Here is a 64,296-nt window from a genome sequence, read left to right as displayed (position 1 = left end):
CAGGAGGGGGAGGAGGGGGAGGGGGAGGAAGAAGTGGAGGAGGAGGAAGAGGAGGGGAAGGAGGAAGAGGAGGAGGAGCAGAAGGAGGAAGAGGAGGAGGAGGAGCAGGAGGAAGAGGAGGAGCAGGAGGAAGAGGCAGAGTAATGAAGGACAGAGCTCCAGGACCGAGGCCCAGGGAGGTGAAGGACAGCTGGCTCCACAGAAACCAGGAGGATGGCTGCAACCAGCCTGAGGGACAGAACACAGAGATGAGGTCACCGCTAGAGGGAGGGGCAGACACATCCCAGAGCCCAAGCCCCAGACTGCACTGGGCTGGGTGTGGGATTTCCCCAGATGTCCCCCAGGTGTGACTGGGAAACACAATCAGTACCTGCCTGGACAATTTCACAGTAGCATGTGGCTTTATAGTGGAAAGTTTAGCAAAGGCCTGCACCCCCCTAAAAGCTCCTACTATAAGCCCAGTTTCTGTTTTTCCCCAGGTTGCCAGGTGCTCCAACCAAGACGCAGGTTGCTGGAACCTGGGAATCAGACCACTAGATTCCCTCCCCTTGTCCCCTCGCCCTTCTCAGTGACCTTTGCCTCTCTGAACTTCCGTTACTAGCTAAGGAGTCCCAGACTCCTGGGACGCCCAGGAGCTGTCTCCCAGGGAAGCGGAGAGAAAGGCAAGATGGCTGAAGGGCAGCAGAGGGCCGGGGTCAGCATCCTGCCAACATCTGCTCAGTGGAAGCCCAGCTCAGCGTGAGGCGAAACACTGAACGTGAATCTGCAGGGAAACTTCCAGAACAGCTCCAGGGATCCAGGTGTCCACAGGTCTGGACCAGAGACCTGAAGTTCTCCAATGCCTGCAGGTCTGGGGGTCCCACAGCATCTGAAAGCTCAGGGGTTCCAGGTTGCCTGATTGCACACGGTTCTAGACGATTCTAACACCTTGGGTTCCAGGGTTTCTGAGGACGTGAGCTGACAAAGTGCCCTCGAACCTAAAAGCCAGTGTTCCAGAGACATCTGTGACTGAAGCTCTCGGGCTGAGCCAGCCTTTCAGGTTTCTCCCCGTAAAAGCGACTGCTTCCTAGACCTAGGGAGGGACCGAGCCAGACAAGGCGCTGTCCTTAGTGGGTGACCTCAGCTCAGTCCCACGGACCTTCTCATTAGCTAGCTCTAGACAATTGCTCAAGGCCCTCTGGGAGTTCTGAGACACCAGGAGCCCAGCCACAAATACCGGAAGCCTTGGGTCATCTCCCTGATGATTCTCAGCCTACAGAATGCAGAGTTCCGAGGCCGAGTTCCAGACCCCAGAATTAACACTGCGGAATCCAGAGCCCAGACACCAACTGCCTAGGGGTCCCCCAGTGCAGGCCCCACAGACAACAGCAACAATCTCAGAATCAAGCCATAGCTGTCTTCAAGGCCAGGCTTATTTATTTTTGTTCAGACAGGGTTCCACTAGGTGTCCTAGGCTGGATTTGAACTTATATAGCCCAGGCTGGCTCAAACCTTGCATTTTTTTCTCTACTTCCTAAGTGCTGGGATTATAATTTATAGGCATGCAACACTAGGTCTGACCCAGTCCAACCCTTTTCTTTGCTGTTTTTGTTTTCATTGCTGTTGTTTGAAGCAAGTCTCATATAGCCCAGGCTAGCCTCAAAGTCATTGTGTAGCTGAACATAGCCCTAAATTCCTGATCTTCCTACCTCCACTTCCTGGGTACTGGGATTACAGACATGTGCTGACACACCTCAGATGGAACCCAGGGCAAGTGCAAGCAGGGGAGAAGGAGGGAGAGGAGGGAGAGGAGGAGAGGGGAGGCGGGGGAGGAGGGAGAGGAGGGAGGGGGAAGAAGAAGAGGAAGAGAGAACAAAATGAAGGGAAAGAGGAAGAGGAAGTGGGAGGGGAGGAGGAAGAGATGAGTAATACATACATACACACACATACACACACACATATACACACATATGCACACTTTACATTTTTTTTAATCAATAAAGGAGCTGGAGACATGACTCAGGGATTAAGAACATGGTCTGCTCCTGCAGAGGACCTGGATTTAGTTCCCAGCACCCACATGGCAGCTAACAACCACCTGTAACTCCAGTTCCGGGGAATCCAATACCTTTTTCTGGCCTTTGTGAGCACTTCATACATAGGTGTACACACATGCAGGCAGAACACTCATATACATAAAATAAAAATAAATAAATCTTAAAAATAAATAGTTGAACTCTGTACTCCAGACTTGAGGTCATGAATACCATGTTCAAGATCCCTCCAGTCTACATAGCATAAACCCAGGATCCAAGTTCCAAACTGGGCGTGGTGGCAAATACCTGTCATCCCAGGCCTTGGGACTGAAGCAGGAGGATCAAGATCAGCCTGAGCTACATAGTAAGGTTGTTGTCTCAAAACAAACAGGGGTTGGAGAGACGGCTCAGCAGTTAAGAGCACTGACTGCTCTTGCAGAGGACCTGGGTTTGGTTCCCAGCATCCACATGGAGACTAAGAACCATCTGTAACTCCAGTTCCTGGGGAATCTGACACCCTCGTCTGGCCTCTAAAGACATTGCAGACACACAAGCAGGCAAAACACTCATACACATGGAAGTAAATAAAAACCAAACAAAACCAAAACAGAGTCACAGCTATAGAACTCTGTCCCTCAGACCCAAGAAGTATGACTTTAGAATCCAGGTTCTTCCACACCCTATACCAACCGCACTGAATGTCCTGCAGTTTTGTCCTCCCGCCCTTCTGTACCCTCCCCTTGGATGAACTGCCCCTGGGGAAAATTCCTCCTTACAGACTCAGACAAAGGCTTCAGACTAATAAACGCTCATTAGACCAACCTAGTCTCCCACCCCACCTGCCACCAGGGCGTCCCGCCTGTAAACCTGACCCTCAGCCGCTTCTCAGCCATCTCTACCCAACCCCACCCCCTAGATCCAGGTGGGGCTAGGAGCTTATAAATTCAGGCTTGGGGTGCTGCCCCTTTCTTCTGATATCCCAGCTTCCCTGGATGTCACTGGAGGATCTGGAGGGGGTGAGATATTTGTGAAAGGAGCTTGGGAAGGTGGATGGGGGCGGCAAGGGAATGCTGGGAATTTCCCTGGTCTCCTGCAGACAGAGGCTACTGGGACAATCAAGTGTCAAGGGCACAGAGTATTTTGTGTTCTTTTCTGTGGCTTCAGCTTGAACCTGAACCAAGAAAATGTCCCCCAGTCAAGAGAGGAGGAAGGGATGCAGAGACTCGGGAGGATGTCCTTGAAAACCCATGTGTGTGGTTGAAGCCAAGGATGTGGTCAGCAGTTATCCCAGGTCAAGTCAGTTCAGAACACCCTCCCCAAGGTGTCCTCAGTGCCAGGTCCCAAACCGGGCTGAGCTGGAAACCAGAGAGCCTGGCTAGAATTACCATTTTCCTCAGGATGGGGAACAGGGCTCAGCATGTGTGGCCACTAGGGACAGGATAAATGTTTATAGGATCCCTTCCCGATGGGGGGTGGTCTCCCAGGAGACTCAGACTGAGCTCCAAGGACAAATAACAGTGGAAAAGATGAGAAGGGTTTGAATTCACTCTCCAAGCTTCCTGAAGTCTCTCCACCGAGCAGACCCTGCACAGTACTGTGCCTGGGAACCCAGAGTCAGACAGGGTCTTTTCCGAGGGAGGTCCCAGTCTGACAAAGGAGGGAAGACATCGCAGAGTATGTGTGTGTTTATGTGTGTGCGTGGGGGGAGGGGGTGCATCAGAAAAGGTCCCCAGAAGGAACAACCTCAGCAAGATGAGGAGGCATGGACCTAACGGGCGGAAGTCCAGCCCTGGCTGTGTCTAGAACAACAAGGTCACAGAGACCCAGGCCAACAGGTCAGGAGGGGGGAAGACACTCCTGTTCCTGAAAGTACACCTGAGGGTCTGGGACTCTCTTTCCAGAGCAACAGAGGTCCATAGAGGTTTGTAAGCAGAAGAGAGGCACCCTCAGCTCTGGGCATAGAAAGACCCTGGAGGGTCTGGGTGTGGTAGTCAAGGCCTGACACTCAGGAGGCTGAGGCATGATGGTGGAAAAGCTCAAGGCAACTTAGTGACATCCTGGCTCAAAATAAACAGTCAAAAGAGGGCTGGGGTGCAGCTCAGAGGTAGAGCCCCTCCTTAAAGTCCCCCAGTGAGGGGCTGGGGTGTGGGTCAGTGGTAAAGCCCCTGCCTAGAATCCCCAGTGAGGGGCTGGGGTGTGGCTCAGAGGTGGAGCCCCTGCCTAGAATCCCCCAGTGAGGGGCTGGGGTGTGGGTCAGTGGTGGAGCCCCTGCCTAGGATCCCCCAGTGAGGGGCTGGGGTGTGGCTCAGAGGTGGAGCCCCTGCCTAGAGTCCCCCACTGAGGGGCTGGGGTGTGGATCAGTGGTAAAGCCCCTGCCTAGAGTCCCCCAGTGAGGGGCTGGGGTGTGGGTCAGTGGTGGAGCCCCTGCCTAGGATCCCCCAGTGAGGGGCTGGGGTGTGACTCAGAGGTAGATCCCCTGCCTAGAATCCCCCAGTGAGGGGCTGGGGTGTGGCTCAGTGGTGGAGCCCTGCCTAGAGTCCCCCAGTGAGGAGCTAGAGGTAGAAAGGGAGGGAAGGAGGGAGGAGGGAAGGCAGGTGTACAGGGCAGGGTCCAGTAATTTCAGCCTCCAGGAAACCCAAGACCTGTGGGACGTTGGGTAGCATCCTAAGCCAGGGCAATGGGGATGGAGAGAGATGATGCGTGATGCTGGGGTCTGCCAGAGCCTAAAGGAACAGCGAGAACCTTCCAGCAATTGGAACTACGAGGGAGAGCTGGTGGAGGCTGCAGAAGACAGAGGACAGGGTGGTAAAAAGGAAATCTTAGCCTAGCATGGCAGTGCACACCTCGGGAAGCTGAGGTGGGAGGATCGTGAGTGTGAGGCCAGCCTGGGCTACGGAGGGAAGGGAAGTCTTTTAGGTAAGGGAGATGTATTGGTGTCTGCAGCCATCACGGTCGGGGCTGGGGCTCAGTCTTAGCCCAGTTTTTGCCCTCCCCTCTCCAGATCTCCTCCAAGCCCTGGACCTTCCTCCACAATGTGGCTGCTTCTTGTGTCCATCGTGCTGGTGTCTGCAGGTGAGGGGCACCAAAGTCGGGCCCTGGTCTGTGGGAGTGGGGTGTTCCCTTTCCCACAGGGTACAAGCCCTGGAACTTGGCACCCCCTACCTCACCCAGAGACCTCTTCATGACCCTGAGCCACCTGCCATGTCCCTGAATCCTTCCAACACCCACGAGTCATCATGATCTCTGGAGGTGCTGGACCACCTCCGTCCTTAAACCTGAGTTTGAGTCTCGAGGCTGTTGCTTCCTTGCTGAGTGACCTTGAGGAAACTACTTTACCCCTCTGGGCCTCAAGTGTTCACTGTGAGGATTCAGTGTCACGCTCTGTGAGGTGTTTGGACATGGCAGGTCCTTAGGCAAAGCCAGGCAGGACGCTTAGCACTCACACATAATGACCATATGAGATGGCGGGAGAGATGGCCTGGTGGATAAAGAGCTTACTGTGCGGGGCTGGAGAGATGACTCTGTGGTTAAGAGCACTGGCTGTTCTTGCAGAAGACCAGAGTTCGAATCCCAGCACCCACGTGGCAACTAACAACCATCCATAACTCCAGTTCCAGGGGATCTGACGCCCTCTTCTGTCCTCCACAGGCACTGCACGACACAGGTGCACCTACATACACGCAGGCAATACACACATACACATAAAATAAAATAAATATTAAAAAAAAGCTTACTGTGCAAACACGAAGACCCAGGTTCAGATCCCCAGCACCCACATAAAAATCTAGCTGTGGCAGAGTTTGCCCATTATCCCAGTACTGGGGGGTGCAGACAGGTGGACCCCTGGAGCTCACTGATCATCTGGTCTAGCCAATCAGTGAGCTCTAGGACCTGTCTCAAACGTAAATTGGGTCTGGCAAAATGACTCAGTAAGTAAAAGCACTTGCTGCCAAGTGTGATGAACTGAATTCTATCTCTAGGACCCACATGGTGGAAGGAGAGAATTGACTGCCTGGGTTGTCCACTGACCACATGCATACCACAGCACCTGCACCTACCCACCACCTCCCCACACAATAATATAATGATTTTTTTCAAATAAGGTGGGTGGGCCGAGCACAGTAGTGCACGCCTTTAATCCCAACACTTGGAAGGCAGAGGCAGAAGGATCTCTGTGAGATCAAGGCCAGCCTGGTCTACATAGTGAGTTCCAGGACAGCTGGGGCTACACAGTGAGACCCTGTCTCAAAAAAGAAAAATAGAGGGGACACCCAAATTCAGCCTCAGCACAGTCTCACATGTGCACACACACACGCACACACACACACGCACACACACGCATGTATGGGATGGACACCATGGCCCTTGTTTACCAAGGGAGCAAACTGTGTCTCAGAAAGGGATGGCCACTAAATGAAGGTGACCCTGGTGACGGGAGAACTCACTAATCTCTACCACCTCTGTGGAAAACTTCAGTGTAACCCGATGCTACCTGCCCTGGAGAAACTTGGGGGTGGGGGTCTCTGTCCATTAATGTCCTCCTACTCCCCACATGAGCCCCACCTGCCCAGAGCTGGCAGGTGAGCCTCCCCTCAGGCATTCCCTGTGCCCTGTCTCCACCACCTGCTGCAACCAGCTGGGGCCTCTGCCCTCCTCCAGCCAGGACCGGCTGGGTGCAGCCCTATACCCAGCTGCGAACTTAGTGCTTTCCTCCACAGGACAGCCTCTTCTCCACCACATCCACATTCCCAAGGCCTCCAGGGGCCTTTGGCCCCATTCCTGACCTTGGAGGGCAGAGTGTAGACATTTGGCTTAGCTGTGCCAATCCAGCCTGGGTGTGGGTGTCTGTCAAGGGCCTTGACCTTGGGGAAGGGGCATCCTCACTGCACAGTGTAAGGGGCTGTGTTCTCAAATATTCTCAAATGATCATGTCATTCATGAGCCAGGCACCCCGATGAAAACCTCAGTGAGTGACCTTGAACGTTAAGAATCTGGCACAGGCTGACCCAGAGGTGAATGAATCCATCCTGTCCCCTAGGGTCTGCCTCTCCTGCTGTGTTCCTTTGAACTTTGAAGCCCAGCTCTGTATCTGATCTTGGGGAGGCAGGCTGTTCACTTCTGAGTGTGCACCCTGGAGGTTGGTGTCTGCGTCTCTGAGTTCCACAGAATGGCTTGTGGGTAAAGCACTTTTTTTATTGTGTGTTTCTATATGTCCATGCATGTGCATGTACATGTATGCATGTTTATATGGAGGCCAGAGCTCAACCTCAGCTGTCATTCCTCAGGCGCTGTTTTGGTTTGGTTTGGTTTGGATTTGGTTTTTTGAGACAGGGTCTCCCTGTAGCCCCAGCTAGCCTGGATCTCACAATGTAGACAAAGTTGGTCTGGAACTTATAGAGTGCCTACTTCTGCCTCCCACTGGGACCAAAGATATGCACCACCATGCCTGGCCCGCCTTAGTTTTTCAGACAGGGTCTTTCAGTGGCCTGAATCTCAGTGATTTGGCAAGGCCCGGGATTCGCCTGTCTCTGCTCTCCAGCTCTGGGATTACAAGTGTGAGCCACCACACCTGGCTTTCTAAACAGTGCTGGGGGGTGGACTTAGGTCCACTCCTGAGTCATCTCCCCGGCCTCTAACTGGCAGTCTTGACCTTGGCCTCAGTTCTCACAACTAGGTCTGTGCAGACAAATGTGTGTCACCTGAACATCTAAATGGACAACCCATAAACAAATGTCTGTGTCCTCTTCTTAAAATAACTGAGATTCACTGCATGATGGCACTTCAACTGAGGCAAGGGGACTGCCATGAATTCAAGATGAGCCTGGCTCCATAGTGAATTCTAAGCTAACCTGGGCTGCAAGTGAGACTTGGATTCCAAAAATCAAAATAAGTAAATGAATGAATAAATAATATTTATTAAGCAATTGTAATGCGCCAGGTACAATTTGCCACACACACACACACCCACACACATAGATACATACACAGATGTGCGTACACATACACAAGTGCACACACATACACATACATATAAGCACACATAGATACACACAAGCACACACATACACATACATGTACAAACATTCACATACACATATACATGTATATAAACATACATCCACACATATGCACACATGCACACAAGAACATGCATGCAGAAACATACATACATGCACAGTACACACATACATGCCTAAGCACATACATATAGACAAATACACATATACACACATAAGCACACATGCACACATACACAAATACACATATGCACACAAGCACACATATATTCACATGCACAAACATGCACATGTACACACACATGCACACACAGACCCCTATCCATCTTCGCAGCCACACATCCCCATTTTTTAACAGGTGAGGAAACAGGCACCAGGAGGTCAAAGCCCAGGTGGGGCGATGACTCGGTCCGTAAACTGCTGAGGGAACAAACCTGAGGACCCCCGAGTGTGCATGTCAAAGCCACTCGTGCATGTAATCCCGGCACTGGGAAGGGAGACACAAGCAGATCCTGGGATTCGCTGGTCAGCCAGGGAACCCAAATCAGTGAGCCCCGGTTCCCGAGAGAGACCCAGTCTTTGTAAACAAGGTTCATCTCCCTTGAGGAAGGACACCAGGGGTCATCCCTGGCCTCCATGCACACCTATGTGGGTGCATGCGCATGCACGTGTGCATGCGTGCACACACACACACATACACACACACACACACAGGTCAGGGTCTCATTGAAAGTACATTTGAGCCCAGGGTTAAAGACCACTCCATCTTCTTTGTCCATTTGGTGAAACAGATGACGCTGGATGCCAAGCCCCACGCTGGAGACTTGTGACTTTAGGTCTGACCTCTGTCCAGTGCTGTGTGTGCACATGTGTGCCATGTCCTAGCAATCCATATTCATATGTGCATATAAACATTGTCACTAGGGGTGTTTTTGTGCATATAAACATCGTCACTAGGGGTGGGTTTTTTTTGTTTTTTTTTTTTTTGTCTTTTTGAGACAGGGTCTCCCTGTAGCCCCAGCTGGCCTGGAACTCACTATGGCCTGGTTCAAGACCAGGCTGGCCTTGAACTCACAGAGATCCACCTGCCTCTGCCTCCCAAGTGCTGGGACTACAGGCGTGCACCACCAGCCCGGCCCCACTGGGGGTCTTTTTAAAAGAGGTTTGGTTTTTTTTTCCTTTTTGGTCTTTTTGAGACAGGGTCTCCCTGTAGCCCCAGCTGTCCTGGAACTCACTATGTAGACCAGGCTGGCCTTGAACTCACAGAGATCTGCCTGGCTCTGCCTCCCAAGTGCTAGGATTAAAGGCGTGTGCCACCACACCTGCAAGATTTATTTTTATTTTCTGGGTATGCATGTTTGTCTGCATGTATGTATGTGCACCAAACGAATGCAGTACCCATGAGAGCCCAGAAGGGGGCATCGGGTCCCCTGGACCTGGAGCTGCAGAGAGTTGTTAGCTGCCGTGTGTGATGGGAACTGAACCTGGGTCCGCTTCAGGAGCAGCCAGTGCTCTAACTACTGAGCCATCTCTCCAGCCCCTTCACTATGGCTCTTGAGCTGTGACCAATCTGCCTGCGAGTGAATTCCACTTTAGAGTGCTGTCCCCAACTGTCCCTGTGTCTGGCTGTGTCCATGCTGTCCATGTGTCCATGCTGTCTTGCATGGTTCCCCAAATTTGGTTGAGATGTGCAGAGTCCAGGACCAAGACTGAGTGTCACACATGTTCAGCCACCGCATTGTCTGATGTCTGTGGTAGCCTTGAGCAACTGGCTCCAAGTGACCCTTCTTCACCTCCAGTCATACAGCAGTCTTGCCCTCGCCCCCCCCCCATTCCTCTCCCAGAGTCCCAAAGGAAGGGGGGGGGCTCCGATTCTACAAAAGGCAATGGTTGTCAAAGCCAGAACATAACATGGAGCTTCAAATGAATAGGTAAGACTGTGTGTATGTGTGTGTGTGTAGTGTGTGTATAGTGTGTGTATAGTGTGTGTGCATGTGAGGGTGTATGTAGTGTGTGTAGTGTGTGTGTAGTGTGTGTGGTGTGTGAGTGTGCATAGTGTATGTGCGAGTGTGTATAGTGTGTGTGCATGTGAGTGAGGGTGTGTAGTGTGTGTGAGTGTGTGTGTAGGGTGTGTGTAGTGTGTATGTGTAGTGTATGCATGTGTGCGCAGGTATGGGGGGCTCTGATTGTGTGTATGTGTGTAATGTATGCATGTGTGTGCAGGTGTGGGGAAATTGTGTGTGTGTGTGTCTGTGTGTGTGTGTGTGTGCAGTGTATGCATGTATGCGTGGTGCAGGTGGAAACCAGATTTTGTCACTGGAAATCATCCTCAGTTGCTTCCCCACCTATTTTTAAGTTGGGTGTGTGGTTTATTTATTTATTCATTTATTTATTTATTTATTTAATTTTTTGTCTTTTTGAGACAGGGTCTCCCTATAGCCCCAGCTGTCCTGGAACTCACTATGTAGACCAGGCTGGACTTGAACTCATAGAGAGCCTCCTGCTTCTGCCTCCCAAGTGCTGGGATTAAAGGCGTGTGCCACCATGCCCAGCTATTTTTATTTTTTAAAATATTTTATTTATTATTTTTATTTTATGTGTATGTGCATATTGCCTGCATGTAGGTAAGTGCACCTATGACGTGCAATGCCCGCGGGACACAGAAGAGGCTGTCAGATTCCCTGGCACTGGAGTTATGGACAGTTGTTAGCTGCCATGTGGGTACTGGGATTCGAACCTGGGTCTTCTACAAGAACAACCAGTGTTCTTAACTGCTGAGCCATCTCTCCAGCCCCTATTTTTATTTTTTATTTATGTGTATGTATTGCCTGCATGTATAGAAGTGCACCTGTGTCATGCAATACCCTTAGAGGACAGAAGAGGGTGTACCCTGGAAATGGAGTTATGAACAGTTGTTAACTGCCATGTGGGTGTTGGGATTCAAACCCAGGTCTTCTGAAAGATCAGTGTTCTTAACTACTGAGCCATCACTCCATCCCCCTTAAGTATTTTTAATTTTTATTTATTTAATTAAAAAAATTTTGAGACAGGGTCTCCTTAGTAGCCCCAGCTGGCCTGGAACTCACTTTGCAGACCAGGCCGGCCTTTTTAATTATCTGTCTCTGTGTGTATGTGCATAGGAATGCAGTACCTGCAGTGGCCAGAAGGGGGCATCTGATCCCATGGAGCTGGAGTTACAGTTGGTTCCTACCCCTCTGGTTTTTGAGAGAGGGTCGCTCACAGAATTCATCATGCATCTACACTAGCTGGCAGTGAGCCCCCGGATCCAGCTGTCTCCTCCCCCCAGCTCTGGGGTCTGTTCTGCCACTGTCATGAGCTAGCAGAAATGCTGAAGAGGCCGAAGGATCTTCAGGGAGGGATTTTCTCCCCCTCTCTCTCCCCAGCCCAGGATGGCGACAAGATGCTGGAAGGCGAGGAGTGCGTGCCTCATTCTCAGCCCTGGCAGGTGGCCCTCTTCGAACGTGGCCGCTTTAACTGTGGGGCTTCACTCATCTCCCCATACTGGGTGCTCTCTGCTGCCCACTGCCAAACCCGGTACGAAGCAGGACTTGGAGGGGAGGGCATGGCTGAGGGTGGGAGCTGCTAGGTTTGGGGTATCTGGACTGTTGGGCTTAATGGGGAGGGGACCCAAGTTCTTGGTTTCTGAGAGATGGAGAGGCTAGAGGTGAAGGCCCTGGGTCCAGGGCATGGATTCTGCCTCCTTAGGTTCCTAAAGTACAGAAGAGAGGATGGAAAAGACCCCTCGTCTTTTGAGTCCCTGGTAGGGGAGGGCTCTAGGGAATCTGAGACTTTTAGATTCTAAAGAAGGAAGGGGCTCCAGACGTGTCCATGACTTGGGACTCCTGGGTGGGTCGCTTTGTTTTTGTGTGTCTTGGATCTGGCTATGTTAGACCAGGCCGGCCTCCATCTCAGAATTACCTACTGGGTTCTTGAGGGGCCATGGCTAGAGCCATTAGCTTCAAGGCTTTGAGGAAAGAGATTCTCAATGACCCCATGCTGTCCACTCTTTGACGTCTCCACCTGCTCCTTCACATATATGCTTGTAACCACTCCCCCGCACAGCTTCATGAGAGTCCGCCTGGGCGAGCACAACCTGCGCAGGCGGGATGGCCCAGAGCAGCTGCGGGCAGTCTCCCGCATCATCCCGCATCCCAACTATGAGGCCCGCTCTCACCGGCATGACGTCATGTTGATACGACTTCTACAGCCTGCACGTCTGTCACCCCAGGTGCATCCAGTGGCTCTACCTACACGCTGCCCACGTCCTGGTGAATCCTGTGTGGTGTCTGGCTGGGGCCTGGTGTCAGACAAGGAGCCTGGGGCCACAGGGAGCCCAGAGTCACAAGGTGCATGGAAGGATGGAGCTGGATGTCAGGCCTCCAGCCACCCTGTCTTCCAGGGCTCTTAAGTGGAGGGGGATGAGGGCCAAAGGGTTATGGATATACTTTAAGCCCACTGTCCTCCTCAGTGAGCGTCCCAGATACCTTGCACTGTGCCAACATCAGCATTATCTCGGAAGCTTCATGTAACAAGGAGTATCCAGGTCGAGTGCTGCGTACTATGGTGTGTGCTGGCATCGAGGGTGGAGGCACGGATTCCTGTGAGGTCAGAGTCAAGAGGGGGACATAGGGTGGAAGGAGAGGTGTATGAGTGTGTTGCCTGCATGTGTATAAAGTGCACCCACAGAGGTCAGAAGAGGGCATCGGATGGTTGTTAGCCAACAGGTCAGTGCTGGGAATCAAACCCAAGTCCTCTGCAAGAGCAGCCATTGCTCTTAACTGCTGAGCCATCTCTGCAGTTCCCCAGCTAACCTCATTATACATCCCAGGACCTCCTGTATAGAGACAGTGCCGACCACAGTGGGCCAGACCCTCCCACGAGAACCAGCAATCGAGATAACCCCCCACAGACACACCCACAGGCCCATCCAATTTTTGGGTGACTCAATTGAGGCTCCTTCAGATGCCTCTAGGCTGTGTCAAGTTGACAAAATATGCTTACTAGGACAGAACAGGCTGAATGCAGAGCTGTGGTTAGGTTTGGGGACAGAATACCAAAGGCATTTAGGAGATGGGGCTAGAGATGGGGGTCTGTCTGGATGATGTGGCCCGGGAAACCACAGGATAGTGAGTTTGGTTTGAATTGGGAAGTGTGTTGGGGTTGTTGTGGGATGGGGTGGATTTGGGGGAAGGGTACCGAAGGCATAAAGACTGAGATTAGGCTGCGTTGAGTGAGCACACGTTTGGTTTGATTTTGCATAGAGCATGAAGCCCTGGGTTCCATTTCCAGTACCACACAAACCAGGCATGTTGGCACATGCCTGTCATCCTAGCACTTGGGAGGTGGAGGCTGGAGGATCAGGAGTCTGCACTACATGAGATGAAATATTCAGGAAGTTCCTACTGGCCCTAAGAACCCCTCTTCTCCCCCAGGGTGACTCCGGAGGACCCCTGGTGTGTAGTGGTGCCCTACAGGGCATTGTGTCCTGGGGGGACGTTCCCTGTGATACCACCACCAAGCCTGGTGTCTACACCAAAGTCTGCAGCTACCTGGAGTGGATCCGGGAAACCATGAAGAGGAACTGATTCACTGGACCACCACCTGGGGCCCTCACTGACCCCCTGGGGTCCTCACTGACTGCCTAGGGACCACAATGACCACCTGGGACTTTCACTTACCTCCTGGGGCCTTCACTGACCACCTGGGGCTTTCACTGACCACCTGGGGTCCTCACTGACCATCTTGGGCCTTCACTGACCACCTGGGACCCTCACTGACTATTTGGGACTCTCACTGACCTCCTGGGGTCCTCACTGACCATCTGGGGCCCTCACTGACCACCTGGGGCCTTTGCTTACCTCCTGGGGCCTTCACTGAGCAGCTGGGGTCCTCACTGACCATCTGGGGCCTTCACTGACCACCTGGGACCCTCACTGACTATTTGGGGCTCTCACTGACCTCCTGGGGTCCTCACTGACTGTCTGGGGCCCACAGTGACCACCTGGGGCCCTCACTGGCCTCCCAGGGCCAACAATGACCACCTGGGGCCCTGACCAAGACCCCATGGCTGTCCAGAAGCCCCATCCAGACAGAACCAGGCCCTTCTGTACCAAGGTCCCTGCCTGAGGTCACCTGCTTAATACCAAGCTAACAACTTTAATCCAGTTTTCTCTGTAAAAGTGTCTGTCACTTTCCTTAGGTGCTGATAAGAAATGGGTGGGGAGCTAGGAAACAGGGTCTACTGTTCCATGTCACCCAGGATCCCCTTCCCTGGGTAAAGGAACATGGTTTCAAGTAGGGCTTTGCTTATTCAATGGATAAGGTGTAGGAACCTGGATCAGGGGCCCAGTCTCTCTCATCCTTGGTTTTCCCGTCTGTGAAATGGGGTTGCTATAATATAATGCTTGTCTCCTAAGGTGTCTTTAAAGATTAAATGAGGTCATGCATCTTAATTGATCAGAACAACATCTGACACTTTATTTGTACTCAGGAAATTTGCATCCCAGTGAGAAGACTCAACATGCTATATCACCAAAAATGACTTCATCTTCCACCTTTAATGCTTCCCGGTAGCCATGGCGACAAGACTGGGATGCTGCGTGCTGCCGTATTGATTTTTATCAGAGTCAAGATTCAAGTTGGAAGCCTGTAACCTTACCATCTAGGTTGCATCCGATTCTCTTCAGAGACCCCAAAAGTGGTCTTGAATGTCAAAGTCAAGGGATCACTGAGGTCTGAAGATTGAATTGGTAGGGTGGGATGGGTGTTGCAACTTATAATAGACCTTTTTTATGTGTAGGAGTGTATTGCCTGCATGTGTGTAAGCACACCCATGTTGTGCAATGCCCACGGAGGTCAGAAGAGGGTGCTGAATCCTCTGGAACTGTAGTTACAGATGGTTGTTATCTGTCGTGTGGGTGCTGGGAATTGAACCCCGGTCCTCTGCAAGAGCAGTCAGTGCTCTTAGCCACTAAACCATCTCTCCAGGCCTAGACCTTTTTTAGTAAGAGACAGGGCCTCACATTACCCAAGGATAACCTTGAACTTCTGATCCTCCAGCCTCTCCCTCCCAAGTGCTAGGGTTATAGATGTGTACCACCACACTTGGTTTTATGCAACACTAGGACTGGAACTCAGGACCTGACACATGCTAGGCAATCACTCTACCAGCTGAGCTACATTCCCAGCTCCACCTCTGTAACACACAGAGAGAGAGAGGGAGCGAGCGAGCGAGCGAGAGAGAGAGAGAGAGAGAGCGAGCTCAGGCTAACCTCCAACTTGCTATGTAACTGAGGCTGACCTTGAACTTCCAATCCTCCAGCCGCCACCTCCTGAAGCTGATATCTTGACCTGGAAATTAGTCTAGGTCTTTGGAGCTTTGAAGGATGTGACTTGGAGCACGCCTTCTTAAATACAGACTAGAAGGCTCATTGTGACCCCAAATTGCTTGGGGGGACACTCTTTGGGAGTCCCCTCAGATCTCAGATTCATGGATCAGAGGGTGCTTAGATTGTAATACTGTGCACCCCAATTTTTTTAGGCATATGAGTGTATTGCCTGCATGTGTGTAAGTGTGCCATGTCGTGAAATGCCCAGAGAGGTCAGAAAAAGGGCGCTTGGAACTAGAGTTAGGGACCGTTGTTAGCTGCCATGTGGGTACTGGGAATCGACACCTGGGTCCCCATCAAGAGCAGCCAGTGCTCTTAACCAGGAAGCCATCTCTCCAGCCCCGCCCCTCTCCCTTTTTTGGTCTTTTTGAGACAGTTTCCCTGTAGCCCCAGCTGGCCTGGTACTCCCTATGTACAACATGTTGGCCTCGATCTTATAGAGATCCGCCTGCCTCTGCCTCTCGAATGCTGGGATTAAATGTTTACGTCACCACTCCCAGTCCAAATTTTTATTATAACAGAAACAATAAAATTCAGTGATCTAGATTCTGAGTCTGGGAAGGCAAGAGCCCTAACATTCTCAAAGCCAAACCTTGTGTTTTGGGGGCGCTCGCTTCTCTCTTGGCTACAAGTGGTACAAGGAATTGGAGTTCTGTGGATTTTGAGTGTGTACTGGGTCTTGGGGTACAAAGCTGTGTAATGGGGGTCAGTTGCTCCTCCATCCTGTCTCTCTCTCTGCCCCCCCTTACCTGTCTGCCTATAGGCCCCAAAGCCCCAAGAGCTACAGGCCCTGCTGTACCCAGCTTCGGCCCTGGGAAGGCTTCCAGGGTGACCCAGGGCCTTGGAGACAGCAGGTGCGGCTCTCCCTCCCCTTCCACAGCTGTGGGGGGTAGGAGGGGGGAGTCTCCTGTCTACAAGGGCGGGACCTTGGCCTGCATCTGAGTGCCAGCAGGGCAGAGGCGGGGCTCTGGGGGTAGAGTGAGGGTTTTTAAGGCTCCCCAAGGAGGAGACACCTCAGCTCCTTGCTCACCACCTGCTGCTCCTGGACAGCTGTCACCATGTGGTTCCTGGTCCTGGCCCTGGCCCTGGCCCTGGCCCTGGGAGGGATTGGTGAGACTGGGGGAAAGGAAGCGGGTTGGAGCTCCTGGAAGTCCTTTTCCCTTCCCTCCCACCCTACGCCCGATGAGCACCTGGACCAAGCCTGGGGAACCTGACAGTTCATCTCTCCTGGCCCTGCACATTGCCAAGTCCCTCAGAGTCGGTCCCACATTAAGTCCCTGCCCCTCCAGTTTTCTGGGACTTTCTCTTCTTTTCTGGCCACCTGCCTATCTCTTTGCCTCTCTTTGAGGCTCTCTAGCCCTTCTGAGGAGCACAACCCCTGGTTCCTTGGAACCCTGGTCATCTCTCCAATTCCCTTTTTTTCTGGGGCCCAGTGACCCAAAACCCATACCTGCTGACTCTGCCTGTCCAGCTATCAGCCTTAGACTGTGTGCTCCAGACCCTGACATCTGGTCCCCAAATTCTCCCAAGTCACCCAGTTTCGACCAGACAATCCTGCTTCCCAAAGTGGCTTGTGAGGTCAGAGGGGTCCCAATTCCTGGTGTAGGGTCCCTATCTCTCTTTTAGTTTGGTCTGGTTTGGAGAGCAGTCTCTCTCAGTGAACCGAGAGCTCTGCCATCTGGCTAGGCTGCCTGGCCAGTGAGCCTCAAGGATCCTCAGGTCTCTGCCTCCCAGTGCTGGGGTTCCAGGCTCCAGCCACTATGCCTGGGTTTTTACCTGGGCTCTGGGGGATTGAACTGAGGTCCTGCTGTTTACATGGCAAGTGCTTTACCAGCCTGAGCCATCTCCCTGGCCCTTGGGAGGGGGAGGTCTTACTGTGTAACCCAAGCTGGCCTATGGCAATCCTCCTGCCTCAGCCCCCTCTGGTGTGCTGAGATTGCCAGGGTCACCATGTCCTGTGTCCTTTCCCTGCCCCTAAACCCCATGCCTTGGCCCATCTTCCTCCACCAGCTACAGGCTCTTTTCATTACTGACTTCCTGTCTCTCCCCAAGCTCCCATCCTACCCCACTTGAACCCCTCCACATAGCACTAGTTTTCGGGGGATCCCCAAACCTGGAGCCAAACCTTTCCCAGCCAGGCTATCTTTCCCAGGATCTCCCAAAGACTCCATTATGTGAACCTAGTACCCCACATCAGGTGGGTCCCTCCCCTCTACACAACAGTGGCTTAGCCTGTTTGAACTGCTTCTCCATGCCTGCCCCAAGGCTGCCTCCAGGAGAACCCCCAAATCCCTCTGGTACCCCCCAGACCATAAGACCCGCCCCATTTTATGTCCCATCTCTTAACTCCATCCCCATCTGCCCCAAACCCTGTTCTCAGGCAGCCCCCTCTTAGATGCCATTTCTATCACAGTGAGAACCCTGAGACCCACCCCCATCTTCAACTCTACCACATTGAACTAGAGAGCCCTCATTCTCTTCCAGCCTAGGTGACCCTTTCCAGGCCAATCCAGGGACCCCAAAATCACCCCCAAGCTCCCCCTCCCAGATGTTTTTATCCCCAGACTTAATACCTTATCTTTTTCTGAACCCCCAAAAGCACAGCCCAGGCCCTGACCTCTTCTCCAGCCCTAGAGCCTCCCCCCAACTCTTGTTCTCCAAGTCCTTGGCTTCCAGAACCCCTCCTCTTTCCAAACCACTAGGCTGCCATTCCTTAACCCAAGGCCCTAAGTGACCAGATCCCCAGACCTGATTCCTGCTCCAAACGCCAGGAGCTAGTCAATTTGTGCCCACCCTGCAGCAGAACTCTCCCCAGCCAGGGCTAGCCACCTGTGGGTCTCTTCCCCAAATCCCTTGGCTATGTCCTCGGAATGCCAACCCCGTTCCACTGTGGTCCCCTACAACACACCTCCCTCTCTGAGCTAACCCCACCCCCACTACCTCTGTCGCAGGTGCGGCACCTCCCATCCAGTCCAGGGTCGTAGGAGGCCAGGACTGTGAGAAGAATTCCCAACCCTGGCAGGTGGCGGTGTACTACTATACCAAATACCAGTGCGGGGGCACCCTGATAGACCCCGAGTGGGTGCTCACAGCTGCCCACTGCTACAACAAGTGAGTGGAAGGGAGCTGCGGTGGGGGGCAGGGCATGGGCAGTCAGTGGTGATGGCTCCAGCCCAGGCTGGAGGACTGAAGGACAGGAGGGCCGGAATGGCTGAAGTTTGAAAGGGAAGAGGCAGAGCAGGGCTGGGCCGCTCTACCCAAGGGCTCCTGGGCCTGTGATCCTTTCTCTCTCCAGGCTTATGTTTAGTCTTTCTTCTCTGTCTCCATTTCTCTCTCCCATCTATATGCACATTCGGGTGTCTCTGTGGCATCTGTCCAGGGCCTCTCTCCTCCCCTCCCTCCTCCTTTCCTCCTTCCCTTTCTTCCTCTTCCTCTTTCCTCTTCTTCCTCCTCCCCTCCATCTCCTCCTCCTCCCCCTCCTGCTCCTTCTCCTGATCCCCAACCTCCTCTTCCTCCTCTTCCTCCTCTGCTTCTTCCTCCTCCCCCTCCTCCTTCCCCTCCTCCTGTCCCTTTCTCTTCCTCTCCCTCTTAGTCTTCTTTCTCTCTTTCTCCTCCCCCTCCTCATCTCCCTCCTCCTGCACCATCTCCTTCCCCTCCTCCTGTCCCTTTCTCTTCCTCTCCCTCTTAGTCTTCTTTCTCTCTTTCTCCTCCCCCTCCTCCTCTCCCTCCTCCTGCACCATCACTTCAGGCCACACTCAAGAACAGGCCTAGGGAGTATCCAGAGGACAGGGAGGGATGTCCCCAAATGTGCATGTGTGAGAGAACTCCACCTTCCCAGCCCAGCCTGTCCCTGCAGGGCCCTCTGTCCACTCTGGGGACATGCAGGGAGGGGCTGGTCAGCGCTGGAGCTGGGTGAGGGCTGCTGAGGGAGAAGGGAGGAGGGCAGAGTGCTGGGGAGGGGAGAGAGCTCAACCCTGGCTGTGGGCCGGGCCCTGATGGCTGGGGAGGCTGTACCCAGGCCCAGCTGCCCCCGGTTGGCTCCCAGGCCCTCCCCCTTCTTCTCCCTCTTCCTCTCCCTTCTCTGTGTATCTCTGGTTCTATCTTTCTCTGTCTCTCTCTCTCTCTACCTCTCTATCTGTCTCTGTCTCTCTCTCTTTCTTTTTCTCTCTGCCTGTCTCTCTCTACCTGGTCTATGTCTCTGTTTCTCTCTCACTCTCTTTCTCTGGGTCTCTCTCTCTGTACCCCTCTCTCTACCTGGTCCCTGTGTCTCTGTTTCTCTGTCATTCTGTCCCTCTCTCTACTTCCTCCTTTTCCTGCTTTCTCTTTTCTCTCCTTTTTCTTCACTCCCTTCCTTCCCCACCCCTCTTTTCTCCTCCCTGGGCCCTTCCCCATCTCCCTCCTCTCATTCCCTGCATTTCGTTCCCTCCCCACAGGGAGTATCAGGTCTGGCTGGGTCGCAGCAACCTGTTTGAGGATGAGCCCTCTGGTCAGCACAGACTTGTCAGTCAAAGCTTCCTACACCCCAAGTTCAACCTTAGCCTCCTCAAGAATGACAAACCCTACCCAGACGATGATTACAGCTATGACCTGATGCTACTGCGCCTGGCCAAAGCCGCCCAAATCACAGATGCCGTCCAGGTCCTCCACCTGCCCACCGAGGAGCCCAGGCTGGGGAGCACATGCCTCACCTCAGGCTGGGGCAGCACCGATCCCTCCAACTGTATGTCTGGGTCAGACCACCACATAGCCTGGGGTTGATGGAGAAGCAGGAAGGACTGGCCCGGGGTCTGCTCACTGCTCTTTGCCCCCTGGCCTGCAGACCAGTACCCAGACGATCTACAGTGTGTGGACCTGGAGCTCCTGCCCAATGAATATTGTGTCACTGCCCACCTCCAGAAGGTCACGGATGTCATGCTGTGTGCTGGGCGCATGGAAGGGGGCAAAGACACCTGTGCGGTGAGCCAGCCCCTCCCAGCAGGGTGGTGGAGGGTTGAGGGAGGGGACAAAATTCTCTCTTGGGTGTGGGTCTCTCCCAGGCCCCTTCCCACTCCCCATCCCCCATCTGGGTACTATGAATTCTTACCCTTCCATATGTAAGTGGTGCACCTGGGTGGGGAGACTCCAGCACCCAGCTGGTCCTGTTCCTCCCTTTTGACCTGGTTGGTGGTGCCCCCCCCCATCATGCCCCAGTAAGAGCTAAACTCCAAACCTCTCTACTGGCCAGAGCTGTCTCTCCAGCACTGCCTTCTTCTGGGGGGAGTCAGACCCCAGGACCGAGCTGGGTCAGCAGGCCAGCAAGACCTCCCTCACTCCTTCTGTCCCTCTCCCAATGTTCCCAGGGCGACTCCGGGGGCCCACTGATCTGCGATGGTATGTTCCAAGGTATCACATCATGGGGTCACCCCGATTGTGGATACCCTAAGAAGCCCGCCATCTACACCAAACTTATAAAGTTTAAGGACTGGATAACAGCCACGATGAAGAGCAATTCCTGAATCCCACTCTGGCCCCTGCTCCCAATAAAACCCACCATGCATCTAAACAGCCTCCTGTTCTGGAACTTTCTGACCTTCCAGAGTTGGTCAGGGACTGCACTCAGGTTGGCTCAGGCTAGGCCCGACCCCATCCTGCCAGCCTGAAGGGATCACAGACCAGATGCTGAAAATTTAGACAGCCCAGGTGTTATTGCGGCTCAGGAAGCCAAGAAGGGGATAGCGATGTTCTCTCAAGTCTGGCCTTCCAGGGAAGGATCCTATCCACAGAAAGGCATGGTTGCCTCAAAGTCTGGGCTGCAGAGTGCCAGCCTGGGGGTCCCCAGAGTGGACACCCTGGGCAGGGCAGGGCTGGACCAAAGGACGGAGAGAGAGGCTTGGGAGCGGCGTGGCAGGCTGGGCAGAGCCTGGACCGGCTTGAGGACGGCTCTGCAGGACCATGGACCAGGATCTACCCAGAGGGAGTGTTGGATTTCCGGAATAGGGTTCCGACCAAGACCCAGGGCCACAAGGGGTGAGCCCTAGCCTGGGTGGCCGGGGCTGGCCACCTGTCTGCCCCTCACGGGAGGTCTGATGGAGCCTCGGCGCTGGGGACAGAGGTGGGAGAAAGCTGGACGTCCTCCCGCGAAAGGCTCCGACGGTAGTTCAGATTGCGTCTTGAAGACAGAAGCAGGGAGGGCTCGGAGCTCTGGAAGCCGAAGGCCTGGCACTGTGGCAGGTGCCACCCCAAGAAGTGGCGTCGCGAGGCCCAGCGGAGGTAGCTGACCCTCCGCTCCACGAAGGGCGTGGCGTAGCTCCACATCCTCACTTGATTGAGATAGGACAGGGTTCCTGGAGGAGGGGGACCAGGCGGCGCGGGGGTGCAGAATCAGGGCCCCCACCTCACCCTGCCCCGGGGCCCACCAGGCTGACCCTTTCCAGGGCTCCTCCCTGCCGGGCGTCGACAAAGCCCTAACAGCCGAGCCCCGCCCGACCCCTACCAAGGCGCGGCCCCATCCAGCACAGGCCCCGCCCCACCACTGTCCAGGCCCCGCCCTCCAAGCCCAGGCCCCGCCCTCACCGGCCCACAGCAGCAAGCTGCTGGCACACCAACTCAGGTAGAAGCTCAGCTGGTAGGAAACCTGCGGCCTGGGGCTCAGCCTCACGCAGTTGACGACAAAGAGCGTCATGCTGAAGAAAATCAGGAACCCTGCACTGGGTGGGGCCGGAGAAGGACTGGAGCTGGACAGGGACAACCAGGAAGAGGAAGAGACAGAGGCAACCTCCCGTCCCTCCGGCACAGGCACACGCGCGCGCTCACACGCCCCGCCCCCCCCCACGCACAGGACAGGTTGAAGGATACCTGGTAAGAAGTGAGGAGAGGAAGGGAACCTGGAATACAGAGCTATGAGCCAGGCCTGGTGGCACTGACTTTAATCCCAGCTACTCAGAACGCTGAGGCAGGAGTATTGCACATTTAAGGCCAACCTGGGCTACAGAGTGAGTTCCAGGCCAGCCTGGGCTACATAGAGAGCCCAAGATAAGAGACAGAGAACCCTGTGGGCAGCAGACCTGGAAATCTAGCCACACTTCCAGGCAGAAGGAGGCTCCGGAGTTGGGTGGGGTGATGAGGGGTTGAGGAGGTCCCGGGCACCCCTGCCCTCGCCCACACTTACCGATGCCTATGCTAAGGGAACTGAAGACATAATCGACCTTGTTCAGGCGGCGGCAGACTGACCAGAAGGACAGGAACATGCTGGACAGGAGGATGGGGCACAGAGCCATGGCGAGGAGTATGAAGCCCTTGCTCATGTGAATGTAAACTGAGGAGGAGAGTTAGAGAGGTGGCTACAGCCACCCAACCCTCAGTCCCAGATCCCTCCCTCTGACACCATGAGGAGCCCAAAAGACACCCCTGTATGCAAATCACCTGAACTGCAGGGCCTGGTGGTGCACACCTGTCATCCCAGATACTAGGGAGGCTGAGGCAGGACTGCAACTGCTTCAAGACCTGCCTTAGCAACTTAGTGAGACCAAGTTACAAAATAAATAAAAAGAGCTCTAAGGGGCTGTGGGTGTGGCTCAGTGTCAGAGCCCTACCTAGAATCCCCCAGTGAGGGGCTGGGCTGTGGCTCAGTGGCAGAGCCCTGCCTAGAATCCCCCAGTGAGGGGCTGGGCTGTGGCTCAGTGGCAGAGCCCTGCCTAGAATCCCCCAGTGAGGGGCTGGGCTGTGGCTCAGTGGCAGAGCCCTGCCTAGAATCCCCCAGTGAGGGGCTGGGCTGTGGCTCAGTGGCAGAGCCCTGCCTAGCATTTTCAAGGCCTTGAGTTCTATCCCCCACACCCCTCAAAAAAAAACTGAAAAGGGAAAAGCATCACCCCCACTCACATCACCAAAATCACCTCCAAAATAATCCCACTGTCATTCACAAAGTTACCATCCAACAACAATGATGTACCCCACCATCGGCCCTAAGCTCCTCCCTCAGAGAGACTCCTGCAGGAGCACTGCCCCCATCAGCTTCAGCACCCATCAGCAGGACCCCGCAGCCTGTGCACTGACCGGTTACTTGGCCCACGTTGGCACACTTGTGCCTCCTGCAGTCAATCCAGAATCCCAGGAATCCAACGTATGAACCCTGCAGGTAGGCAATCCGCCCATCTATCACGCTGAACAACAACACAGTCGCCAGGGAGATGAAGACGAAGGACCAGGCCCGCAGGACCATCTTGCGGTCCTCCTCCCAGGAGCAGAGGAGGTTGTCTGGGGAGGAAGCGTGTTCTGGGGGACCTGAATCTTCCTCCACCACCTTCCCGCACACCCAGCTCCACCTTCATCTTTCTTCTGAGTCACCCCTCCCACCCACAGCCATCTCCTCCATGACAGCTGTTGCTAGGCCAGCCCCAAAGCCAACATAACCTGCAACATCATCTGCAATTCCTTCCATTCACAGTCCTCTTCTGACACAGTTGCCCATCAGTAATCTTGATGCAGATAGCCGGCCACCCCACGCTCACCAAGTCCAGTCCCATGGCCTCACTCTCAGCCTTGTTTCTGCTGTCTCCAAGGGTCGCCCTACCTTGCAGCCTTGACGCAGTGTGCCCTCTTCCTGGGTCACTCACCCATTGATCACTTTCTTTGTTTTTGAGGCAAGCCTTCTCATGTAGCCCAGGCTGGCTTTGAACTCACTAAGTAGCCAAGGATGACCTTGAACTCCTGATCCTTCTGCTTCTACCTCCCCAGTGCTGGGATAACAGGTGTGCACCACCACATTTGGTTTACGTGATGCTGGAGATGGAACACACAGCACTCTACTATCTGAACGACAGCCACGGCCAAAGTTTGTTTTCTTTTAATTACATTGATGATTGATTGATTGATTGATTGATGATTGATTGATTGATTGGCTGATTGATTGACTGATGATTGATTGTGTTAGTGTGTATATGTGTGGGATTAAAGGACATCTTGTGGGACCTTCCATGATGTGGGTCCCAATGATCAAACTCAGGTTGTGATCGAATTCAGGACATCAGGATGGATGGTGGGAAGCACCTTTATGCACTGAACCATCTCACTGACCTGGTTTTGTTATTTGTTTTTAGGCAAGGTCTCAGTTTGTAACCCTGACTGGCCTGGAACTCACTATGTATATCAGACTGATCTCAAACTGTGGAGCTCCTCCTGCCTTAACATAGTGAGTGCAGGGATTACAGGGGGACACCATCCATGCCCAGCAACTCTTTGACTTAAATTACTGCTGCTTAATTTTGAAATCCTGTTCCAGCAGCTTAAAAAAAAAGGAATATACCATATTTCACTGACTCTAAAATGCAGTTTTAACACCTTTAAAATTGAATGTATCATGGAATCAGGCTTGTCTTCCGGGAAGGGTTGAGACAGACTCTCACGATGTGGCCCTCACTGGCCTGGAACTAACAGAGATCCCCTACCTCTGGCTCCCCAGTACTAACCCTAACGGCTTGCGTCACCAGCCCCAGCCAGGCATGTCTTAAAAATTACCTTTGGCCATTTTTTAAAAGCATTACAACATCTATTAAGAACAATGCCTAGATTCTCTATGAAACCCAATGTTATATAATTACTAAAATCTAATCAAGCCAGGCATGGTGGCACCTGTCTATGATCTCAGCACTCAAGAGGCTAAGCCAGGAGGACTGTCACAAGCTTGGGGCCAACTTGGGTTACACAGTGAGTTTGAGGCCAGACAGGGCTAAACAGAAAGACCATAGAAAGATAGATGATAGATAGATAGATTCTGGGGGGGGCATCGAGATGGTTCAATGGGTAAGAGCAATTTGCTCCCAAGCCTGACAATCTGAGCTCAATTCCAGAGCAGTCGTGGTAGAAGGACAGAACTGACTCCTACAGGTCCTTTTGTCTCCACACGCATCCCATGGCACATGTTCAGCACACAAAATAAATAGACATAAAAATAAATAAATCTGGGAGCCAAAAAGATGGCTCAGTAGCTAGGAGCACCGGCTGCTCTTGCAAAGGACCCAGGTTTGGTTTCCAGCACCCACATGATGTCAATACTGTCCATCACTGCAGTTCCAGGGGATTGAACAACCTCTTCTGGCCTCCATGAGCACCACATGCACACAGCACAAGTAAATACATATAAGCAAAACACTCATACACAGAAAATAACAATCAATCAATAAGCAAATTTTTAAAATAAACATAATATTGATATTTGTGTAAATAAACATTTTTAAATTATGAGTCTTTTTCCCTCTAAAGTGCAGTATAAAAAAAAATCAGGGCTGGAGAGCTGGCTCAGCAGTTACAAGCACTGGCTGCTCTTGCAGAGGACCCAGGTTTGAATCCCAGCACCCTCAAGGAGGCTAACAACCATGCGGAACTCCAGTTCCAAGGGATCCAACGCCCTCCTCTGTCCTCTGAGGGCATTGTGTGACGTTGGTGCACCTCCCTACATGCAGGCATCACACTCATACACATAAAACCAAAACAAATAAATAAAAATATAAAGATTTTAAAAATCAGAAAATGGGAGCTGGAGAGATGCTCAGCGGTTAAGAGCACTGGCTGCTCTCGCAGAGGACCCGAGTTCAGTTTCTAGAACCCACATGGCGGCTACAACCATCTGTAATTCCAGTTCCAGGGGATCTGATACCCTCTTCTGGTCTCTGTGGTCACTGAGCACACATAGCACACTTACATACATGCAGGCAATACACTCATACACATAAAATTAAATAAATTTTAAAAATCAAATAATAAAGTCAGGAAAGAGTCAAGTGTTTTGGTTATTTTTGTTGTTTTGAGACATCTTACTCTGTAACCCGAGATGACCTCAAACTCAATGCAACCCTCCTGCCTCTGAGTGTTGGGATCACAGGATGTGATGCCTACCTGGGAAATGGTGTTTTTAAGGTCCCCTGCCCTGTTTGGGGTGCCTGCCTAATGCTCCCACCTTACCAAGTCGTGGCCGCTTCTGCCTTCTCTCCCCAACCCTAACTGGAGGTCTTCAGGGGCAGGGAGTAGACCCAGGGGAATGAAGGAGACTGAACAGAAGGGGAGAGGGTTGTAGAGAGTGATGGAGGTAGAGAGGGGACAAAAGGAAGAAGCTGGCTTAGAGGAAAAACACAAATAGGTAGAAGTATAAAGTTCAGATCTCAGGCCCTCTAGAAACTGCCGATGCATCTCAGACATGCTGCTGACCCAGTCCTGACTCAGACCTACCTAGGCCTGACCTGGCCTGTCCTGGTCCATCACCAACCCAACATCTCCCTGTCTGCTCCAATTCTGACTTTGTCTGGTCCCCTGGCCCTGCCTTAGCACCCGGTCACTCACGAATATCTCTGGTGGACTCTGACGCCATGGCCAATGTTGCGTCCTCTTGGAATCCCTCCAACTGTCATAGAACCCACCGTTCCCCCAGCTGCTGGTATGACTGAGTCCCTCACTGCTGTGTGGGGACAACAATCGTGAGCAGGATCTAGAGAGAGAGGGAAGCAGCCTGAACCTCAAAGCGAGACCTACAGGTTTCCAGGCAGCCATGGAAGTATCTGGAAGAAGAGGCTGACACGAGGGGACTATATCCAGGGACTGGCCCTGCCTTGCCTCTGAACATGAACCAGAACAACACATCTGACCATAGTACAAGGCCAGCAGCTCCCAGAAGAAGGCCATATGAAACCCAAGCCTCTCTGACAAGGACCCCCAATCGCCAGTATGCTACACAAGGTCACCAGAACAGTGGGCTGCAAAAGCCCATGTCAATCACCCACACTCCCAGGTTCAGCAACCAGCACCCGCTCTCCATCCAAAGGGTCAGCACCCAGGAACGACCATCAGTTCCCTCCACCCGAAGGGTCAGCTTCCAGGAACCACCATCGGCCCCCTCCACCCGAAGGGTCAGCATCCAGGAACCACCGTCAGCCCCCTCCACCCGAAGGGTCAGCATCCAGGAACCACCACTCACTCAAAGGGTCAGCATCCACAAAACACCATCAAGTATTTCCTTTCGAAGTGTCAGTATCGAGGAACTGTCACCGTCACCGTCACCATCACCATCAACAGCTCTTCTCTCTCAAAAGCTCAACATCCAGGCCCCTCTGCCCCGTCACCCTCCCTCACAACCTCAGCACCCAAGAGCCTTCCTCCATTATTGAAGATCACACACTCGGCTCACCAAACTCACCATCTGTTGCCTACAATCGCTGGCTCAGTTCCCGTGAGCCCGCCTCGATTTACCATAATCGCTATTTAAGGTCTGTAAGTTCTCTTAACCTGAACAGAGACCATTTGGATATCCACAACCACCAAATGGATACGGAAAGCCATTCCTTCACAACCCTGCCACCCAACTTCCCCAGAAAACAAACCCAGACCAAGGTAGACATTCCTCTGTCCCTCACCCAGAGCTCCCCGGCCAGCATCAAGAGCTTTAAGTCCTTTGTCTGGGACTCCAAGGAGAGCTTACCAGAAGCATTACAGGGCTCACTAAGCAGCCAGAGTACTCTAGGCAGTTTTTACAACCTGCCAACCAGTTCCATCGCAATGGATTCCAGTAGGTAAGTGGCAGAGGGGTGCACAGGAAGCCAACTTCAAGGCTAGATGCAGTTGCATCAGAATCTGGAGGTGTGTAGGGCTGGAGGGATGGTCCCGTGGTTAAGAGCACCAGCTGCTCTTGCAGAGGACCTGGGTTCAGTTCCCAGCACCCACATGGTGGCTAACAACCATCTATAACTCCAGTTCTATGGGGGATCTGACGCCCTCTTCTGGTCTCTGTGGAAACTGCATGTATTTGGTGCATATACATACATGCAGGCAAAACATTCAACTAAAAATAATGATAGTAATAATAAAAAATAATTGATAATGAGACTGAAGGTATGACAGGGCTTGGAGGCAGCACCTGGGTGTGTCATCAGGGTGGATGTGGGGCAGGTGAGGTTTGAAGGATGGATGTAGGGAGACTGGGCAAGGTGGGCAATCTCCTGCTGATGCTGGCCACCTGTGATCTGCCGCAGGTTCCACAGCAAGTGCCATCACCTGTCGCTGGTCCCCATTGGCTGGAGGCTGCTACTTGAGGCCAGGAAGATCAGCCGCCACCTGAGCCTGGCGCTGACCCTGGCTGGCATGGTGATGATCAGCCTTATCAGCTTTGGGCAACCCTGGATCCACTTCCAAGTGCCCCTGAAGCCCCTGGATGACCCCACCAGCTCCCAAACCATCCCTATTGACACTATTTTCTATACACGATGCCTGGACATCTCCTGCATGAATGAATACGACAAAAACGCTTGTAAGGTCGACCCTCCTCCTACCTCACACCTATTTTCTTGTATTTTTTCTTTTTCCTTTTCTTTCTTTTTTTTTTTTTTTTGAGACAGGGTCTCCCTGTAGTCCCAGCTGGCCTGGAACTCACTGTGTAGACCAGGCTGGCCTTGAACTCACAGAGATCTGCCTCCCAAGTGCTGGGATTAAAGGCATGCACTGCTCTATCAGATCCCCTGGAACTGGAGTTATAGACAGTTGTGAGCTGCCACATGGGTGCTGGGAACCAAATCTGGGTCCTCTGCAAGGGCAGCCAGTGCTCTTAACTGCTGAACATCTCTCCAGCCCCATTCACCTTACTACTTAAGATTTAATTATATTTGTGTGTGCATGTGTGTGTGTGTGTGTGTGTGTGTGTGTGTGTGTGTGTGTATACAAGTGCCCATGGAGGGTGTCAGATCCCTTGAAACTAGAGGTACAGGCAGTTGTGAGCCCCCCCATTGTGGGAGTCGGGCACCAAACTTGGGTCTTCTGGAAGATCAGTGAGCACTCTTAACTGCGAGGCTATCTAAAGCCTCCCCCCATATTATTTTGGAGACAGGGGTCTTTCACTGGCCTGGAACTTACCAAATAGCCTAGGCTAGCTGGCCAGCAAGCTCCAGGTATCTGCCTGTATTTACCCCTTGTGTTGAGCTTACAGACACTTGCCATTGTACCCACTTTCTTTAGTGCGTTCTAGGGATGCAACTCAAGTCTTTAGCCCGCATGGCAGACACCTGACGGACTGGGCCGTCCCCAGCAGTCTTGGTGTCTTGGTCTTCCTCTCCCCCAGACTTGCTGGACCTGGCCTGGGACTTCCTCCTCATCGCGGGCATCATGAGCTTCTGCCTGTGCATGGGTCTGATCGGCACCATCTTCCTGCCCAGCACCAGCCTGCCCCTGATGGACTTCTCCCTCTTCGTCTGCAGCCTCGTGACAGGCACGCCGCTCCAATGCTTTCCCTTGGTTCCCTGGCACAAAGGCCAACCCCGTCCCTACTGTACTCCAAGTGCAATCTATTCTCAGCCTCACCACCACCCCTCAGTCCTACCTCTGAACAACATCTGCAACCCAGCACCATAAACCAACCTCCCAAACCAGCCTCATCTCCAACTCCCACACCGTCTGCAGCAAATCCCGAACACCCAGTCCTCCTGTCCAACACCTCTGCCTCCCTTCTCATCTCAGCACAATCCCATCCCTTCCCAGACCACCCTGTTTACATCCTCAACATCCATGTGACCTCAAGCTCATCACCTCCCATGCTCATCCCAAGGTCAACCCAGCCCCGAGCACCTGTGAAGCTCAACTTCAACCTAAAGCCTGTCCACCCCAGCCCCGCCTTCCTCTCACTCCAGCCTGTGGGCTGTGAACTTCCCTCTCAAACTCAACCCAAGGCATTCCCAACTCCATCCTTGTCCTCAACCATCACCCAGGGGCATCCTCTGCCTAACTCTGTCCCCAGCACAGCCTTGACTCCAGCCCCTCCCCAGCCCCATCTCCAGTCCTGCCCCACCTTCCCAACAGGCTGATTCATTTCTCCAAGCCACATTTTCCTTCTCTCTTGTATAGCAATACGTTTCCCTTTCTCCTTTTTTAAACGGAGTCTCATGTAGCCCAGGCTGGCCTTGAACTCAGTATGTGGTCAAGGATGACCATGAACTGCTGATCCACCTGCCTCTACCTCCCCAGTGGGGGGATTCCAGGTGTGCACCACCATATCCAGTTTACACAGTACTGGGGACGGAACCCAGAGCTTCCTGTATGCTAGGCAAGAACCTTGTCCACTGACCTATATCCTCAGCCCAATGGGGATTAACTGTTTTTGTCATGTGGAGATGCAGAACCGTTCAGCTAGAAAAGGTCAACTTGGTCACCGAAGGTGCATCATCTGTCACCCCACTGAGGCCCGTGGTTGGTTCGGCTGAACGGACCAGCTAGGCCAGTGTCCCCCTCCCTCCCTCACTCTTCCACATGTGTCCCTCCATACTCAGTAGAGGACTGTTGTTCTGATGAGGTGATTTGAATAACCACAAATCCCCTGCGGGAACCCCCAGACAAGCTCTTAGGGTTCATTAAAGTGTTAGTGACCCTTCTAAGGCTCCAGACACATGTGAATGAGGTACTGTATGTGGGTCTGCTCTTCAAAGGAGGGGCAGGGCATGTTGGCACAGACCTGAAATCCCAGCACTCAGGAGGCCGAGGAGGGAGAATCACAAGTTCAAGGGCAGCCTGGGCTATGAGAGTGTTTCAAAAAAAGGAAGCAGGGATGGGGGTGGTCTTCAGGGGGGATAGAGAGGCCAGCACTTGATGTTAGCTCTTTAACTCTCAGACTCACTCAAACAATTCAAAATTAATAAACTGATTAGAATAGCTTGAGTTTACAGGGAACAGAGGGTCCCCGAGAGCAGAGAACACACAGCTTCCTGTTTGCTGATCGATATTGCTGATCAATAACTGGGGTTTGAATTTCCCTATTGTCTGGGAGCTCTTTCTAAATTGTTAGTCTGGCCATTTTTTTGAGATTGAGTCTCACTCTGTAGCCCAGGCTAGCCTGAACTCCGGCTTGCTTCAGCCTCTCCATTGGTGGGATCACAAGACCACAGTTCTGTTTAAATATAATTGTTGAGCTGGGCATGGTGGCATACGTCTTTAATCCCAGCACTCAGGAGGCAGAAGCAGGCAGATCTCTGTGAGTTGGAGGCCAGCCTAGTCTACATAGTGAGTTCCAGGACAGCTGGGGCTACAGGGAGACCCTGTATCAAAAAGATAAAAAATAAATAAGTAAATAAGCAAATAAATAAAATTGTTGGGGCTAAAGCAATGTCTTGGCAGTTAAGAGCACTGGCTTCTCTTGCAGAAGCCCGGAGTTAGGCACACACAGGGCAGCTCACAATGGCCTGTAACTCCAGTTCCAGAGGATCCAACACCCTCTTCTGGCCTCTGTGTGTATTATGGGCATGAGGTGCACATATGTACATGCAGGCAAACACGCACCCACATAAAATAAACGGCTCTTTAAAATATCTATGTAATTGTTTAAACATAGGCTCAAAGGATAGAAAACACCTCAGTTTAAAATAAGGCATTTTTCCAGTCTTCTAGAGACAGGGTCTCCCTGCAGCCCCAGCTGTCCTGGAACTCACTATGTAGACCAGGCTGGCCTTGAACTCACAGAGATCCACCATGCCTGGTGCAAGTCCCTCTTTTAACCTAATGGGAAACACTATATTACTTTCAAGAATTCAAGAAAATAGCTCAGGGGTTGGACAGACGGCTCAGCGGTTAGAGCACCAGCAGCTCTTGTTGCAGAGGACCTGGGTTTGATTCCCAGAACCCACACAGTGGCTAACAACCATCCGTGACTCCAATTCCAGGGGATCTGACACCGTCTTCTGAACTCTTCAACATTGCATGACACACATGCACTTACACACATCCAGGGAATACACTCACATAAGATAAAAATAATAGAGTGTTTTTAAAAGAAAATAGCCTAGTACAGTCCAAAAAGTATCTTTTTTTTTAATGTTGCTGAATTATTATTATTATTATTTTTGTCTTTTTTGAGACAGGGTCTCCCTGTAGCCCCAGCTGTCCTGGAACTCACTATGTAGATCAGGCTGGCCTTGAACTCACAGATATCCGCCTGCCTCCACCTCCCGAGTGCTGGGATTAAAGGCGTGTGCCACCACGCCCGGCCAAAAAGTATCTTTTAAAAATGTTTATTTTTATGTGTATGAGTGTTATGCCTGCACGTAAGTGCACCCATGTCATGCAGTGCCCAGAGGTCAGAAGAGGTCATCGAATCCTCCTGGAACTGGGGTTATGGACAGTTGTTAGCTGCCATGTGGGTGCTGGGATTCGAACTCGGGTCCTCTGGAAGAACAACCAGTGCTCTGACCGCTGAGCCGTCTCTCCAGCCCCAAAGTTTTTTCCTTTTTTACAACTTATTTTTAATGCCTGTCAATCCAACATACCCAGCATGGTTGAGAGTTTCGTCTGTGATTCCAGAAGCCCAACGTTAAGGAGCTGATGTCCTATGAATCCAGTCTTAGCGGTTTCCCGTGGTCAGGAGGGCATGCACACCAATCACAACATGCCTGCACGGTGGCCCTCAGAGAGGGGTCCTCCAGCGATGCCCACTGTACATATGAAGGGACAGAGGCTCAGATAGGAGTGGCCGTCCTGACATAAGGGGCAGAAGCCTGGTCTGGGAATCCCAGAGCTGCTCCAATAGTCACTAGGGCATCACTCGAATGCCTCCCACCAGGGCACTGCCAGGAGGCCACGGGCAGAAGGGTGGGATCTGGAGGTCAAATGGAGGACAATGCTAGACACGGGGACACATGCGTAAGCCTAGCTTGGGAGGCTGAGGTAACAGGAGTGCAGCAAGCTGGAGGCCAGCCTGGGCTACACGGCAAGGTCAGTGCCAGCCTGGGCTACATAGCAAGGTCTTGCCTCAAAATGACAACAGAAAGAGGAACGAAGGAGGAGGGAGGAGGGAGGGGGGAAGTTGGTGAAGGAGGGGAGGGAGGGAAAGAGGAGAGGAAAGAAAAAAGAACAGAGAACTGGAGGTGTGGCCCAGTCCACAGCATGCTTGCCTACCATGCACAGAGCCCTGAGTCCATACCCCAAACTGCACAAACTAGACTTGGTGGCTCAGGTCTGTGATCCCAGCACTCAGGAGGTGGAGGTGCAGGGAATGGCTCAGGGCTGCGCTCACTCATGCAAAAATGCTGAGGGAGGCCCCATGAGCCGGCTTTTCTTTTCCTTTGTTCTCTTTCTTTCTGAGGGAACCTAAGTGAATACTTTGGGCTTTCCTGACCCCCTCGCCCAGTGGTCTCCCTCCTTCCCTTCTCCCTCCCTTCCTTTCTTCTCTGTCGTTACCATTTTGAGACAAGAGCTTGCTATGCAGCCCAGGCTGGCCTTGGTACGGTAGCTCAAAAGGTAGCTGCTGAGAGTTACAGCTTGCCTGCCCTGAGCTGTTTTTCTTTTAAAGTTAATAAAACTGTTCTAAGAACAAAAGTAAAGGAATGAAGAAGGGAGGGAGGGAGGGAGGGAGGGAGGCAAAAGAAAGTCTCATGTTAGCAGAGGGCCTCACCCAACTCCCTTGCATTTGTGCTCTCACAGGGATCAGCATCATCCTGGGTGTCCTGTTCTACCTGATGCAGGCCTGGAAGTACTTGCAGGAGGGCATGACCTACAACCTGGGCATCAGCTTCTATCTGGCCTGGGTCATCGTCTTCTTCTTCTCCATGATTGGTCTGGCTGGCCTCCTGGGTGCAGAGGGCACCGTGCTGTGGTGGGGGTGGGGAAGTTAGGGGTGGGGTGGAGGTGTACACAGGGCCCTGAGGAAACTGGGCTGAGCTGGGATGCTTGGAAGCTGGGAGTAGCATGAGAACCAGGTGTGAGTGCAGTTGAGTCTGGGTTTGGGGACCTGGCAGGGGACTGGATTGGGCTAAACCCCAGGATGGGGCAAGTGGTGGGGGCTGAGATGTGCGTCACCCCCTCCACCCAGGTCTCTTCTCATATCTCAACTACATGAACTTCTGGTCCATTCTGGCAATCCAGGCCATGTGGTCTTAGAACACGGCAATGGTCTGTGCTGGTGTCCACAAGCCTGCTTGTGACCCCTGTCCTTGCCTGCAGCTCAGAACTTCTGTGCCCTCTGGCTCCCCTCAACCCAGATGAGTAATCTGTATTTTGAAGAAAAATCTTTATCTTCTGCTGAGAATATTCCTTTTTGTGTGTTTGTTTGAAGACAAGATCTCCCTACAGCCCCAGCTGGCCTGGAACTCTCTATGTACACCAGGCTGGCCTCGAACTCAGAGATCCACCTGCCTCTGCCTCTCCAGTACTAGGGTCAACTTTCAGGTTTACCTTGTACAGTCCTGGCCCTGGCTGTCCCCTACAGATGTGACTGCTACTTAGCTCACACATGGATGGCACAGATGGGCCAATCTCCTCCCTGAACTTCAGAGGAAAAACTCAAGAGGTCTCCCTCTTTGACTGCACATTATGTCAGGCCAAAATTCCTGATGACTATTAGGTTTGATCTGTGTCTTGGCCTGGTGGCTTTCTCTACCTAGAGTTCCCTGTCCTACATTCTCTCTCTCTCTCTCTCTCTCTCTCTCTCTCTCTCTCTCTCGGAAAGAGAAAGGACTGAGGTAAAAGACCAAAGAAGGAGCGCCTGCATATACGTGGCGCTTAGTGGATGAGCTTCCCTGCATATCCGTGGTGGTCATACTTCTTGAGCAGCTGGCTCACCACAGGCCGGGGCTTCGGCCTTTAGATTCGTTTTGTTGCTGTGTGTTTGGAGACAGGGCTTAGTAGTCACCCGGTGGCCCAGAACTGGCTGTGTAGACCAGGCTGGCCCCCAGTGCTGGGGTCTGGAAGGTCTGGGTCCACTGGCATCTGCTGAGCCACGGCCCAGATCCACTCCGCAGGGGCTGGGGCTCTGTGGCACTGCAGACACGGCTGCACTTACACACATGCAGGCAGTACATTCATACACATTAAATAATAAAACAGACAAGCTCTCATGTAGCCCAGGCTGGTCTCCAACTCACTATGTAGCCAAGAATGAACCTGAAGGTGTGATCGGCTGGACCAGCCGCCACCCCTATGTGCTGGGATGGCCGATGTGTCATCACGCCTGGTTTCCACGGCATCAGGAATGGAACCCGGGGCTTCGTGCTAGAGGAACACTTCCTGAATGTGCGTAAGTGCATCGTGTGTGCAATGGCCGCGGTGGTCAAAGGAGGGCGTCGGATCCTCTGGAATTGAAGTTACGGACGGGTGTTAGTTGTCATGTGGGTGCTGGGATTCGAACCCGGGTCCTCTGCAAGCTCAGTCAATGCTCCAACCGCTGAGCCTCCATAAGCTGCCCCGCCAGGATCGACAGACTCCAGATCCTGGGCAGAAGCAGGGACACATGGCCCATGAACCGGAGAAGAGGCGGAGCCCCAGCTGTGCAGAGGAAGGCGGTGTCAACACAGTAGAGGGGAGGGGAGGGTGCCCTGACCCAGCTCCAAGCACGGATACAGGTCAGCATCCCAATGGGTCCTCCTCAGCCTCCTCCCCCAGACCCAGAAGTCTTCTCCAGCCTCCTCCTTCAGACTCAGTGGTCTCCCAGCCTCCTCCTTCTGACTCAGTGGTCCTCCCCAGCCTCCTCCTTCAGACCCAGGATCCTCCCCAATCTCCTCCTTCAGACCCAGGGATCCTCCCAGCCTCCTCCATCAGACCCAGAGGTCCTCCCCAGCCTCCGCCCCGGACTCGGTTCTCCCACCCTCCTCCTTGGGACTGATGGAATCCCCGCCTTCTGGGCCCGCTCAGGCCCCGCACATCACTCTTCAGCTCCGCCTCTGAGCCACGCGGGTGCGTCCCTCCACCGCCTGTCAATCTCCCAGTGGCCCCGCATCCCCCCCGACCCCCACCTCCCTTGGGTCGGCCCTTTAAGCGTGACCCGCCCGCCCTTCTGCTGAGCTGGTAGTTCGGGTGGCTTCCGGTCATGTCTCCGCCCACTCGGGGGTGGGTCCTTTCTCTTCCCGCCCCTTATTCGGGGCTGCCTCAGCACTGCCAGTCGTGCGTAACAGAATGACGGTCCAGATGCGTCCTTCCTCCTCCTTCCTTTCCTTGTCCTTCTCAGAGGCAACACATCTCCCTGGTCAGGAAGTGTCTAGTGGCAGTGAACGACTGTTCTTTCCCTTACGGCAAAGAAGGGCTTCTGACGCAAGGGCAGTGTTGCCTGCCTCACCACGGAGCATGAGCGGTGCCGGGCGCGGAGCCGGAGGGGCGTCGGGGCGGGGCTTGAAGATGCTGGGGTGGAGCCTGAGGATCGCGGCCCTGGGAGCCTGAGAGATGCGGAGTCAGAGGGTTGCCGGGGTCGGGTCCTGAGGAGCACCCGGGGCGGGGCCTGGTGAGCACCGCTTCGGAAGCCTGAAAGAGGCGGAGTCCGAGGAGAGCCTCAGGGCGCCGGGGGCGGGGCCTGCCGAGCGGCGCGCGGTATAAAGCGGGACTCGCGGCCGCGACGCGTTCTTGTGGGTGGCGAGCGGCTGCTGAGAAGGTGTGGGGTGAGTGTTTTTTGGCTTGTCTCACGCCTTCCGGTCCGTGGCGTGGCTTCGGGCTCGGGGATGCGCGTGTCCTGGGGTGCGGGGCTTGGTCTCGGGGGCCCTTGTTACGTGGACCGGGTCCGGAGCGCTGCGTGGGCCTCGGGCCCGCGCTGGAGCCCGGGTGTCCCTAGAGGGGCGAGGGCGGGCCCTTTGGGAGCGCTTCCTTGCGGCAGGTGAGGGGGATGGCCTTTGTGTGCACGTCAGGCGGCCTCCGCCATTTCTGCTGCTCTCATCGCGGGTCTCGTCCGCCATCTTACCCATCTGGGGGTGACAGGGCCGGAGGTGTGACATCTAATTCCGCCCCCCCAGGATGACATCCGTGTGCTCCTCCCTTGTGTTCCCTCCCGCCAGGATCTCTCCTTAGGAGCCCTACCACTGCACCCCGTGGGATCTTTAGAGCGTGTGAGGATTGGGGGGGCATCCAGGCGGAAGTGAGTGTGCACCGCACGTGGACCTCCGGGTTGCTGGGAGAAGCAGGTGGAAACTGGGCTTGTGCTGACCTGCGAGGACCCTGGCATGATGGAAGAGGGATAGATGGGGAAAAAGCCAAGCGTGGACGCGTTGCCCAGCGTGGATGATGTCATGGGTTCAAGTCCCGACTCTGCAAAGCCTGGGGCGGGGTGCAGGGATTGTCTAGGGCCAAGTGTGGACGTGTTGCCCAGCAATGGGTGATGTCCTGGGGTCAAGCCTCGACTCTGCAAAGCACGGGACAGGGTGGGGCGAAGGAATTGGTAAATTGGTGCTCAAAGATCTGGAACGCTCCTGACCATGTGGGCCCCTGCCTGAAGGGAGCTGCTGACTTCCTCCCCACCCCCTTCCTCTGGGAGCCTGCTGTGTGCATTGCTAAGTGCTCTCCCCTGCCTTCTCCCAGATCTGTTCACACCTGGGCTGAGCAAGGTCTTGGCAGCCCATCCCAAAGGAGTCTCTGGTTCTGTCGCTGGGTTGAGTGGAAGCATCTCTGGGTCTTGTGTTTTTTGATCTCTGCTCTCCTCACTTGGCCTCCATCCTGAGGACAAGTGGCCATGACCTCTGGGCCAGGTCCAGGGCTCCCATGATGTCTAGCACTGGGCTCCGATCAGCCTTGAGGACACAGTGCCCCCCAGGACCTTTGACACCTGGGATCTGAGGAGCCTGGTTTTTGAAGTTCTGTATATAAGCGGTCCCCACGTGTGTCCTCATCACATCCTCCCTGTGTTACAGGTGTATCTTCAAGCCAAAGGACACCTACCAGCATCGGCTCTGTGGTAAGGACTCTCACTCCTTGATTTGAACAGGTCGCAGCTAGTTCACCTTCATGTGAAGTAGCTTTGTGTCAGTTTCCCTGGCACCTAATTTACCAAGAATGGAGGGTGTTTATCTGCAGAAGCTGTCTTAGTTATGGGAGCCCAGGCAGCTGAACCTGGGTGCTGGCTGGAGCAGGTGTCTGAGCCCTCTGTGTACTCAGGGTAGCAACGTGCCCTGCCTTCAGAGATAAGGACTGCCTAAAATGTAGAGTGGAAGAAAAAGTATGAATCAGTCACTTCTTAAAGAGCCTTGGGTGTACGCTGGCACATTGTTAGGATAACAAGATTTATCTGAGGGATGTTTCCAAGAGCAAAGCAGCAGAGGCAGGAAGAATTCCCCATTGTTCCCTGCGAAAGCCCAGAGGACAGTGACTGCAGTGTCACTGACCTTGTCTTTAACACATCAGTGTGCTAGGCCCGCTAGTGAAGAGGTACCCTGCACTGAGCATAGGGAGCGGTGGGAGGTCCTGGGGAAGGTGGATAGGCAGACCCATGCCTACCCCTGTGGTCATGCTCTGCTAGCCCTGTCACATGGAGCTTGTGAGTGCAGTTGCGGGGGTATTCCTGGGGCTGAGCTTCACATTTCTAGATGCATTTAAACAACAGGTGGATTAAATTTATGTTGCTAAATAGTGCTGAGCACGTGTGTGTTTAGTTGAGAAATAGCCAGGCAGATGACTCACATGGGAGACTGAGGCAGGATAATCATGAGTTGGGGGCCAGCCTGGGCTATATATCAAGACTTCCTACAGGAAAAAAAAAAAAGAAAAAGCTCACCAAATTGCAGTAGGGTGCCAGTGAGAGGCAGGTTTCTCCACAGAAAGCTCTGGAAAGTCACTTCCCCAAGTTACAGAGTGGACAACTGATGCTGCCCAAGGCCAGGCAGCTTAGAAGACTGGGGGGAAGCAGGCCTGGGGCAAAGGGCATCTTCCTCGTGCCCTGGGAGATCAGGGGGCCAGGCCCAGCCTCTACCTCATCTGCCTACCTTCCAGAAGGTGAGGCAGCCCACGCGGGTCAAGGTGGACATAGAGGGATGGTCCTAGTCTGTGCCTATAATCCCAGTACTCCAAACCACTAAGTCAGGAGGATCCTGAGTTCCAAGTTCAGCCTGGGCTACATACAAAAGTAAACAAGATGGGTGTGGTGGTACAGGTCTGTGTCTGCAGCTCTAGCATTTGAGACATGAAGGCAGGTCAGGAATTCCAAACTAAATATATTTGATGGAAAGCAGGCTAAGGGGACTGGTCCCCTGTTACTCTCAGAAACCAGGGTCAGTCATTTTCTTGCCTATAGTATCCCCTTGGGGCTGAAAGGGGCAGGGGAGGACTGAGACTACCAGGACCCCTGCGATGTCCAGCACTGGGCTCTGAGGACATGGTGCTCCCCAGGACCTTCGACACCCGGGGTCTGAGGGGCCCTTGCTTTGAGAAAGCACTAGTGGGGTGTCGGTCTCCCTGAGCCTCACCAGCCTCTTCTGGTCCTTCCTGCCTCCAGGCCTTGTGCACACAGCCCAGCTCCCTCCAGGTAAGCACAGAAGGGCAGCCTGGGAGCAGAGTCTTCATGGCTGTGCTGGGGGACCTCTGTGATGTCCAGCACTGGGCTCTGAGTACCCTGAGGACATGGTGCCCCCCTGAACCTTTGACACCCCAGGGGTCTGAGGGGCCCTGACTGGGAGAAGGGCTAGTGGAGTGTTGCAGTCTCCCTGAGCCTCACCAGCCTCTCCCCTTCTTCCTTTAGGCAGTTCCTACAGACAGCCTGGTTCCCACGTAAGTGCAGAAGGGTGGCCTGGGGTAGGTAGGAATACTAGCTAGTACAGACAGACCTAAGTTCAGACAGTAATGGGGTGCTGGGCTGCAATGGCTTGAGACATCCTGTCATTGCTCATGGGGACCCCTGTGATGTCCAGCACTGGGCTCTGAGTACCCTGAGGACATGGTGCCCCCCCCGGGACCTTTGACACCCGGGGGTCTGAGGGGCCCTGACTGGGAAAAGGGACTAATGGGTATCAATCTCCCTGAGCCTCACCAGCCTCTTTCCCCTCTCCTTCCTGCCTGCAGGCCTTTGTGCACACAGCCCAGCTCCCTCCAGGTAAGTGCAGAAGGGTGGCCTGGGGTAGGAAACAGTCTTTATGCCCTTACAGACAGCTAGGTTCAGGCTGTCCTGAGCTCTTGAAGCACTGCTGACCCTATGCCATGAGGCATCCTGTCAGGGCTGTGCTTGGGGATCCCTGTGATACCTAATACTGGGCTCCAACCACCCTGAGGACCTTTGACACCTGGAGGTCTGAGGGGCTCCTACTCTGGAGGGGTGATAGATAGGAGTGTGGCCCTGCCACCTCCCAGCACCCCCTGTCCTTTCCTAGCCTCTGCCACAGCAGCCCCAGGCCCTCTCTCTGACCCTTGAGGCTGCTGGCCATGGCCGAGAGAGTGCTGGTGCCCACCCAGGCGGGCCGGGGGGACCGCTACTACACGTACACCGAGCTGCTGGCCATCTCGCGGCGCTTCCGGCAGAGCCCCAATGAGCTCATGGTCACCTGGATCCTACGGGTGTATGACCAGGGGGGCCCTGCCCTGTCTCTCAATTCCGGGGAGCTGGGGCTGCTGGGCGACCTCACCCACGACGCCATCTTCAACTACCGTTGCAAGGCCCTGCGAGGTGGCTGCCAGACACTAGTAAGCTGGCTGCTGCAGGCCTGGCGCCAGCGCTGGGAGTCCTCCCTGCATTTTGAGGCCACCGAGCTGCCCTTCCGGCCGTGGACCACCATGGAGGAAGGCATCCAGCTGGTGCGCGAGCTGGGCATGCTCGAGTGGATCTACCTTGACCCAGAGGGGCCTGTGGCTCTGGCCCCTGAGGACGTGCCCTTCACCCAGGGCTTGCAGCGGCGCCTGCTCACAGCTGCACCCTCCGAGCTGCGGCTCTCCCTGGTCAGCTTGCTGGTGCGGGGCATGACTGTGCTGGAGGCTGTGATGGAGATACAGACCATCGCCGACGTGGGCCTGCTCTGGCGGCAGAGCCAGCCTGGCCGCACCAAGCTCATGTTGGGGCCCAACCCAACTCGCAAGGACCTCCTGGGCTGGCTGCTGAGCCGTGGGGTGCCCCGGGAGCAGGTGGACAAGCAGCCCACCAAGGTGCTCCTGGAGCTCTATATCAAGGAGGCCAAGCGCAGCCGAGGTCACCCCACCTACGGGCTGGCGGAGGAGCAGCCCCCCCCACCCCCGTACTCTGACCAGGCCTGTGGGGAAGAGCCACCCGTGCAGCACGAGTAGTCTGGGCTACTGGGAAAGTAGGCTTGAGTACCTTCCCAAATACCCCCTAGTTCTGATGCCACAATCAGTGACCCCAAGAGGGTTGTCCTTATCCTCATCCACAGCTCATGGGGAATGAGCCACAGGTGGCCACCTGCAACCCCTGGAGGACACAAGCCCCTGGGAGCTGAACCGTTCAGGCCATGATGAGGTGGGTGGCCACAGCAAGGTCCCCACCCCTCTGTTGCCCAGGCCCCAAGTACCAATATGTATAGGCCATCTTGAATTTTTTACTTTTCCAATGCAGCATTTTTACATGATGTTTTACTCCCGTGTGATACTTCCTTTAATTGTAAGGGCTCAGAACTTTGACTTAACATTTTATTTTAAGCATATTCGACACTTTAGGGCCAGGCCCTCATGGTAAGGGCTTCCTTCGAGTTTAAACTTTTCTAATGCAGCACTTTTACTTTATATTTTATTTTGAGCTTGTGTGACACTTTAGTTTTAGGGAGGGAAGGGTCCCCCTTTGTAAGGACTTTCCTTGGGGGGTCCTGTTCCAATTTTCTTTTAGCCACACCCTTCCCTTCTGAAGCATGTCCCAGCTGGCTCTGGTTTGCCTGGCTGCACACATGGCCTCTGGCCAGTGTGGGTCTGTGTTTGCCCGGGGAACGAGGCATACAGCCCTGGGGGCTCTGCCAGTTCCTATTAAATGGCTGTTTCGTTGCCCTCCAAGGACTGTGCTGTTTGACTTGGTCCGGGCCTGGGTGGAATCGGGGTGTCGAGCTGGGTCCAGGGCAGGTGAGGCACAGGCGGACTTGTCCACCTCGAGCCCGTTTCCAGAGGGTGCTCCAGCGGTCTGGTGAGGAAAGGTGGGCTGGTGGGCGCCAGTCACAGCCGCAGGCTGGCCCCAGCCCCAAACTTGGGCCCCTAGTTGAGGGGTTTTCTTTAGGTTCTTGTAAGACAAGGTGATCCTTAGCGCCCCAAGTGCTGGGATTGGAAAGTGCTAGGTTGGCTCCCGGACTTGGGCCTCGATGGACCTCCCCAGGCCAGGTGAAAGCCCCTGGCTTTCCCAGTGTCAGCTGACAGCACTAAAACCGGGGAGTGGGGCTCCAGGAGTGGGCCTTGAGTAGCTGCTAGGCAGTGGGAGGGTGGGACCCTCAGTCTGCTGAGGACCCAGCATGGCCATGATGAGTCCTCTCAAGCCAGGCCCCGGTGAACCCTGTCCCCATCTGGATCCCAAGTATACTGGGGACACCCAAGACGACCAGCCTGTTCTGCCACCCACAAGAAGGGGCTGCTGGGGGACTGTTCAGGGTTCCGTGTGACCTGAGGCCACAGGCTCCCTGTTAATGTGGAATATGGTTATTCTGCCTGCCCTGGGAACCCCACAGGTAGATGCTAGCACCTCCATACAACACCTGAGTATGTGCACGCACACTCGGTGCGGCCTGCCCAGCCCTAGTCCCCATGCGCACGCACAGTAAGTGACAGGCAGAGCAGCAGGTGAGCACACGTGTTGGGATCCATGCCAGCTGGGGGTTGGGGGGAGCTGCCCATCCCCGCTCACACAGCACCCCCCAGGGCCCGCAGGCAGCTGGGCCTCCAGGCCAGCAGGCCGAGCCCCAAGCTCAGCACAGCCAGCACAGCCACAGCTCCGGCCAGCAGGGGCACCGTGGCTGCGGGAAGAACATGGGGGTTGTGAATCCCGGGCCGAGGGGACTCCCCACTCCCTCCCCTGTGCAGAGGACTGTCACCTGGGGGGCTGGCAGGCTCATATGAGCCATGGCAGGGGGCCCCGTGAGCTGGAGGTCGGGCTGGAGCGGTCAGCTGCTGGAAGCGCCCTAGTGGACAGGGGGCCGGACATCCGGGGATCCTGAGGGGCAGGGGCGGGCGGGAGGTGTCGTTGCGGTAGATGAGGGAGACAGTGACGTTCCTGGGGGCAGAGGGGATACAGTGGCACTACCCATCACCCCTCCTGAGACTCCATCCCGCCCAGAACCAAACTGCCACTCATCCTCACTCTCCGTCTTCTTCCTCCTCAGGGTCCCCAGAGCGCCCCCGGAACTCGAAGGCCAGGCAGGCGGCGTAGGGCGGGGTGTTCCCATCATAGAGGCCAAGGGCCCCCTGGAGGGCCAGCAGGGTGCTGTCATGCTGCAGGGGATTCCCATGGGGGGCTGAGTCAGGATTCCTGCAGAATACTGCTAGTACTCCACATGTCTACCAGACCCACACTACGGGGCAGGCGCCTGCCGCAAGAAGCCCTTGTATCACGCTTGCCCGGAGATGCAGAATACGGCAGAAGGGGTCCAGGGATCCAGTCGGTTCTTGCCCCTCTGACCCCATCCCTTCCCTCCTCACAGACTGCTGCTAGTAACTCGGTGTGCCAACGCTAACATTAGAGATAAGGGTTACCAGAGGCAGTGGGCTGAGGTTACACTGGGATTACCAGGGCTTCCTTACCATCCACCCACCCCCGCCAAGGACTCACAGCTGAGTACATGACCATCTTGAGGGGCAGCCCCAGGCGCTGGGCCCGGGAGAAGTTGCTGAGGATAGCATCCAACAGAATCCCTGATGGTCAAGAGCCAGGCTTAGATACCCATCCCCTGCTTGAGGAAGGCCCCTTCTCCCCCCAGATTCTACACCTCACCTCCTGTCAGCTGAGCCTTTTCGGCTGCCCGGGGTGGGCCCACATGTGCCCTGATATCCAGGGCTGAGATCTGTGACAGTGTCTTCAGGACGTCTGGGGAGGCCCAGGATGGGAGGGCAAGGCCATGGGCACGCTGGGGAGAGAGAGGGTCAGTCAAGAGAACTTTGGCTGTCTTCCTGACCTCCATTTGTTTTTCGGGGTTGTTTGTTTGTTTTTTATGTGTATGAGGTTTGCCTGCATCATGTGTAAGTGCTTCCAAGTCTTGCAATGCGCATAGAGGCCAGAAGAGGGCATCTGATCCCTGAAACTGGAATTAGGGAAGATTGGTAGCCTCCATGTGAGTGCTGGGAACCGAACCTCGGTCCTCAGCAAGAGCAGCCAGTGCTCTTAACTGCTGAGCCAACTGTCCAGCACCCAGATTTTTGTTTTGTTTTAAGGCACGGTCTCCCTAGATCCACAGCTTGTCTGGAACTCCCTATGTAGACCAGGCTAGCCTGGATTTCACATCTCTGTCTCCCAAGTGCTGGTTTAAAGGTGTGCACAACCACACCTGGCTAGCACCTGGATTTTTAATGTAGGTGCTGGGAATCCAAACCCAGGTCCTCATGCTTGCACGACAAGCACTTCACAGACTGAACCACCTCCAAAGCCTAACACCCCTCTTTTTTAAATCATGGGTCCTAGTGCTTGACAGCCAAATCTCCCAGACTCTGGCCCTCATTTGAACTCAAAAACCAGCTCCCCACAATGTGGGCTAGAGTGGGTATCTAGTGCTCAGCCCATAGTCCTTCCCAAGCCCTCTAGGACCAGAGGTATTTTGGAATCTGACATTTCGGGGAGCTGGTACCAGTGCAATCTGGAGTAGCCCCTCTCAGTCAGTACCTCTACCATGAAACAAAGTGTAGACACCATCCTCACCACGTGGATGGGGAACTCACACAGGGCCAGATCACTTGCTCCAATAAGCAGCTAGCCTAAATGAGAATTTAAAACCTCTAATTCATAGATGTGAGGGCTCACCTGGCAGATCAGCGTGTCCAGAACTTTCCACGCCCTGCGGAGGGGTTCTCCAACCAGGGACAGCCCCGTGAAGTTGCCCAGGCGGGTCAAGAAGTCCTGGATGACAGCATTGGGTTGGGTGAGCACTGACCAATCCCCACTTCCTGCCTTGCCCCACCAGCACCCCAGTGCTCACCGTCCAGCCTTCCAGGGCCTCCTGGTAGTCAGCAGCCTCTGTGGACTCCCGCAGGAGCTCATGGTACCGGGGACAGCTACGCATGGGGAACCTCAGCAACTGGGGAAAACTGAGGCTCAGAGGACAGCGGCCCAGCTGGGAGCTCGCAGTGGGCCATGTGGCTGGGGGTTCAGGCCTGTGCCTCTCTCCCAATCTCCCCTTTATTCCAGCTCTGCTGCGCTGGGATGGCAGCTCACACTCTTGGGGTCCTGCTGCTCTGCACCTTCCTGGGTGTCTGGAAGTGGAGCTGCCTCTGTCCTTCTCCAACTCAGTGTCCCTTTCTTTCTTCCCATCCCTTTTTGTTTTTTTGTTTTTTTGGGTTTTTTTAGTATTTTTTATTATTTTTATTTTATGTGTATGAGTGTGTTGCCTGCATCTATGTTAAGTGTGCCTGTGCCATGCAATGCCCACGGAGGTCAAAAGACGGCATTGGATCCCAGGGAACTGTAGTTATGGATGGTTGTTAGCTGCCATATGGGGCCTGGGAATTGAACCTGAGTCCTCTGCAAGAGCAGTCAGTACTATTAACCACTGAGCCATCTCCAGCAACGCCACCCCCCGCCACCCCTATCCCTTTTTGTATGTGCCGGGTGCTAGGGATGGAATCCAAGGCTTTGGGCAGGCTAGGCAAGACCCTACCTCTAAGCCATTTCCCAGCCTCTCACTAGGGGATTCTAGGCTAGAGCTCTACCACTGAGCCGCACCCCAGACCTCACTGGGGGATTCTAGGCAGGGGCTCTACCACTGAGCCACACCCCAGCCCCTCACTGGGGATTCTAGGCAGGGGTCTACCACTGAGCCACACCCCAGCCCTTCTGGGAATTCTAGGCAGGGCTCTACCACTGAGCCACACTCCAGCCCCTCACTGGGGGACTCTAGGCAGGGGCTCTACCACTGAGCCACACCCCAGCCCCTCACTGGGGGATTCTAGGCAGGGGCTTTACCACTGAGCCCCCCCCCAGCCCCTCACTGGGGGATTCTAGGCAGGGGATCTACCACTGAGCCACACCCCAGCCCCTCACTGGGGGATTCTAGGCAGGGGCTCTACCACTGAGCCACACCCTAGCCCTTCTGGGAATTCTAGGCATGGGCTCTACCACTGAGCCACATCCCAGCCCCTCACTGGGCAGGGGTTCTGCCACTGAACAACATCCTCAGCCCTGTTGTTAAACTTTTCATTTTGAGACAGTCTCTCTAAAGTGCCCAGACTGGCCTTGAACTCAGACTCATCCTGCCTTTCCCTCCAGGTCCAGCCTCCTGACCTTGTCCTCAGAAACTGGCACGGTGTGCACTGGGATGGGCTTCCAGTCAGCCTCTGGACTCCCAGGTGCAGCCTCAGGGAACAACCCAGCCAGGTTGGCCTGTGCGCTCTCCAGCGTGCGGTCGAAGTCTGTGCTGCGGATATACACCTGGGCAAGGTGGAGGTGACAGGAGGGCGGGCACAGGCCAGGGTCAGCAGTTCCCCAAATCAAAAGCTTCAGATTCAGTTTGGGGGTAGGTTAAAGATCAGAAAGAGGGGTCTACAGTCAGGCATGGAGAGTCAGGGGCAAGTTCAGGAGTCTGTCTGCAACTTTGGAAGTTGGAAGCAAGGGTCAGAGTTCAGAGCTGGGTGAGGTGTTGGACTTTAGGGGCCAGCTGAGCCAAAGAGGGTTAGAAAGATCAAAGTCACTGGGGGCTAGAAGTTAGAGGTCAAGATGGGGGCCAGAAATGTGGGGCCAAAGTTCAGTACACAGTCCTCAGAGGAGTCAGTCAGGGGTCAGTGGCCAGAACTGAGCCTAAGGTCAGGAGACAGAAAAAGAAGGTCTGAATTGAAGGGAGAATCAAAGGTCAGAGGTCAGGACAGGGGTAGCTTAACGAAAGAGTGCCTGCCCAGCAAGACCTGAGACTCCATCCCCAAAACCCCCATCCCCTTAAAAAAATCGGGGGCAAGACAGAGGTCAAAGACACAAGTTCAGTAGTCAGAAGGTCAACTTGGAGTGAATGGGCATCCAGACAAAGCTGTATCTCAGGTGGAGACAGGCTAAAGGTCAGGATAGGGTCCTGGTTGTCTCAGGCCCAGAGGGGTGCAGGTCACGTTGTTGGAGTCCAAGACCACAGGTGAAAGGTCAAAGGGAACACTGGGGTCAAAGGTCAGCACAGTACCTCTTCCCGACGGTACTCGGGGCTCAGGAAGGCCTTGTAGCGCCTCCGTAGGAAGCGGCCCAACTCCAGCTGCTGGCGGATGCCCTCCTGGAGACAGAGGTGGCCTTAGTAGGACCCCCATCCACCCCCTCCCTTTCTTCAGTCCCCCCTCCCCGCTGCTCCTAACCCTGGTCAGCTGGCCCAAGCCTCGAGGCCACAGGGTGGAGGCCGCTTCCTTGTGGGGGTCTGTGGGGTAGGAGGCCAGTGGGGCACGGTCCCCATGGCGGAACACCTGGAGACAGGAGGGCACAGGGTCAGGGCTGGGGAAGTAGGACCTGCGTCAGGTAGCAGTAGTAGGGGTGGGGGTGCTGCTTACCAGAGCCACGAACAGCAGGGGTCCCTCCAGCAGGGCCTGGGGTGGCATTAGCAGCAGCAGCAGCAGCAGCAACCGTCCTGCAGTGTGGCCCTGAAACCCTGGCTCGGCCATTTCCACAGAGCGCAGACGCTGAGCTCAGCCTCAGTCTGGCTGTGGCCTCACCTGCTCATTAGCCTCCGACTGGGCCCCCTGTGAGCCAGCACAGGCCCCAGCATGCTCCCCAGGAGCATCCCAGGCCTCCTGGGACTGGGATTAACCCATTTCATCTCCACCAACCCCAGAAAGTATCCATACAACCACCAGTGTCCCTGCTTTGCAGACAGAGAAACTGAGGCACAACAGGGCTACTGGCTTGCTTGATGAAGCACCTAGTAAGTGGGAAAGCCCGAACACCGTTACCAGGAGACAAATCCAGGTTTCCCTACACTTTAGACTTACCGCCTCTGTTCTCTCCCTTCTCCCAGTCTGTCCCCACCCCGAAAAAAAAAAAAAAAAAAAAATCCCCCCCCCCCAAAAAAAAAAAAAAAAAAAAAAAAAAAAAGTGTTAGTGCTCTCTGAAGGTGGTTTTCATGCCACCTACAAGCTGATCAAAACCAACAGGGCCCTGTGACCAAACACCGACACCCAGGAGTTATAGACAGGCTAGGTTCAAATCTCACGATTTACAAGCTGTGTGGCTTTGGGTGAGTTACTGTGCCTCTCTGTGCATTCATCTCACAAAATGATGCAGATGAATGTGTTACACTAAGCACTTAAGAGAACCTGTTTTCAGAAAGTCACCACTACAAATCATGTAATGATTATGACCATGTAATAAATGGCCCTAAAACTTAGCAATGTATCTGTGTATGTGTGGGTGGCTAGGTATGCATATGTGAGTGTGTTTGGAGGCCAGAGTCTGGTAAGTGTCCTCCTCAATCACTTTACCCCCTTTTTTTTTTTTTTGAAGATATTACTTTTTTATGTGTCTTGAGTATTTGCACGTATGTGTGTACACCATGTGCATACAATGCCCACAGAAACCAGAAGAGGGTGTCGGATCCCCTGGAACTGGTGTTACAGTTGTGAGCCTCCATGTGGGTGCTGGGAATGGAGCCCAGGTCCTCTGCAAGAGCACCCAGGGCTCTTAACCAGCCCTCCACCTCAATTTTTGATACAGGGTCTCTTACTGAGCCTGGAGCCTGCCAGTTTGGCTGGACTGACCTCCAAGAATCCTCCTGGCTCTGTTGCACCAGCTCTAGGATCACAGGTTCACACTGTGTCAGCTTTTTACGTGGGGTCCAAAGTCAGGTCCTCATGTTTGTATGGCAAGCACTTCACCAAATGAGCCTCGAATTTGTTACTGTCCATGGGGTTTCATGGGTCAGGAATTCAGGAGCACTTTGCATTTTGTATGATGGGAGTTTGCACCATGGTACCCACATATACTGAGGGAGTGCTGTGTGACTGAGCTACATCCCCAGCCATCCCCACCCCACCTCCTTATTTCTTTTTATTTTGAGACAGGAGCTCAATAAGTTGCCCAGGCTAGCCTTGAACTCACTCTGTAGCCTGGGCTGGCTAGAACTTACAACCCTCCTGCCTCAGCTTCTGCTAGGGTGAGTCAGTGTAACTCCCAACTTCCTTAACATCAGAGCAAAACATGAGGCAAGCAGAGGTGACACCAAGCACAGGAACAAGGTGCACCAGGAATGAGAATCTGTCTCCAGAGGTGCTGTCCCTGGTGTGCTCGCTCAAAGTGACTGCCAAACGGGTAGCGGCAGACAACCAGCGATTCCTGCCCAGCTCTGGCGGTGGGGGGGGGGATCCCCATCCCTTCTCTCTCACCTTCCAGAGCTGTGTTCTGTGGCTGCCTCTTCAAAGCCAGCCATGTGGTACCACCATTCGTTGCCACGCCCCCTCTGGTTACCTTAATCTGGTGGCCCCTGCCCCCTCCATTTGTCTGTGTGTGTGTTATTAACTTTTTCACATGCCTTTAATCCCAGCACTCAGAGGCAGAGCCAGGCAGATCTCTGTCAGTTCAAGGACAGCCTGGTCTACATGGTGAGTTCCAGGCCAGATAGGGCTACATAGTGAGACTGTGTCAAAATACCTTTAGATTTTTTTGTCTTTTTAAGACAGGGTCTCCCTGTAGTCCCAGCTGTCCTGGAACTCACTCTGTAGACCAGGCTGGCTTTGAACTCAGAGAGATCTGCCTGCCTCTGCTTCCTGAGTGCTGGGATTAAAGGCGTGCACCATCACACCAGGCTAAAACAACTTTTTAAACTGTGTGTGTGTGTGTGTGTGTGTGTGTGTGTGTGTGTGTGTGTTCACCTGCCATGTCACACTGGTGGAGGTCAGAGGACAACTTAAAGACTCAGTTTTCTCCTTCCACCACGTGAATCCCAGAAAGTGAACTCAGGTCATCAGGCTTGTGAGCAGGTGTCTATCCGCTGAGCCACCTTGAAGGCCCTTAATTTTGTTTGTGTTTTGAGACTGGGTCTCATGCATCTCAGGGTGGCCTCAAAGGCACTATGCACCATGAAGCTGAAGATGACTTTGAACTTCTGTTCCCTGTTCCTCTATCTCCTGAGGGCCAGGATTGCAGGTGCACCACACACCTGGAATTTTCAGTGTTGAGAATCAAACCCAGGGCCACTGGCAAGCACTCCACCAACCTCACTCCAGCCCAGCCCCATTAAGATATTTTCATACATACCTGTCTTTTAATTTTTTTTTTTAGTTTTATGAATGTTTTGCTGCATGTATATAAGTGCACCACACATGGAGGTCAAAAGAAGGCACTGCATTCCCTGGAGTTACAGAGAGTTGTTAGGTGCGACGTGGGTGGCTGGGAACCAAATCCCAGTCCTCTGCAAGAACAGCCAGCGCTCTTACCCACTGAATCATCTCTCCAGCCCTGTACATAATTGTCTTTGTGATGTGGCACCTTCTTGACCATAGCTGTGCCATGTTGAAGTTTAGGCTAACTCTAGCCTCTGAAATTATTAGGTAGTTGCCCAGGGTATGGGAAGACACATCAGCAGGACCCCAGCTGCCTTGGGAATGGGTCAGTGTGTTCCAGAGTGCACCTGCTAACTGCAGACTTATGGCTTCTGTAGGTTATGCTTGGCTTGCTTCTGCAAAATAGTAACTATTGCTTAAGAGAATAGAAATTGTTAAGGGGGCTCTCCACCTGTAAGCTTGGGAACTTAAACTTTTCACTCCTGTCATGGTTTTTCTGTATATAAGCTTACCCTAAAGATGGCTTAGTGCTACATACTTGGGTTCTGACAACTTGTCTTTTCACTGGCCAGCTAGTAGACTTGTATTCGGCAAAGCTTTGTCTGAGTGGTCTTCTCCAGTGAAGCCCCTACAACATCTTTACTCTTTTCTCTTCCATGGTTTCCTCTTCCATGGCCTGTGCCTCCCTCAGTCAGGACCCTTGTAGTGATATGTGGGGCCACCTGGACAATCACAGACCATCTCTCCACCTCAGGTCCTTGAACTCACACCTGCCGAATTCGCTCCCCACGTAAAGTCACACGTTTATAGGACCTGGACATCTTAGGGACCCACAGGCAAAGCCAGGAATATATCCTTCTCTACCCTCCTATGTCTGTCCCACCACCCAGACCCCCTCTCGGCTCCTGTCAGTGTCATGTGACACCTCACCCCAGATAAAAAACCAGTGACGGACCAAAGTACAGACACCACCAAAGTCCAACTTGGTGAGCCAATGGGTTTTATTGGGATTACATACAGGAGTGTGGGAGAGGGGTCACAGGTGCTTAAATGACTCAAAGTCAGCTGCATCACCAAAGCCCACCCCAGCGTGGAAGCCTGGAAGCCTGGAGCACTGCACAGCCTGCAGTGAGCTCTGCAGGTTAGTCCTCTAAGCAGCTCGGCTGGTCTGTGCCTCTCCCAGGCAGCTCCACTGGCCTGAGTCTCCATAGCAGCCCTTACTGCGTATGTAACCCCAGGGAGGGAGGTGCCTTGCACATCTGGTCAACTTCCTGAATCTTCTCTAGTCTTTTCCAGCCTCCTTTAGAACGTCTGAGTTTTGTGCGAGATGGTTCAGCAGTTAAGAGCACTGGCTGCTCTTGCAGAAAACCCAGGTTTGAATCCCAGCACCCATATGGCAGCTAACAACTGTCTGTAACTCCAGTTCCAGGGGATCTGATGACCTCCTCTGTCCTCAGAGGGCATTTCATGACACATACATATAGTCATATGCATGCAGGTAATACACACATACATGTAAAATAAAAATAATAAAATTTTTAAAAAGAACTTCTGAGTCTTAATGCACTTGGGAGGAAACTGCTGTGCAACTCCAGGTTCTGCTCTGTCCCACTCCAGGCTGACACTTTGGGTTCTGAATGGGGCCGGGTGACACCTGTCATTCCCCTCCCCTGTGTATGTATGGGGTCTGTGTTTTTGTCCTAACGCTGGTGACAAATTGCCACCTCCTGAGCTGCTTATGGCAACAGGAGTTTATCTTTTACCATTTAGGCTGTGAGTTCTGGGATCAAAGGCGTGTACCACCATGCCAGCTGACCCAAAGCAACTTTAAAAGAGTTTATTTTAGCTTACAGTTCCATTGAGTTTATCATGGTGACATGGCAGGTGTGGAAAGCTGGGAGGTCACATCTCAGGCACAATCAGAGAGGAGAGGAGAGAGGGAGAGGGAGAGGGAGAGGGAGAGAGAAAGAGAGAGAGAGAGAGAGAAAGAGAGAGGGAGAGAGAGAGGAGGGAGAGAAGGGAGAGAGAGGAGGGAGAGGAGGGAGAGAGGAGGGAGAGGGGGGAGAGAGAGGAGGGAGGGAGGAGAGGGAGAGAGAGGAGGGAGAGAGAGAGAACAGGAAGTTAGGCGAGGTAATAAACCCTTAAAGCCCACCCCCAGTGACTTTACTTCCTCCTACAAGGCTCCATAATGTAAAGGTTCCATGACCTCCCCAAACACCACCACCAACTGGGGACCAGGTGTTCAAATACCTGAGCCTACGGGAACATTTCTCATTCAAATCACATCTAGAGTAGCCCAGGCTGGCCGTGAACTCACTGTGTAGCCAAGAATGACCTTGAACGCCTCATCCTCCTGCCTCTATCCCCAAGTACTGGGATTGTAGGTGTGCCGCCACACTTGGCCTATGTGGTGCTGGGAATGGAACCCAGACCTTCATACACGTAGGGAAGTATTCTACAAATGATTTGTTTGAGACAAAGCCTCACTATGTAACCCTAGTCATCCTGGAACTCACTATATAACCTAGGCTGGCCTTGAACTCATGGTGATTTTCCTGTCTCTACCTCCCAAGTGCTGCGATTATAAGTACTATGCCTGTCTCAGTACTTAGAAGTGAGTTCAGTGCCAGCTGGATTGCTTACATACTGAGACCCTGGGTCAAAATATTTTCCTCAATCACTTTCCTCCCAATCTGATGGCCCTCACTGCACCTAGAACTCACTGATTTGCTAGACCAGCTCATCCTCCTGTCCGGCCCCCACCCCACCCCAGTGCTGGGGTTACAAGTGTGTGCCACCATGCTGGCCTTTGTACACGAGTGCTGGGTAGTCAAACTCAGTTCCTCCTGCTTACATGGCAAGTACTTTACCTACTGAGCCATCTCCACGACCCTCATCTTGGCCCATGTTTTCTTTACAAACAAACAAAATGGCTCAGCAGTCTTTAAGTGATTCACCTGAGGTCACCAACTGATAGGTGTCAGAGCTGGAACACTAGGCTTCCCCAAGGTGGCTTCCAACCCTCACTGCCCTCAGTATCCAGCCTGGGACATCACCATCGCTGCCAGGGAGCTGGATAAGATGTACCACGCTGCCCTGTTTCATGCATTCTCGGTTCCTCTTTGTTTACAGCGGGAATCTACATGTGGGGGACAAAGGCACCTCCAGTGCTCAGGTGAGGTGGCAATGAGGAAATCCCACGTGCTAAGTTTCCTATGTTCCTCCACCCCCTCCTCTGTATCCCTCGTCACCTGGAAAGTTTTTTGGGGTTTTTTTTGGGGGGGGGGTCTTTTTCAGACAGGGTCTCCCTGTAGCCCCAGCTGTCCTGGAACTCACTATGTAGACCAGGCTGGCCTTGAACTCACAGAGATCCTCCTGACTCTGCCTCCCGACTCTGCCACCATGCCCGGCTTATGGAAAGTCATTTTAAAGGCAGGAAGGACAGAAAAAGTGTTTGAAATCTACAGAAAGAGAGAGAGAGAGAGAGGCCTGATATGGTGAACAGCAGATAGACACTCAAGAGTCTAAGGGTCTCAGTTACTGTGGCTCAGAGGTCAGCCCCAGCCACCACTACTCCAGCCTCCTCTCCAGCCTGGGGACCAGGCTCCAAGACTCCAGTGTAATCTGTCAGTCTGTCTTCCCCACCCTTGCATCTGGCAGACACGGGGGGCTGGGGGGGGATGCCGTTTTGCCTGGGCCACTTGACTATTGTTCCTTCCTCCAGAGTCCCTCTGCCTTGAGATACCACGGACACCCAGGGCCCAGCATGTTGTTCCTGTTCATGATTTTCCCATGGCTCCCAAACACCTTTCAGGGAAGAAACCCCATCTTCTCAGTGAGGAGCTTGAGGTCTGGACTCTTACAGGTGTTGATGCTGAACTTGAGCAACCCATGTGACATTCCACACCCACATCCCCCTCAGCATAATGCCCCCGGAATGTCTTGTCTACCCAGAATGCCCTTCCCTGGTCACCATGGCCACCATTTCCTAACAACTCCTTCCCATTCTTGAGGCTTCTCCCAACTAACTCAGAGGCCCGAGGAAGGGAGGCCAAGCCGCTGTGTGGCTAGGATCTATGGCCATGAACTTACAGGAAGTGAGGACAGGTGAAAGGCCAGGGGTAGGGTGGAGGGAGGAAGGGAGGGAGCTGACCTCTGCCCTCCTCCCCCAGAATGTGACCTTGGCCATGGCTGTGTTCACCATTCTGGCTTCCATCTACTTCTTCCACAAGGTGAGGGTGGCCAGGCCCAGGATTTGGAGTTGGGTACAGGAGGGGATGGGGTGCAGGAGGGGAGGTTGTTCCTCTAGTCTCTTTCTTCAAGGCTCTTTCTGTAACTTGTCTCCATGTACCTTTACCCTGTCTCTGTCTCTGCCACAGTCTCAGCAGTGAGAAGACATGGCTCCCTAGTCCACCAGCCCTTTCCTAGTCCACCAGCCCAACCTCCATCTGTTCAACCATGACTTGGGCCTCTGAGACTTAATAAATGTAACAGCACAAGACCCTGGCTCCTGCTGCCCACTCGTCCAAGGACTATGGTTTCAAAACCATACTTTTGGTGGGAAGAAAGAGGGCTGGGAAGGCCGCCTGGGTCTGAGGGAAGAGTCTGGGGAGTACCCTGGGCCTGAGGGAGGAGGCTGGGGAGTACCCTGGGTCTGAGGGAGGAGGGCTGGGATCTGGACCCCTGGGTCTGAGGGAGGAGGCTAGGGAGGACCCCTGGGCCTGAGGGAGGAGGCTGGGGACTACCCTGGGCCTGAGGGAGGAGGGCTGGGATCTGGACCCCTGGGTCTGAGGGAGGAGGCTGGGGAGTACCCTGGGTCTGAGGGAGGAGGGCTGGGATCTGGACCCCTGGGTCTGAGGGAGGAGGGTGATGAGGATCTACCCTCTCTAGTTTGAGGGTCAAGGCCCAGCCTCTGGCCTGGGCTCTGAGGAACACCCACACTCAAAGGATGTTTCAACTGTGAGTGTAAGAACAACGCAGTGCCAGGGCCCTGTTCATGCAGTGCCATGCAGTCCGAGCTGCACCTGCTCAAACTGAGCTTGCTACCTAGCTCCAAACCGGCAGAACCCTCTTTCTCTGCCAGGCAAAGGGGGAAAACCTTTGTTCTGTACATTTGGAAGTCCACTTCCAGGATTGCCAGACATCAGAGATGTGAAGGGACTTAGTAAGCTGTGGAGGGTCTGTAATTGTAATTTCTTTATTATCTGAAAGAATGTTAACATTTCTTCCCTCTTTTCCCTTCATCACCTGTTGTCAAGTGTCCCTGCTTTTAGAAGTGTCTAGAACCTGAAATAGGTAGTCTGTTAGCACCTTCCACTACCTTCCCGTCACCTTCTCCAGCCTCCCCAGGCGGTTTTCAGGGCAAGAACCAGATGGGTCATGGCGCCCTCTGTGGATGAGGACAGGTCTCTGCTCTCAAATACATTCCATGCGATGAGCCCTTGCATGCAGTCCTAGAAATAACCGCACGGTGGCGCTCTCGGATTAGCTTCCCAGACTGAAACCAGCCAAGGGGCTTGAGTTTTGCAACCCAGGCTGGACCTTCATGGGCCTGGGCGCTCTCCCAGACACCCTGAGTCCCACATCCTCCCCCTCCACCACTGCTACATCCCTAGCCCCATAACTCATTAAAAATGGCCAAGCATCTACACTCCTAGTTTATTTTCACCTGCTGTACCCTTCACCTCTACTTTGCATCTCATCCACTGAAGCCTTTTATAAATAGCCCTCTCCGCCCCGCCCCCCCATCACCTATATACAATGTTCCTCCAACCTCCTCGCTCCCCAGATAGACTTGGCTGTGGTTTGCAACCACATAACAACGCCAGCCTTTGGCTCTCCACACCCCTTCTCCCGCAGGACTTGACCACTTATGAGGTTCTGCGTCCTCCGGGAGCTATCAACTTGGCATTTTCTCAACCGCAGGCCTATGGAGATGGATGGGTCTCAGGCCAGGGCTGTGGAAATCCGCTGAGGGCTTTGGCAAGTCCCACCATCGCGCTTGGGGTGGGGTGGGGCATCGATTCAGCTCTGAGTGCTCCCCCGGGTGATATGAACAGGTAGTTCCGGGATCCTGAGCCCCAGGATGCAGCGATGCATTAGCCGGAGGGAAAGCTGAAGGCTGCAAAGGCGCCTCCCGTGTGAAGAGAGGAGTGGGTTTGGAGACCAGGCTCCAGCCACCCAAGACAGCTGTCCGAGTTCTTTACAGAGACCTCCATCAAGGCTTGGGATTCTTTTATTTTATTAATCTATTTATTTATGTGTGTGAGTGTACTGTCTGCACATATGTAAGTGCACCCATGTGATGCAAAGTCTGCAGAGGTCAGAAGAGGGCGTCAAATTCCCCTGGAACTGGAGTTATGGACTGTTGTTAGTTGCCATGTGGGTGCAGGGATTTGAACCTGGATCCACTCCAAGAACATCCAGTGCTCTTAACAACTGAGCTATTTCTCCTATTTCTTAATTATTGCTATTTTATTTAATTTTAATTTTGTTTTTGTTTTTTGTTTTGAGACAGAATGTCACTGTGTAGCCCTGGATAGTCTGGAAGTCTACATAGACCAGGCTGGCCTCAAACTCAGAGATCCACTGCCTCTGCCCCCCTGAGTGCTGGAATTAAAGGCTATGTGCCACCACACCTGACTATTTTAACTTTTTAACAAATAAATACTTTCTATGTGCTGGTTAATGCTATGCTTTTTGATTTGATTTAATTTTCTGAGACAAGTCTCACTATATAGCCCTGACTGACGTGGAATTTCCTATGGCCTCGGACTCAGAGATCCACCTCCCACTGCCTCCCAAGTGCTAAGACCGAAAGTATGCACAATCATACCTGGCTTTTATTTTAATTAATTTTTTGTTTTTCGTGTTTCCCCTTTAAATTTTTATGTATATGAGTGTTTTGTCTGCATGTAAGTGCACCTGTGTGCACCAGGTGTGTTTGTGTGAATCTATAATCCTAGGACCCCTGTGGAGAGACAGAAGGCAGGCTGGGGAGAATCTCTGGAAGCCTAAAGGCCAGCTAGCCTGATGTACACAGCAGCAAAGAACCACAGGTGGGCAGTGAGGACAGACACCCAAGGCTGTCCTCTGACCTCCACACATGTGCCCTAGCATACACACACACACTCTCTCACACACACACATCATACACACAAAGATTTTGTAAGACTTATTTTTATTATTTTAAAGTGTGTGTGTGTGTGTGTGTGTGTGTGTGTGTACGTGTGTGTGCAATGCCCAAGAAGGCCAGATGAGGGCATTGGATCCCCTGGAACTGGATGGTTGCTAGCTACTGAGTGGGTGTTGAGAACCAAACCCGGATCCCCTGCAAGAGCAGCCAGTGCTCTTAACCACTGAGCCATCTCTCCAGCCCCTAAGACAAGTTTTGACTACTCAAAGCTCAAAGTTTAAAGTTTTTTTTTGTGAACTTCCCAGAAGATGGCAGGCTTGCAGCTGTGAAAGGAGTATGGCCCAATGCGCTTAGGACTTCAGTTACCAAGTTGCTGTTTTAACACCCTCAAACATCTCTACATAGGACCTATGTTCTCTGTGTAGGCAGCAATAGATGCAAATGGGTTTGGGGGTTGGTGTGTGTCGGAGAGGAGCATGTGTGTCATAGCGCTCATGTGGCAGTCAGAAGACACCTTTTGAGAGTCTAGTCTCATCTTCCACCACATGGGTCCTGGGTGGTAAGTACCCTAACCCACTGAGCCATCTCTCCAGCCATGTGGTATTCTTGACTCTTCACCTGGTGGGAGGTTTCAGCCAGACTCCTGGGTAAAGTGCTCCTTTTTCTGTGCACGTCCCCTTGATTTTCCCCTTTTCTATCCTGCTTCATTTGATGGTGTCAAAGGCTCAGCAGAGCTCGGTGTGGTAGTGCAGGCCAGTCAGCCCAGCTCTGGGGAGGCTAAGACAGAAAGAATGCCCATGTGTCTGAGGCCAGTTTAGGCTACAGAGTGGGATCCTGTCTCAGAAAACAATCACCCCTTAAAAAATGGGTAGAAGTTTGCCTTCATGATTGAGAGGTGGCTCAGCAGCAGAGCCCCTGCCTAGGATCCCCCAGTGAGGGGCTGGGGTGTGGCTCAGAGGTAGAGCCCCTGCCTAGGATCCCCCAGTGAGGGGCTGGGGGTGGCTCAGTGGTAGCGCCCCTGCCTAGATCCCCCAGTGAGGGGCTGGGGTGTGGCTCAGCGGTAGAACTTTTCCTTAGCATACTCAAGGCTTTGGTTCCATCCAAAAAGGGGAGGGATAATAGAAGGGACTTGGGACTTTTGAAGCCCTAGAAGAAGGAGTACCTGTACTTGTCTAGGAACCAGCAGTTTAGAGGTGCCACTGGTCTCTGTGCCGCTGATGGGATCAGCACCCTGGTTTGCATGGAGCTGTCCCCACATTAGCACCGGGCCTTGGGCTCAGGAGCAGGTGGGCGGTGGCTGACCTGTGTCACAGCTTAATTTTGTTCACATCCGGGCCCATGGGCCTGCTGCCTCCGTCTCTGTCTCCCTGTCCCCCTGCCTGCCTCTGTCCCGGTTTTAATTTCCATCTCTCACTAGAGCCTCTCGGTTTTCGTCTGCCCTGCAGCTTGTCTGCACCTTGCCCCTTGTCAGGACGTCTGTCTGCTGCCGATGGTGTGTCTCCAACCCAAGGGGCCGGCTGCTCATCCTCCCTGCTGCTGGGTCCTCTCCCTACCCTGTCTGTCTCTGTCTCTGTCTCCTCTCTCTCTCTCTCTCTCAATCTCTCTCTCTCTCTCCTTTCTCTCTGTCTCTGTCCCTCCTTCTGGGTCTTGGATCTCTCTCTGTCTCTGTCTCTCTGGATCTCTGTCCCTCTATATCTCTCTGGGTATTTATTTATCTCTGTCTTTTTCTGTTTCTCTGGGTCTCTGTCTCTCTCTGGGCCTCTGTCTCTGTCTCTCTCTCCTCATCAGCACGTCTTCAGTTCAGCTCACCCCACATTCTCAGAGAACGGCCCCTCTAAGCTTTGCTGGTGCTCTCAGACCCCTCTAGTGCCTCTTGGCCTCCACTCCCAGTGCTACGTACCCTCTGCCTCCCTGTCCCTTCGTCTGTCTCATGGGGACCACAGGGCTCTGAGCAGCTGCCCCTGGAAGGCCTGGTCCCTACACACATACAGCAGTGGTCTGAGGCAGCCACTGGAGCCCAGAAGAGTGAGGGGCAGGGTTCTCAGCAGCACCCACACATCCTTCAGCTGCAGCCCCAGCCCCTGTGCACCCAGCAGCCACAGGAGGTGAAAGGGAAACCAACAGAGGAACAGCATGGTGGTGGTAGCCACAGGCAGGCCCAGCAGTGGGGGACCTCCCTGTGACCCTGGTCAGCTGCAGTCACATCTGAACCACCATATGGAAGGCCCCCAGCACCCTGAGTGGCACCCTGAACCCAAACACCAGCCAATCCATCACAGGGCTCCAGGCCGAGGAGTCCTTGTCAAGGTTGGGGGGTGCTAGGGTCATTGTCCTGTTGGAAGGGTCACTTGGGCCAGCTCAAACCCTTGCAGCTCCCAGCCAGGCCCAGCAGAAGGATCCAGAACCCTTCAGCCCAGAGAACCACTTAGCGAGCTGTCTGGTGTCCCAGTGCCCAGGCCGGCTGTAGTAGCAAGGCACAGCAGTCAGCAGCCGTGTGGGTCAGGAACTGGCCACTGGCCCAGAAGGTCAGGAAGGCTAGACTGGGGTCCAGGCGACAGAAGGCGAGGCCCAGGGGCCAGTAGGTGTGGGTCTGGGTGAGGCTCAGGGGCAGGAGCCCTGTGAAGATGATATCAGCGATGAGCTGGTGGCCAAACCAGGCCGTAGACAGAAGGGCAGGCAGGGGGGACACCACAGCCTGGGCCAGCAGGTTGTGGCTGGCCGTGTCCAGCAGGTAGGACATGGTTGTCACCACGGCGTATAGGAAGAAGAGGGCAGTCCAGGGCAGGTAGAGAGTCGCCAGGAGTGCTGGAGACTATGTGCTTGCAGGGTCCTCCATGGGCTGTGGGGTACTGCCAGGGACCCAGAAGTTTCCACATTACAGCAGTGCCTGGCTACCTCAAGTCTCTGAGTCCTGAACCTTGGGGACCCTTCCAGTGCCCATCCAGACTCCCCCCGTTTCATTTTCCTGTGCTCTTGTAACACCTGCCGCCCAGTCTCCCACCCCTGGCCTAGCTCACATCTCACCCTCCTCTCCTGTTTCCTCATTCAGTCTCTTGGGCACACTGCAGGGCTGATCTCCACACCCTCCCCACTTCCAGACTCCTGTGGCTTCCCAGTGCACCTATGCAAAGCCCCAGCTTCTCCCCAACTACCCTCTCTGGTCTCCCATCTTGTCAGACCCTGCTTTTCTGGGTCCCTCTGTGCTCTGCAGGCCCCGCCACCTTCTTCCACCTAGCCTCTTCCACCTTCCAGAGTCATGTCCCAGGCAGCCTGGACAAAAAGCTCTATCACAGTCGGGGGAGGGGGGACTCAAGCTCCCACAGCCCAGAGGGGACACAGCCCATCTCTCAGCTCTCTGACCCCTGGGTCACACTCAGGTCCTTATGTCCATTGCCCCTCATCCCCTTGTGTCTGGAGCTCACCAGCAGGTGGGTGATGAGTGTCTCCACCAGTAGGTGGGTGTTGAGCAGCAGTTGGTGGCCTGGGCTTCCCTTGAGGACTGAAGTTCCAATGTGTGGCCAACCCACAAGTCAAGAATTATTGGAGGCAAAGCTGATGGGAAATGAGATGCCTCCCAGCAGGATCTGAGTCTGGGCCTCAGTTTCCCCCTCTGTGAGTGGAAGGACTGGCCTGCTCCCCTGGACACCCCCACAGGGAAGGGTCAGAGCTCCTCAGGTAGACACATAGCTCTGAGTGTTGTGGGTGTGCCCATCTCCCCTGGCCACCACCTCCCTTCCTCCTCCTCCGTAGTCCTTAGAACAAGCCCCCCCCCCCACACACAGCCTCTGTCCCTCCTGTTCCCCCTCACTATACGTGGCTTCATCCCATTACTACAGACAGCAAAACCTTACTCACCCCAGAACCTCACTGGGTGCTGCCTTCTTTGGAAGTCCCTCTGGCCACCACTTACCCCATCAATCTAAACAAGTATCACTTTGTATGCGGGGTCTGGGGTTCTGGCCATGACACTGGCAGGGGCTAAGTATCTGCTCGTGCAGAGTCAAATGCTGGCAATGCCTAGGGTATAGGAGATCCTGCCTCAAAAAAAAAAAAAAAAAAAGAAAGAAAAGAAAAGAAAATAGGGGCTGGAGAAACAGCTCAGCGGTTAAGAGCACTGAAGGATCCAGGTCTGGTTGCCGGCACCCATGTTGTGGCTAACAATCATCTTTAACTCCAGTTCCAGGTGATCCAATGCCCTCTCTGGCCCCTATGGGTTCTGTACACACATGATGCACATACATACATGCAGGCAAAACATTCATACACATAAAAAATAAGTTTTAAAAGTGTAAGTGAAACTATGACTATATTTACATATTATTTATTTACTAATTTTACATGTGTAAGAGTTTTGCCTGTATGTATGTAAGCACACCCATGCATGTAATGCCTGCAGAGTCCAGAAGAGGGTGTTGGAAACACTGGAGTTGGAGTTACAGATGGTTGTTAGCCGCATGTGGGTGCTGGGAACTGAACCCAGGTCCTCTGCAAGAGCCGTCAGTGCTCTTAATGACTGAGCCACCTCACCAGTCTCAAATGTAATCTCAAAAAATATTTTATTTAGCCTGGTGGCACATGCCCTTAATCCCACCACTGGAGAGGCAGAGACAGGCGGATCTCTGTGAGTTTGAGGCCAGCCTGGTCTACATAGTGAGTTCCAGGCCAGTTGGGGCTAGGGAGAGACCCTGTCTCAAAAAGACCAGAAAAAAAAAAAGTGTTTAAAGAATGGATGGTTTTACACTGCTGTCCATGAGCCTCGCTTGCCCCTCATCCCATGTCCAGGCCCGCTTTGCCTTAAAGCTGTGGCCACTTGATCAGCAGCTACAGGAAAGGAAATATAAATAGACCTGCAAATGAACCGTCTCAGACAGTCATACAGTCAGTCCAATGAGAAGAGAGCAGTAAGCTGAGAGAGTCTGCGGGAGGAGGGGGCGTGTCTGAGCCTAGGATGGCCAAGAGGGAGGTGTGGAGGGCGTGGCTGGCTGCAGTGTCAAGTGGTGTATGGAAGGAGGAAGGAGCTGAAGAAGTGGGTGGCAGGCTCAGCCAGGCTTTAACTTGGGGTTCTTGTGGGATAGGGGGAGGGTAGGCAAGGGAGAAGTACGAAGGGTGTGGAGCTGAGCCCACAACCGTCTTTCCCTCCCACAACCCAGCACCCTGCCCTGCTCCAGTCTCTCTGCCGGTCCCCTCTCCAAGGTCCAACTGTGGGGCCTCAGGCCATCTCCTCTAGCCCTGGGTCCCAGCCCTGTCTCTTATCTCCGCCCATCCAGCAATGGGCTCTAGCAGTGTCTTTTTGCTCCTATTTCTGCCCTCCCCTGCTCACAGACCTCCCATGGCTCCCCAGTACCTTCAGACAAGTCCCTGTCCTCAGCCTGGCCTTTCCCAGAGGCCTCCTCCAGCCCCACGGGACACAGCAACCCCTTGGCAGACTAGCCTCTGTTCTGTCTCTGTGACACCTGGCTTTTCCACAGATCATTGTACCCACAGGTATGGTCAGTGTGAGGCCCTCTGCAATGCCAGTCTGAACCTCGAGTTGGTGCTGTCACCTGGCACACAGGGGCACAGGGGCCTCCACTTCCTTCTCTTCCCCTTATTTTCCATCTTTTCTTTCTTTTTTCAGTACTGGGGACTGAACCAGCTTGCTACCGCTGAGCTACACCCCAGCCCCTCAGTGGGGGACTCTAGGAAGGGGCTCTACAACTGAGCCACACCCCAGCCCCTCACTGGGGGATTCTAGGCAGGGGCTCTACCACTGAGCCACACCCCGCCCCTCACTGTGGGACTCTAGGCAGGGGTCCACCACTGAGCCACACCCCAGCCCCTCACTGGGGATCCTAGGCAGGGGCTCTACCACTGAGCCACACCCCAGCCCCTCACTGGGCGATTCTAGGCAGGGGCTCTACTACTGAGCCACACCCCAGCCCCTCACTGGGGGATTCTAGGCAGGGGCTCTACCACTGAGCACACCCAGTTTTTTTTTTTCTCTCTAAAACAGTATCACTAAGTCACTCAGACTCTCCTGCACCAGCCCTCAGAGTAGTTGGAATACCATCCCTGCTCCATCACACTCAAACTGAGGCTCCATTTTTTGGAGTCTGGAGCAAACCTGAACCTCCAGGATTTGTGTGTCTGCGCCTATGGCACAGAGCCTTGATCACCCCTGGCCTGTTGCAGCGTGGGGGACACAGGGAGCCAATGAAGCATGTTTGCCTTGTGGATGGACCGGGACAAGAGGCAATCACCATCTCTCCCTCACTTCCTTCCTCATGAACAAAAATGGGAACAAGAATTCACACTGGGTGGGAGGGGGACTGGCTGCAGGCTCCCTGGGTCCTGAGTTTGAATTTCGCCCTCGCAGCCAGTCTCTAGCCCGCTGGAGTGACACAGCGCAAGCTCAGGCGCTGGGGGAGCAGCTGTAGGCCCTGCACCTGCTTCTCAGGGCGGGCTCCCATCTGGGCGGGGAGATGTCAGGGGGCGAGGAGACTCATGACAGCTATTTCCCGACATGGGTGACAGACTGTCTCCTACGGCTGGGAAGATCAAAAACCAGGCCAGATTGGGGGCTCTGCCTCCCCTCCCTTCCTGGAGAGACACAGGTAGTGATTAGCAGAGCTTACTCCTCCCTGGCGGGCTCTGCGCGCACAGCGGGCTTCCCATGCTGCAATCCTGCCACTCCAGTCCCCAAGGTGGGGGTG

The 64,296-nt window shown here is 53.8% G+C and overlaps 4 protein-coding genes, 1 long non-coding RNA gene, 5 other non-coding genes and 1 pseudogene across 15 annotated transcripts; 9 read left to right on the top strand and 2 right to left on the bottom strand.

Annotated features, from left to right (window-relative positions):
* Positions 1–5,047: 5,047 nt before the first annotated feature.
* Klk15 (kallikrein related peptidase 15) lies at positions 5,048–13,638 on the top strand. The gene is made up of 5 exons (XM_008845172.1): positions 5,048–5,087; positions 11,437–11,587; positions 12,116–12,399; positions 12,522–12,658; positions 13,486–13,638. Exons 1-5 carry the CDS (start codon positions 5,048–5,050, stop codon positions 13,636–13,638), a joined length of 765 nt encoding a protein of 254 aa, XP_008843394.1.
* A 2,474-nt stretch (positions 13,639–16,112) lies between these two features.
* Klk1 (kallikrein 1) lies at positions 16,113–20,955 on the top strand. The gene is made up of 5 exons (XM_017801088.2): positions 16,113–16,551; positions 18,393–18,552; positions 19,875–20,161; positions 20,261–20,397; positions 20,781–20,955. Exons 1-5 carry the CDS (start codon positions 16,500–16,502, stop codon positions 20,934–20,936), a joined length of 792 nt encoding a protein of 263 aa, XP_017656577.2. The 5' UTR covers positions 16,113–16,499; the 3' UTR covers positions 20,937–20,955.
* Positions 20,956–36,519: 15,564 nt separating this feature from the next.
* On the top strand, positions 36,520–42,096 carry LOC103743711 (Friend virus susceptibility protein 1). 6 transcript variants are annotated; one of them, XM_008845166.3, is made up of 6 exons: positions 36,520–36,640; positions 38,034–38,077; positions 39,611–39,640; positions 39,854–39,882; positions 40,174–40,204; positions 40,479–42,096. In XM_008845166.3, the coding sequence occupies exon 6, from the start codon at positions 40,531–40,533 to the stop codon at positions 41,380–41,382; it is 852 nt and encodes a 283-aa protein (XP_008843388.1). In that variant the 5' UTR covers positions 36,520–36,640; positions 38,034–38,077; positions 39,611–39,640; positions 39,854–39,882; positions 40,174–40,204; positions 40,479–40,530; the 3' UTR covers positions 41,383–42,096. The 6 variants fall into 6 exon arrangements, with proteins under 6 accessions (XP_008843388.1, XP_008843389.1, XP_008843391.1 ...); XM_029569293.1 differs by lacking the exon at positions 36,520–36,640 and adding an exon at positions 37,353–37,407 and having other exon boundaries at positions 40,987–42,096; XM_008845167.3 differs by lacking the exons at positions 36,520–36,640; positions 39,611–39,640 and adding an exon at positions 36,720–36,794.
* Positions 37,877–37,966, top strand: LOC115072381. Its single transcript, XR_003851434.1, has one exon. It is a non-coding gene; the product is annotated as a small nucleolar RNA SNORD88 (small nucleolar RNA).
* On the top strand, positions 39,455–39,534 carry LOC115072383. The gene has a single exon (XR_003851436.1). It is a non-coding gene; the product is annotated as a small nucleolar RNA SNORD88 (small nucleolar RNA).
* LOC115072382 lies at positions 39,691–39,781 on the top strand. Its single transcript, XR_003851435.1, has one exon. It is a non-coding gene; the product is annotated as a small nucleolar RNA SNORD88 (small nucleolar RNA).
* Positions 40,004–40,095, top strand: LOC115072380. The gene has a single exon (XR_003851433.1). It is a non-coding gene; the product is annotated as a small nucleolar RNA SNORD88 (small nucleolar RNA).
* Positions 40,338–40,410, top strand: LOC115072384. Its single transcript, XR_003851437.1, has one exon. It is a non-coding gene; the product is annotated as a small nucleolar RNA SNORD88 (small nucleolar RNA).
* Positions 42,097–42,884: 788 nt separating the features above from the next.
* Acp4 (acid phosphatase 4) lies at positions 42,885–48,214 on the bottom strand. Its single transcript, XM_008845165.2, has 11 exons — positions 47,746–48,214; positions 47,557–47,661; positions 47,391–47,477; positions 46,511–46,657; positions 45,210–45,308; positions 45,035–45,130; positions 44,015–44,147; positions 43,853–43,935; positions 43,385–43,515; positions 43,119–43,297; positions 42,885–43,040 (listed from the first exon to the last, which is right to left on the bottom strand). Exons 1-11 carry the CDS (start codon positions 47,854–47,856, stop codon positions 42,928–42,930), a joined length of 1,284 nt encoding a protein of 427 aa, XP_008843387.1. The 5' UTR covers positions 47,857–48,214; the 3' UTR covers positions 42,885–42,927.
* A 6,238-nt stretch (positions 48,215–54,452) lies between these two features.
* On the top strand, positions 54,453–54,970 carry LOC103743709. The gene is made up of 3 exons (XR_607677.2): positions 54,453–54,566; positions 54,642–54,701; positions 54,849–54,970. It is a non-coding gene; the product is annotated as an uncharacterized LOC103743709 (long non-coding RNA).
* Positions 54,971–59,532: 4,562 nt separating this feature from the next.
* On the bottom strand, positions 59,533–60,440 carry LOC115072374 (annotated as a pseudogene).
* Between the last annotated feature and the right edge of the window lie 3,856 nt (positions 60,441–64,296).

The sequence above is a fragment of the Nannospalax galili genome, unplaced genomic scaffold (genome assembly GCF_000622305.1).
Source record: "Nannospalax galili isolate Female #2095 unplaced genomic scaffold, S.galili_v1.0 scaffold960, whole genome shotgun sequence".
NCBI lineage: Eukaryota > Metazoa > Chordata > Mammalia > Rodentia > Spalacidae > Nannospalax > Nannospalax galili.
The sequence above is the reverse complement of the archived record's forward strand: the minus strand, read 5'-3'. Positions and strand labels throughout refer to the sequence as shown.

What these genes read in the sequence shown, in the direction of transcription:
- Klk15 (XM_008845172.1), top strand. Translation starts at nt 5,048, where the DNA reads ATGTGGCTGCTTCTTGTGTCCATCGTGCTGGTGTCTGCAG. An exon ending in CATCGTGCTGGTGTCTGCAG is followed by an intron (nt 5,088 to 11,436) that starts GTGAGGGGCACC and finishes CTCTCTCCCCAG; the next exon opens with CCCAGGATGGCGACAAGATG. An exon ending in AGGGAGCCCAGAGTCACAAG is followed by an intron (nt 12,400 to 12,521) that starts GTGCATGGAAGG and finishes TGTCCTCCTCAG; the next exon opens with TGAGCGTCCCAGATACCTTG.
- Klk1 (XM_017801088.2), top strand. Translation starts at nt 16,500, where the DNA reads ATGTGGTTCCTGGTCCTGGCCCTGGCCCTGGCCCTGGCCCTGGGAGGG. An exon ending in CCTGGCCCTGGGAGGGATTG is followed by an intron (nt 16,552 to 18,392) that starts GTGAGACTGGGG and finishes CCTCTGTCGCAG; the next exon opens with GTGCGGCACCTCCCATCCAG. An exon ending in CAGCACCGATCCCTCCAACT is followed by an intron (nt 20,162 to 20,260) that starts GTATGTCTGGGT and finishes CCTGGCCTGCAG; the next exon opens with ACCAGTACCCAGACGATCTA.
- LOC103743711 (XM_008845166.3), top strand. Translation starts at nt 40,531, where the DNA reads ATGGCCGAGAGAGTGCTGGTGCCCACCCAGGCGGGCCGGGGGGACCGC.
- Acp4 (XM_008845165.2), bottom strand. Translation starts at nt 47,856, where the DNA reads ATGGCCGAGCCAGGGTTTCAGGGCCACACTGCAGGACGGTTGCTGCTG. An exon ending in CCCTGCTGTTCGTGGCTCTG is followed by an intron (nt 47,662 to 47,745) that starts GTAAGCAGCACC and finishes TCCTGTCTCCAG; the next exon opens with GTGTTCCGCCATGGGGACCG. An exon ending in CCGAGTACCGTCGGGAAGAG is followed by an intron (nt 46,658 to 47,390) that starts GTACTGTGCTGA and finishes CACCTTGCCCAG; the next exon opens with GTGTATATCCGCAGCACAGA.